At 43.1% G+C, this 72089-nt stretch overlaps 1 protein-coding gene across 1 annotated transcript; it reads left to right on the top strand.

The window, feature by feature from the left end:
* The first annotated feature begins 27905 nt into the window (after window positions 1–27905).
* On the top strand, window positions 27906–69240 carry MINDY4B (MINDY family member 4B). Its single transcript, XM_060010175.1, has 12 exons — window positions 27906–28012; window positions 28250–28277; window positions 30085–30252; window positions 38257–38376; window positions 39315–39406; window positions 42036–42201; window positions 43075–43140; window positions 48157–48227; window positions 50004–50076; window positions 50876–51037; window positions 67271–67451; window positions 69098–69240. The coding sequence occupies exons 1-12, from the start codon at window positions 27906–27908 to the stop codon at window positions 69238–69240; spliced, it is 1377 nt and encodes a 458-aa protein (XP_059866158.1).
* The last annotated feature ends 2849 nt before the right edge of the window (window positions 69241–72089 follow it).

Here is a 72089-nt window from a genome sequence, read left to right as displayed (position 1 = left end):
CCCTCACCACAGCTGCTCGGTACTCAGCCGCCATACAAGAGGTTTTGACAGTGCTGGTTTTAAAAAATACTTTTTTCTCTTTGGGAACAATTTACAAGAAAAAAACAACTGTCTGTCTACCTGAGAAATAACTTGCTCTGATGGTGACCTGCAACCCACAGGCTGACATCAGAACACTCCCTTCGTTTCCAGATGTTAGTCTCTCTACCTTCATTCAGGAAATATATCTGGAGAATTTCTAGAAGTCTCCAAGTCAGTCTAGTGATGAAGAGGATGCTTATTTCAGTAACGGGCTAGTGGAGCCTAGTTCTGGAAGTCTTCACGAAACAGTTAAATACAGAAGCATCTCGTGGTCCCGTCTGCTTCTTCAGAGCAGCTCCTCTAGGAGTGAGCAGGAAAGCACAAGGAACTTCACCGCCAAGGGTAACTGGCCTGAGGCCCTGGAAGTCCCCAGAGTCCCACTGGATCCCTCTCTCTCTTCTCAGAGTTTTGAAAAACTTCTAACACGAAGCTTTCTTCTTCAGAAAACAACTCCCTGGTTGTTCTCTGTTCTGTAAACAGAGATAACTCAGAGTGGCAACTGAAACCTCAGTGACAACCTAATAGGCAAACTAACAATCTTCCTGATGGGAAGTAGAGGAGGACTGCTGACCCCCGCAAACTGGGTGGAACACAAAAATACAAGAAGATGCAACCTGGACCCTCAGAGGACAGCACCTAAGCTGTCCCCTTCTCTTCTCTCAGATGAAACGTTTGTGACACATGGCCTGAGAGTAACACTTCCAAGAGGGATATGGCCAGGACGTTCTCTGTGGGGATCAGAGGCCCCGGGAAAACAATCATCGCACTGTGTCCGACCTCCCACCCCAGGTGGCAGCCACTGTCTCACATTCCCTCTGGGACTCGGGGCCGCCTGCTGGCTGCAGGGTGGCAAACACAACACCACGGTTGGGGGCTCCTTTCCCGGTGTCCGTACACACCCTCAGCCCCCAGAACATCAGTGCTTATTATGCTGTGGGAGAGAACGGCAAGAAGCTGTGAAAGCTGGGTCCTTTGGGGCAGAGCTGGCAGTGGACACGGAACAGGAGGGTGCCTTCCCTCTGTGCTCACTTTACAGTTTACATGTTTTGTGCTCTGGAGGTCCCGTCTACTCCTTCAGAGCAGCTGCCCTCATGTCACTTGACAAGCATTCAAGGTTGATCGCTTTGGCTGGTGACTCACACAGCACACAACCCCGGGGCAATGCCTCTTCTCTCTGGGGGCCCATTTGCAGGGAGAGAGGTGAGATGGGGAGGTCTGCCCGTCTCAGCCCTGGTGGAGGGAGGAGGGGTCCACACTGGCGGCAGCGCCAGGATGAACCAGCTAGGAGGAATACACTAGCCTGCCATTACAGTGGGTATTGTCCCGATCATGTACCTAATGGAAACCCAAACAACTGGCCAGGGAGAGGCTGGGGAGCAGAGAGCTTAACCTCTCTCAATTTTCCTCAACCTTTCCCCTTCCAACAAGACCCAGTATAAGTAAAGAGGGTGATGGTTTAGAGAAATGCTGCTTCAAGAGCAGTCCCAAGCCATCAGCCCTGTTTTTCTAACTGCCTTGCTGCCCCTGACCCCTTCTATCTAGATGTTAGGAGCCTGTGGTATTTGGGTGCTCGGGGTGTGATCTGGTGGTCCTCCCATTCTCAACCCCCTTCATCATGGCTCATGGCAGTCGTTCATGGCTCAGGGCAGATGTCTGCTTCAGCAGATAAGCCCCCTCCTCCAAGTGACAAGGGACAGAGCAGTGCTGGTCAATGTATAGAAGAGGTACCTGTTCCTTGAAGCTAAAGGACAGAGAGAAAGGCTGGGCAGGCCTGGGGCCCTGGCTTCCAGGAGAAAATTCCCACTCAGGAAAACACCCTCTTGCTGATAAAAATGCAAACTCAATAAACTTACACTTTGATTTACAGACTCTGTGATTCCCCCGTACCCCCTTAGATAACCAGACACCCCTGCCGTGTCATGCCCAGAGCTGGGACTCACTGGCCTGTTTGGAAAGTCCAAAGGAGCCCAAGGCCAACTGGATGACCCTGTCAGAAACCTCCAGAAAGTGTCCCCTGTGGGTCCTACAGGACAGTATCACACAATGGCGGTAGAGACCCTGGGGAATAGCTATGGTGCTCTGAAAGCCACCCAACAATTAAAAGGCACACAGTATTGTAAATCAACTACACTTCAATAATTTTTTAAAAGGCACATGTCTTAAAAGGTAATTTCTCTTTACTAGAGTCTTGGTTGGAGGGACTTCGACTCACTCGCAAAGAACAGGATGAGTCGCAAGCTGGGTGTGTCCCTCCCTTGGCACAAGTTCTCTTCTCCCTGTGGGCCAGCAATCCAATCTTGGAGGAGGGGGAGAGTCTCAGGGGCTCCTGATATAGCCTCTGTTCCCTCTCTCCTCCAGTCTGGTTTGTAAGGGGGAGCACAGAGAAGGTGTCTGGACCCTCAAGCAATTCAAGCCCTTGCCCCAACAGAGACACACAGTCTCAGGGCACACAAGCCGCTCGCCTGTCATTACAGCCTCCTCAGGTTCCAGTTTGTCACGGACTTTACCTAGTGCAAAAAAGGGTATCACATCTAATTCACAGGTATGCATTCTAAGATGCCCCAGCTCACTAATTGCACTTAACTTGCCATCCTTTCATTTAGCCAAGGAAAAGGAAGAGTATGGCCTTCACGTGGGGAAGGACCATGTTTGATGCACATTCCTGCCAGACACCCCAGGAGAAGCTGGTGTAGACACTCATCTGCTCCCACATAGGTGCTGCCTTCACGCTGATCTTTGGCTGTCACCCCCTCCCTACTGGCCCTCTGTGGCAGACACTGCTATGCACTCCCCACCCCGTTCCTCTTAGGAACACAGTTAAGGCACGTTTCCCAGCTCCTTTGCAGCTGGAGCCATGGGAGTGAGTCTGGATTGATGGGATACAGGCTCAAGTGACCCAGGCCATTTTCGGGGCTGGTCCTGAAGACCCTCCCATGCGATGCTCCAGCTCTGCCTTCCCCTGGCACTGCAGGCTTGGAGGTCGTGGGATCCAAGTGGCGAGGCTACAAAGCAGAGGCAGTCTTCGTGACCTGCCCTGGAGCGTGACAAGAGTGGTAAATAAACTTTCTGTAGAGCCGCTGAGTTTGGGTGGTTGTTACTACTTAGCCTCGACAACAAAGCCCTGCTCTCCAGGAAAGTTCTGCTTCATGACAGTGAGAAGCTCTTTAAGGCCCTTGAGATACAGCCTGAGGCCAGGTACACCCTCTACCACCACCACTGAGTGGCTCCCCATGCCGTCGTCCTCCGCAAAGCCATGGCCCTCTGGCCACATTACTCATCACGCCCCACCCCGGAAATGAAGACCAGAGAGTGAATTTTCTGCATAAATATCTAATGAGTAAATAAAATACTTTTGCTTTTTCTGGTATCCTTCAGGATTCTTTCCAATGGACAATTAATAAACCCCTTTTCATTCATTCAGAAAGGTTTTATCTTGCACCTACAGTGGATCTAGCTGCGGGTAAGGCATTGAAGATGGGGGGAGGAAATGTAGAGTCAGAAAAACATTCTTTCTTGATCTGTGGTTGAGAGCAGAGAAGAATATCTGTCGATATCCTTATTTCCTTTTTAAAGCTTCAATTTATTATTAAAGACAGAGCTTTAAAATTTGTGCAGTAAAAACTCCACCTAATCAGATGCGATTCCTTAACTACATAAATCCCCCCCCAAATCAACAATTATCCTAGAGTTTCATTTTTCACAAAATATTGCAAGAACTGTGAAATTAATTAAATAATGCCAAGGAAGGTTTTTTAATGTATCTGAAAGAGCCAGGAGGGAGGGGGGAGGCTTCCATCACTGCCCAGGTTTGGGCTGTCACCTGGGTCGTGCCTAGGCAGGCAGCCATTTTCCCTTCCACAGTACCACTTGCCCTTACTTCCCCCTCCTGAGGGGTCAGGGCATTTGGAGGAGGTATTTTTCCACAGTTCTGGGTCAGACGAGCCCTGAGTGAGGCCTCGGGGCCCTGAGCAGAGTCCTTCCTGCAAGGACACTGATGGGAAACCCTCTCCCTGCTGTCAGCTGAGGCTTCACCTGGATGGCAATGAGGGTGACACCCAGGCACTGCCTTCATTTCCCCAACATTCTCTGGTGCTGGAAAAAGATGGTACTTAGTCTAGCAGAGATTCTAGGTTTAATCTAGGTGGACCTCTCCCCCTCCTGCCCATCCCCAGCCCTAGGAATTTTCTAGCTAGTTTGGAGACAAAAGCAAACTTTTTCTTCAAGAATGTATCTGACTCTGTTTCACACCTAAATTAGTGACTACTGAACTTAACATCAGTTTTTAAGTCCACCATTGTCACCCCCTTCTCCCCAAAGCTTATGTGTAGCTACCTGGACTGGGCAGAGGTATCTGGAATACAGGTGAAGAAATGAAACTGACATAGGAGAGCAGAAAAGCAAATAGAACCAGTGAAATATTTCACCCTCCACCCAACACACACACATTAACATGAAACTGGCAACAAGGACCTACTGTATAGCACTGGAAACTATCCTCAATATTTTGTAATAACCTACAAGGGAAAGGAATTTTAAAAAGAATACATATATATATATATATAAAACTGCATCACTGTGCTGTATACCTGAAACTAACATGACATTGTAAATCAACTATACTTCAATTTTAAAAAAAAAGAACTGGGAGCTCTTTCCTTCACGGTTTTTTTTTTTTCCCACTTTCTAGCAAACTTCACAACTGTCCTCCCACCTGCACAAATATGCTATTTCCTTTTTAAAATTCATAAATATATAAATACATAAAGTATATTTATGCTATACCAATTAATCCTCTATTCTTTACCCCCAAAGAAAGAAAACTTCCTATTTCACTTAATATCTTGGTCAGTGAATATTTAATATAGAAAAAAAAAGCCCACTTAAAACATCTTAACCATCGCCATCACACTAGTACACGAGGACGGCCCCAGGGAGAGGCGGATCTCGTGGAAAGCCAGTAGGACCAAGGTTGCCCTTCCCCTCCCTTCTCTTCTCTCCTACACCCTCCTCTGTGTGTATTTGTGTGTGTGTGTGTGTGTGTGTGTGTGTGTGTGTGTGTGTGTCTAAGGCCACATGCCTCTGGCCCGTTTCTCCCTGTACCTCTAATTCACTTTCCTCTCTCTCTCTCTGCATACCAGCTTTCTTTGTTTTTCAAAACAGGAGGGGGAGAAGTCCAGCTCTCCATTATCTGCAGGATCTACATTATCCCCAAGATCCAGAACCAATGAGTGAGAGGGAGTGGGGGAGGGAGGGAAGGAGGGGGAGAGAGAGAGAGAGAGAATGAGTATCAGAATGATGCAGCCCAGCCTCTGCACCAGATGCCCTTGGTCACGTGCCCATCCTTACTCCACGCAACTGAAGAAAGAGAGAGATGAGTCACAGAGGCAGGGAGGGGCTGGGCCCAGAGGATGAGTGTGTGTGTGTGTGTGTGTGTGTGTGTGTGTGTGTGTGCGAGGGGAGGTCTCCTAGAAGAGGATATGAGTTTGGCAGGTACCCCAAAACTACCCATCACGGTCGGTTATGTGATTCTGCGTCCCATACATTCATCTTTATTCCTTGTTATCTTTTAGTGTCATTTCTTGCCTTGTAATGACTGATCAAACTTCCTTCACAATTTCTTTCCCATTTTACTGTTTTCTAAAATCAGAGGGAGAAAGACATGGAGATACATTGAGAGAAAGACGTGGAGACACAGCTTCACTTTTTCTCTGTGCATCTCATTCACAGATATCCCAGCTGACGGAACAGTAAGTGCTTCCTTAAAGGGGGGGAGGGGGAGGGGCTCTCTAGATGATTTCTATGGAAAAGGAAAAGCAGTTTCGTTTCTAGATGTATTCATTCTACTCTAACGTGACACCCTTTTCCCATCCTTTCTCTGGCCTTCTTCACCCACTCCATAGCACATCTATGGCCAAACCCACGTGTACGTAACGAGCCAGGTGAGCCAGAGGGCCTGAGCGGAGATTGTTCTGATCATGTTTACAAACCCACATTTCTCTGCAAGAAGCTCACTTCAAGCCTTCTTATCTCCCTCCTGCCTTGCTTCCAGCTATTCTGTGAATCACATTAAAGTTCTTTATCTCATGAAACACATGCAGGATCAATAGCCATGCTTTCCCGTGTGTGTAATGTCTGCTGAAGAAAGCGGCAGGGCCTGACTCACTATGGGCACGCTTGCCCCCGCCTTGTTGCAGGAGATGCCATATGAAGCCACGAAGCCCTGGCCATTGGGTTCAAGGTGAGAGCTCTCCCAGCCTCACCTGAGGCTCATAGGACATCCACAGAGCGTCCTGTTTTTTGGAGGATTCTCAAAGGAATTTCCTTCCGGTCTTGGTATTAGGATTTGTTGTTCTTCTTCCAAAGAACCATAGTTGGTTGGTTGTTTCAATGGTGGTATCACCACCCCCGCAAACCCCCAAGTTGTTCAGTCACCGAAAAGCCTAAAGCCGCATCTGTGGCTCACTTGTGGCATCTAGGACTTCAAAGATACATGTTGTGTCCTAGTAACTAGCCTTATTCCTGGCTGGATTCGGGTTCCAATGATTTTTAAATTTTTTTAACTGTATTTACCTATTACTTCTACTTCTATTTTATGATATCTTCATGAATTGCATACTACTTTAGAAGTTGCTGTAAGTTTTTTTGAACAAACTGGGATATAAATTTTACAAATCCAAGTCTTTCCATCATGCTAGGACTACAAGGGCTTAAGGAAAGATGTAAATAAAATATAACCCAATCCTCAAAATGCTTTCTCCGTAAATCAATTCTGTTTCATCCACTGTTGAAGCCCTAGAACAATGCCTGATGTGTGCTAAGCACTCGGTAAATTTTTGTTGAATGATAATGGCCGATTTTCAACCCTTCCTTCTGTCCCAGAAACCTGACTGCTTCTAATCTTTACTGAAGTCCCGAAACTCAGTCCCCTCCCTACCATCTTGCATGTACCCTTCCCCTTGGTTGCTGTCTAACCATAAATCTACCAGGGCTTTCACGCCTTCATTTTGGAGGGGGTGGTGACGTTGAGATATAAGGTCTACTGTACTGCCACATCTGCCCAATCTTTTGCCAATAACTACCTACAACACCCCAGAGAAGATGCTGGTACCGATTCTAGTGAATGAATCAAATGACTCGCAAGATATTGATTAAGCTTCAACCACATGCCCTACAGGAAAGACATACAAGGCCTTGGCCCCTGCTCTTAGAACTTAAATCAGTTTCCTAAAATCACTGAAACTACGCTGCCACTGAAATACAGACTATCTTCTCAGTAAGTAAATTCAAATTGAACCAGCTTGTTGAAGCAGGAAAGAGACTTGGTTTAAGCCCAAACTCTTGCTCTCGCCAGTTCTGTAAGGTTGGGGCATCATCTAACTCTTCCTGACCTTTGTTGACCCATCTGAAACCAATCTAAGTATCCCTGGACTTCCCCAGTAGATGAACAGAAATAACAATCATACGAGATTTAATTTCCAAATTTCGATGGCTCTTAATAGTCAGCCCCCTGCCAAAAAGAGAACCAAGGCATTGCTTCCCACCCTGCCCTCCCACCCAAGTCCCTCCTACTTCATTCTGGAAGTTTCTAAGTCCTCCTGTTTCCTCTGCTATCCCAGCTCCCACACCAAGGCAGCTCACAGCCTACCTGCCTCTGAGGCTTCTATGACAAGACTGCTTTCCCAAGGCAAAGGAATTGTTCCCCAGGGACACTCTGCAACCCTAGGGTTCTAGAATGCATGGAGTCTGTGATAGAGAGAGGGCATGGGTGGAGAAGAGCACACTCTGTCACCTGTACCCCCCACTAGCCTCGTTTGTGCCTGGGATGTCACATACCTTTCAGGAAAGCCCAAAACCAGACCTGTAGGCTGAGCGCAACCCAAATGCCACACATGGGATGGCATTCTCTCCCGTCACAAGTGCCTCTTCTCTCCTCTCCAGACACCCAGCTACAAAATTTCCTTCTCTGACCCAACAGATCACGCTTATCAGCTCTTGTCGATGTCTTATAAATGCATACAGAAAGGATCCTAGCCTACGATCTGTCGAGTCAGGGCTGGATCCAAAGCTGCATTATACATGAAAGGCGACCCACTCATAAAACCTCTACAGTCCCTCTCGACTAAAGCAGCTAATGATTTGAAGGAATCCAGCACTTCCTGGAGGGTACAGCAGGGCCAGGCAGGACAGCACGTCACTGGGAGCACTGACTTTGACTGTGCAGGGGTGAGGAGGTGGTACCAGGACCTGCCCTAACCTGGCAGCCCCACATCAGAGGCATTCGCGAGTCTGTCCTGCACAGGGACTATGTTGGCTCAGCAAGGTCACAGAGCCAGAGCAATGCAATGCTGATTTAGGTCTACAGGCCGGCCGTGGAGAGATGCTTAGGGACCTGGGGAGGCCATATCTGTGGAGGCGGCCTGGAGGAAGCAAGAACCCATCCTGGGGAGGGGACCTTGTGTGCAGTCGTTTCACAGCAAATTATCGAAAGGAAATGGCATAGTTGGATTTACGTTCTAGAAGGACATGCTGGGGCCTGTTGAGGAGGGGTAGAAACAGAGACTGGTCAACCAACAAGGACATTTTATAGAAACTCACCCAGGAGATGATGAGAGTCTGACTCAGGCAGTAAAGGGATGCAGAAATGTTTATGAGGCCAAATCGTCAGGGTCTGATGATTGACCAAAGGTGAGGAGTAGAGGTAAGTTCAGTTCTATACCAAAGTCTCTCTCCTCTGCTGCAGTAGCTTGAATAAAATCTCTCTTGCCATTTTTAATAAGTGTCTGGTGAACATTTTTTCTGTTAAACCAAAGACAAGCTACCCAAATATGAAGTGGGTGAGGCGTGAGAAGACAGAATGTAGGACTAGAGCCTCAGAGGTCGGGCCCCCAGTTCAGTGAGAGCTAAATGCTTGGGAGGTGTCTTGGGGGCAAGAAGAAATAGCCAGATAAACATAGGAGAAGCCAGGTCTTCTGCCTTCAAATCCAGTGTAGCTAAGCTTGCTTGTGATTGCACAGAGTGTGGTGCGGATGCATACAAATGTGGAAACGTCCACATGTGGGCACACACACAGGCAAACTAGGCAGCCACCTGTGCAGTACAGTGTTAAATGGGGGTGGAGAGGGTCGAAAGCTCTTCCCTTTTGCCAGAAAGGCCACCGTTTCATTTCTGTTCTGACACCTAAAATTCTTTTATTAGAAAAAAATATGTTTTATTATGTGATTAGAATTAAGGCTGATTTGATCAGCCTGGGAGAGGTGTATATTTACAAATTCACATTTTTTACAGTGTCCATAATTGTTGTTGGATCCTTTTCTAATGGCCAGTTTTGATTGGGAAGGAACATGGAAACAGAAGAAACCACAGTTTACCTTTCGCTTTGAGAGGGTGAAAGGACACAGGTTTATAAGATGAGGGTACCAAATGTTAAACACTGCCAAGTTTGCCAATAACAGAGTTTAGTTGAGGTTCTTGTACGGAAAAGAAACTAACCTAATAAACTGAAGCAAAGAAATGGAATTTATTGAAGGCATAAGGCATCTCACAGAATACAAAGACTTGTTGACCTCTAGCACCGTGGAAAGACTCTAGGATCCCACGGTTTGTGATTGGCCCCTACAGATCTCAACCACTAGTAGGATTCTCTCACCATCATCTGTCCCTCCAGTCCAAATGCATATTCCCCAAATAAAAAAATCAAGCCTGTTTGGGACAAGATTCTATGCCTGAATCAACCAGCTGGAACTGGGATGGGGTCACGTGCAGACGCAGGGCTCCTGGGGGCTCCCTCTGTGAGAAGGACAGTGTGATCAGATTCAGGAAAGGTGCGGTGTACCTGGGCTCCCTCCATACATTACTTCCCAGCCATGTGGCTCTTCACCCTTTATAAAGCCCAAGCACTTCCCCACGACTATTCTCATCCTCACAGTATCACATATGTAGGCTAAGCAGGGACTCTTTCAGACGCAAGGATGCCTTCTTTCAGGTGAGGAAGATGAGGCTGACAAAGCTTAGTGGACTTACCCAAGGTCACAGATAGACTAAGTAGAGGAGGCAGGACTTAAACCTATGTCCCCTGTGCTGCAAAGCCAAGTATGTGAGTGTGGGTGTGGGAGAGACAAATGACTACATGGGTAGAAATGCACGAATAATAGGTAAGGGGGTGTCTGGATCAGAACAACCAGAACTGAAGGAACGTGGTCACTTGCACTCTCAAACTAAGCTATTTACAAGAGAGCAAGAAAAAGGGGAGGAGGGATCAGAATACAGATGGAGGAAAGGGAAGAGCAAGAAATAGACTCAGATCAAGAGGAAGACTTCTGGAATCCGCACGTAAAACATACCTATAATGTATCAATGGCAGAGGCTACTCATTGCCCCCGCAAGGGCTAGTCTCCCCTTACAATATAGTAAAAACATTCTTAGTAGAATGAATGGCTGTCCAGCTAAGGGTTACATTTCCAATCTCCCTTCCAAGTAGTGGCCACATGGTCTGGCTTTTGGGGTGTGAGCAAAAGTGACATGTACAAATTCCTTGTCATGCTCTTAAAGGGCATGTCTTTTACCCCTTCCCCCTTTCTACACTCTGGAATACAGAGTTAATGGCAGGAGGTAAAGCAGCCATATTGGACCATGAGGTACAAGCCAAGAATGAGGATGGCAGAGACACAAAATGGATAAAGCCTGGGTTCCTGACGATTATGAAGCCACCATACTAATCACTGCTAACCCAGACTTATTTTCAATTCCAAGAAATCATTTTATTATGGTTTTGTTGAAGAAATAATATAACGCCATGCATCATGCAGTATTATAGTAGGCACTGGTAAATGCTAAATATTTACATGATTGATATGCAGGCTAAAAAAAGTCAGTGTATTTGGCCAGGGAATTAGTGGTAAGTTCTATGTCTTCTTTATCTACTTTAAGATTTAAAATGATTATATATCAATAGTGAAATTATTAATAAACTATATTCCATCAATTGAAATTTTTTGAATGCTTACAACTTTTAATACAATTATTCCTCTTCAAGGAATTTTTTTTCTCATAGGGAAACTTTTTACCAGAAATTTCTATCAAAAACACAATGACGGTAATTATATGCTTTTGGCTCTTGCGTGAGATTTTTCATAGACTAAATTCCTTTAAAATACAAATTTTAAATCACTGGTTATGAACATTAAATATTTTAAACTTTTTACTGTGGAAAATTTCAAATATATACATGATTAGAGAAAGTAATATAATGAACCCCTGTATACATATTACACATCTTCAACTACTAACTCCTGACCAATTTTGTTTCATCTGTATGGCCTCATCCACTTCCAATCCTCCCCAAGTGGATTATTTTGAGGCAAATCACAGACATCACACCATTTCATCCATAAATATTTTAGCATATATCTCAGAATAAGGACTCTTTTACAAACATGATCATCATACCATTCTTTGTTATTATCATTAAACATACAGTGTTTAATTTCCCCAATTATCTCATAAACTTTTTTGCAGGATCCAAATAAATTCCATACATTGCAATAAGTTGATATGTCTCTGTTAGTGTATAGGTTACTTGGACTTTTATGGAAAAGACCAACGATCTTCTGGCTTGTTTAAGCCACTGTTACGTGGAGTCTCTCTGTCACGACAAGGACATCCTAACACCCCATCACTCCACTAGACCTGCAGAGGCCTTGGCCTAGAACCACTGCAGGCTCTGGTCCTCAGGGCAGGCATGTGGCTCACTACCCTGGTCCCCAGGCCTGGACCGACCCAGACAAGGGCAGGACCAGAATCCAGCACCCAAACCTGTCTTGGGCTGAGATATTTCTAGTCCTTATCAGGCCACCCATATGATCTCTGTTGCAACTACTCAACTCTGCTGTTGAGTCTGAAAGCAGCCATAGACAGCATGTAAACAAGTGAGTGTGGCTGTATTCCAACAAAACTTTATTTATGGACACAAACCGGGATTTCATATAATTTTCATAAATATTATAATGTACATTATTACAAATTATAGTTATGTATTGTCAAATTATACTATGAAATAGTAAAATATTTTATGTCATGAAATAGTATTCTTTTGATTTTAACCATTTAAAAATGTAAAAACCATTCTTAGCTTGCTGGCTGCACATAAACAGATGGCAGACCAGATTTGTTGGTCTGTGGGCTGTCATTTGTTAAGCCCTGATCTAGTCGAACCTTCTCATCGCTTTTACTGAGAATTAAACTGAGGACCAGAGAGGTGAATTAATTCACCCAAAGTCACACAGCAAGTTGATGACAGAGGCCAAATTAGAACCCCAAATGTACCAAAGAGTAGAATACTCTAATATACAAGAATAGTGTACTCAGGAACCATTTGAAAGGCCAAAGACAGAGAACCAGAGCTTATATTCAATGCCATATGGATACATAATGACAATAGACAGCTTGACTGCAGTGCCCGTTTCCTAGTAACCACAGTCTCTCTGATGAAAGATTGTTCCCACTTGTTATTTATAACTTATTTCCCAATTGGGAGGGTGAGTGATTGGTTTATATTTAGTTACAAGAGCCAGGGAAATCCTGATCTACCATCTTAGGATAGACACAAACCTTATAGCCACAGCTGCCAGGAGATGGGAGAAAGCAAAGAAAGCTGCAGTGTACAGTGTTGTCCCTGTTACCAACAACAAGGGTCACATATAGCAATTACTGACTGCCTGACACAAATAACAGATGGTGTGAGGGGAGACGGGAGGAAAGGGATGCATTCCTATTTATGCTCTACGGAAGCAGTCATTATGAAAAACCTCTCTGCACCTTGGTCATTACTGGGAGCATCTGTTAATTTTGCCTGCCTTTTGACTTTGTTAGCATTACTTTGCTTCTGGCTCCTAGAATTATTATTCATTTCTGAGAATGAATTCTGCTGTCTCTGAAGGGGCTTTCTTGATTCCATTGAAAATTAGATGATCTAAAGTCCAGGAAGAGAGCACAAAGCATTAGAAACCATGAACAGCCTATAAAAAGAAAAGAGTTCATGGGTCTGAGTCAAGAGATTCCAAGTGGAGTTGGGTAGAATTGACAAATTAAGCCAAAATCAGAGAAGGTATGCACTGAAGGGGTCATCTGGAGATTAGCTAGTGCTGTCCAACCCCTTATTTTACTTCTACAGGCTCAGAGAGGGTGAGTGACTTTCATAAGATCACACAGCAACTTAAGTGCATTCATATCTCTTTATTTGCTGCCCTGTGACCTTTTTGTTGCCTGAGCAGCTGCTAAAACAAGGCAGAAAATATCTCAGAGCAGGCAGATGTGAAGCGCCAACATGATGAATAGATGCAGAGCCTTCACTTCCTTCCATGCACAAATGTAAAGAGACAATTATGTGTCGTTGCAAAATATACAGGAAAGTAGTCAAAAAGCAACATTTGTTAAAAGAGTGAGGAAGATAAGCCTTAAAACAATAACCCATCCCCATTTGTGTGGTGCTTTTTAGTTAACAGAGACCTTGCAACCCCGAGTTGTTTTGTAACAATTCTAAGAGGTTGACAGTGCAGGAAATGTCCCTATTTTAAAGAGAAACTGCTAAAAGTCATAAACACCTGCTGTGTTCCACTGTTCTGAATGCTTCTTAGGTATTAATAAATCCTCATAGTGATCCAATGATGTGGTTAAAATTATTATCCCCATTTTTCAAGGGTAGAAACTAAAGTGCAGAAAGGTGAAACGATTGGTCCAAGATCACTGCCCGTATCTAGATATGGTGGACACACTCTAGGTTGACCCCCCAACAAGTCACGGTTCTGTGTAAAAATCTCCCCTTGAGTGTTGGCAGGACTTGTGACTTGCTTCTTATCAACAGAATTTGGGATAAAGAAGGATATTACACAATGATAAGGGGTCAATTCTCCAAGAACACATAGTAATTCTTAAAATGTATGTGCCTAACAACAGAGCATGAAACTTCATGAGGCAAAAACTGATAGAACTGCAAGGGGAAAATAGATGAATCCACTATCATAGTGCGAGACTTCAACACCCTCTCCCAGAAATGGGCAGATCCAGCAGGTGGAAAATCAGTTAGGACATAGTTCAATTCAACAATGCCATCAATCAACTGGATATAATTGACATATAGAATATTTCATCCAACTAATAATATATATTCTTCTCAAGATCACACGGAACATTCACCAAGATAGACGACATTCTGGGCAATAAAACACACCTAACATACCATAAGATGTTAGGTTGGTGCCCACATCCTGGGCCATGAAACACATCTACCTGGTTCACTAGTTGAACTCTTAGAGTTGTTACAAAACCTAACAAATTTAAAAGAATAGAAATTATGCAATGTTTATTCTTAGACCACAATGGAATTAAACTAGGAATCGATAATAGAAAGATAACAGGGAAATCCCCAAATATGTGGAGATTAAACAACACACTTCTAAATAGCACATGGGTCAAAGAAGAAATATCAAGATAAAAGTTAAAATATTTTAAACTAAAAGAAAATAAACCACAACTTATCAAAATTTGTGGAATGCAGCAAAAGCAGTGCTTAGAGGGAAATTTATAGCATTGAATGCATATATTAGTGAAGAAGATCTAAAATCAATCATCTAAATTTCCACCTTAGGAAACTAGAAAAAGAAGAGTAAATTCAATCCAAAGTAAGGCAAAGAAAATAAATAATAAAAATTAGACCAGATATCAGTAAAATTAAGAACAGGAAATCAATAGAGAAAATCTATGGAACCAAGAGCTAGTTCTTTGAAAAGATCAATAAGCTCAATAAAGCTCTAGCTGGGCTAAGAAAAGAAGAGAGAACAAGACTAATATCAGAAATTAAAGAGGGGGAGAGACCTTCAAGATGGCAGAGGAGTAACATGTGGAGATCACCTTCCTCCCCACAAATACATCAGAAATACATCTACATGTGGAACAACTCCTACAGAACACCTACTGAACAGTGGCAGAAGACCTCAGACTTCCCAAGAGACAAAAAACTCCCCACATACCTGGGTAGGGCAAAAGAAAAAAGAAAAGACAGAGACAAAAGATTAGGGATGGGACCTGCACCAGTGGGAGGGAGCTGTGAAGGAGGAAAGGTTTCCACACACTAGGAAACCCCTCTGCAGGCAGAGACTGTGGGGGGAGGAGGGGGAAAACTTCGGAACTGTGGAGGAGAGCGCAGCAACAGGGATACAGAGGGCAAAATGGAGATTCCTGCACAGAAGATAGGTGCCTCCCAGCACTCACCAGCCCGAGGCTAGTCTGCTCACACACCAGGGCAGGCGGGGGCTGGGAGCTGAGGCTCGGGCTTCGGAGGTCAGATCCCAGGGAGAGGACTGGGGTTGGTTGCGTGGACACAGCCTGAAGGGGGCTAGTGCACCACAGCTAGCTGGGAGGGAGTCCAGGAAAGAGTCGAACTGCCTAAGAGGCAAGAGACCATTGTTTCGGGGTGCGCGAGGAGAGGGGATTCAGAGTACCGCCTAAATGAACTCAAGAGACAGGTGTGAGCTGCGGCTATCAGCGCAGATCCCAGAGATGGGCATGAGATGCTCAGGCTGCTGCTGCATCCACCAAGAAACCTGTGTGCAAGAACAGGTCACTATCCACACCTCCCCTCCTGGGAGCCTGTGCAGCCCGCCACTGCCAGGGTCCCAAGATCCAGGGACAACGTCCCCAGGAGAACACATGGTGCACCTCAAGCTGTTGCAATGTCACGCCGGCCTCTTCTGCCACAGTCTCGCCCCGCATTCCATACCCCTCCCTCAGCCCAGCCTGAGTGAGCCAGAGCCCCCAAATCAGTTGCTCCTTTAAACCTGTCCTGTCTGGGCAAGGAACAGATGCCCTCAGGTGACCTACATGCAGAGGTGGGGCCAAATCCAAAGCTGAACCCCAGGAGCTGTGCAAACAAAGAAGAGAAAGAGAAATTTCTCCATGCAGCCTCAGGAGCAGCAGATTAAATCTCCACAATCAACTTGATGTACCCTGCATCTGTGGAACACCTGAATAGACAACGAATCATCCCAAAATTGAGGCGGTGGACTTTGGGAGGAACGATATATATATTTCCTCCCTTTTTCTCTTTTTGTTAGTGTGTATGTGTACGCTTCTTTGTGTGATTTTGTCTGTTTAGCTTTGCTTTTAACATTTGTCCTAGGGATCTGTCTGTCCGTTTTTTTGTTGGTTTTGTTTTGTTTTGTTTTTGTATACTTTTTTTTTTTTGTGGTACGCGGGCCTCTCACTGTTGTGGCCTCTCCCATTGTGGAGCACAGGCTCCGGACGCGCAGGCTCAGTGGCCATGGCTCACTGGCCCAGCTGCTCCGCGCCATGTGGGATCTTCCCGGACCAGGGCACGAACCTGTGTCCCCTGCATCGTCAGGCGGACTCTCAACCACTGTGCCACCAGGGAAGTCCCTGTTTTTGTATACTTTTTAGCACTTGTTACCATTGGTGGATTTGTTTTTTGGTTTGGTTACTATCTTCTTTCTTTCTTTCTTTTTTTATTACTTTTTAATTTTTTAATATTTTTTAACAACTTTATTTTATTTATTTTCTTTCCTGTGGCTGACAGGGTCTTGCTGCTCTGGTCGGGTGTCAGGCCTGTGCCTCTGGGTTGAGGGAGAACCGAGTTCAGGACATTGGACCACCAGAGACCTCCCAGCTTCCACATAAAATCAAACGGCAAAAGCTCTCCCAGAGATCTCCATGTCAATGCTAACACCCAGCTCCACTCAACGACCAGCAAGCTACAGTGATGGATACCCTATGCCAAACAACTAGCAAGACAGGAACACAACCCCACCCATTAGTAGAGAGGCTGCCTAAAATAATAATAATGTAACAGATGCCCCAAAACTCACCACCGGATGCGGTCCTGCCCACCAGAAAGACAAGATCCAGCCTCATCCACCTGAACACATGCACCAGTCCCCTCCACCAGGAAGCCTACACAACCCACTGAACCAAATTTAGTTACTGGGGGCAGACACCAAAAACAAATGGGAACTACAAACCTGCAGCCTGTGAAAAGGAGACCCCAAACACAGTAAGTTAAGCAAAGTGAGAAGACAGAGAAACACACAGCAGATGAGGAAGTTAGGTTAAAACCCACCAGACTAAAAAAGTGAAGAGGAAATAGGCAGTCTACCTGAAAAAGAATTCAGAGTAATGATAGTAAAGATGATCCAAAATCTTGGAAACAGAATGGAGAAAATACAAGAAACGTTTAACAAGGACCTAGAAGAAATAAAGAGCAAACAAACAGTGATGAACAACACAATAAATGAAATTAAAAATTCTCTAGAAGGAATCAATAGCAAAATAACTGAGGCAGAAGAACGAATAAGTGACCTGAAGATGAAATAGTGGAAATAACTACCACAGAGCAGAACAAAGAAAAAAGAATGAAAAGAATTGAGGACAATCTCAGACATCTCTGGGACAACATTAAACACACCAACATTCGAATTATAGGGTTTCCCAGAAGAAGAAGAGAAAAAGAAAGGGACTGAGAAAATATTTGAAGAGATTATAGTTGAAAATTTCCCTAATATGGGAAAGGAAATAGTCAGTCAAGTCCAGGAAGCAGAGAGACTCCCATACAGGATAAATCCAAGGAGAAACACACCAAGACACATATTAATCAAACTATCAAAAATTAAATACAAAGAAAAAAACATTAAAAGCAGCAAGGGAAAAGCAACAAATAACATACAAGGAAATTCCCATAAGGTTAACAGCTGATCTTTCAGCAGAAACTCTGCAAGCCAGAAGGGAGTGGCAGGACATATTTAAAGTGATGAAAGAGAAAAACCTACAACAAAGATTACTCTACCCAGCAAGGATCTCATTCAGATTCGACAGAGAAATTAAAAGCTTTACAGACGAGCAAAAGCTAAGAGAATTCAGCACCACAAAACCAGTTTTACAACAAATGCTAAAGGAACTTCTCTAGGCAGGAAACACAAGACAAGGAAAAGACCTACAATAACAAACTCCAAACAATTAAGAAAATGGTAATAGGAACATACATATTGAACATTACCTTAACTGTAAATGGATTAAATGCTCCTACCAAAAGGCATAGACTGGCAAAATGGATACAAAAACAAGATCTGTATATATGCTGTCTACAAGAGACCCACTTCAGACCTAAGGGCACACATAGACTGAAAGTGAGGGGATGGAAAAAGATATTCCATGCAAATGGAAATCAAAAGAAAGCTGGAGTAGCAATTTTCATATCAGACAAAATAGACTTTAAAACAAAGACTATTAGAAGAGACAAGGAAGGACACTACATAATGATCAAGGGATCAATCCAAGAAGAAGATATAACAATTGTAAATATTCATGCACCCAACATAGGAACACCTTAATACATAAGGCAAATACTAACAGCCATAAAAGGGGAAATAGACAGTAACACAATAACAGTAGGGGACTTTAACACCCCACTTTCACCAAAAGACAGATCAACCAAAATGAAAATAAATAAGGAAACACAAGCTTTAAATGATACATTAAACAAGATGGACTTAATTGATATTTATAGGACAACCATCCAAAAACAACAGAATACACTTTCTTCTCAAGTGCTCATGGAACTTTCTCCAGGATAGATCATATCTTGGGTCACAAATCAAGCCTCAGTAAATTTAAGAAAATTGAAATCATATCAAGTATCTTTTCCAACCACAACGCTATCAGACTAGATATCAATTACAGGAAAAAATCTGTAAAAAATACAAACACATGGAAGCTAAACAATACACTACTAAATAACCAAGGGATCACTGAAGAAATCAAAGAGGAAATCATCATATACCTAGAAATGAATGACAATGAAAACACAAAGACAAAAAAGTTCTGGGATGCAGCAAAAGCAGTTCTAAGAGGGAAGTATATAGTAATACAATCCTACCTCAAGAAACAAGAAACATCTCAAATAAGCAACCTAACCTTACACCTAAAGCAATTAGAGAAAGAAGAACAAAACCCCCCCAAAGTTAGCAGAAGGAAAAAAATCATAAAGATCAGATCAGAAATAAATGAAAAAGAAATGAAGGAAACAATAGCAAAGATAAATAAAACTAAAAGCTGATTCTTTGAGAAGATAAACAAAATTGAAAACCATTAGCCAGACACATCAAGAAAAAAAGGGAGAAGACACAAATCAATAGAATTAGTAATGAAGAAGTAACAACTGACACTGCAGAAATACAAAGGATCATGAGAGATTACTACAAGCAAGTATATGCCAATAGAATGGACAATCTGGAAGAAATGGACAAATTCTTAGAAAAGCACAACCTTCCGAGACTGAACCAGGAAGAAATAAAATATAAACAGACCATTCACAAGCACTGAAATTGAGACTGTGATAAAAAATCTTCCAACAAACAAAAGCCCAGGACCAGATGGCTTCACAGGCGAATTCTATCAAACATTTAGAGAAGAGCTAACACCTATCCTTCTCAAACTCTTCCAAAATATAGCAGAGGGAGGAACACTCCCAAACTCATTTTATGAGGCCACCATCACTCTGATACCAAAACCAGACAACGATGTCACAAAGAAAGAAAACTACAGGCCAATATCACTGATGAACATAGATGCAAAATTTCTCAACAAAATACAAGCAAACAGAATCCTACAGCACATTAAAAGGATCATACACCATGATCAAGTGGGGTTTATTCCAGGAATGCAAGGATTCTTCAATATATGCAAATCAATCAATGTGATAAACCATATTAACAAATTGAAGGAGAAGAACCATATGATCTTCTCAATAGATGCAGAAAAAGCTTTTGACAAAATTCAACACCAATTTATGATAAAAACCCTCCAGAAAGTAGGCCAGAGGGACTTACTTCAACATAATAGAGGCTATATATGACAAACCCAGAGCCAACATCGTTCTCAGTGGTGAAAAATTGAAACCATTTCCTCTAAGATCAGGAAAAAGACAAGGTTATCCACTCTCACCACTATTATTCAAGATAGTTTTGGAAGTTTTAGCCACAGCAATCAGAGAAGAAAAAGAAATAAAAGGAATCCAAATTGGAAAAAGAGAAGTAAAGCTGTCGCTGTTTGCAGATGACATGATATTATACTAGAGAATCCTAAAGATGGTACCAGAAAACTACTAGAGCTAATCAATGAATTTGGTAAAGTAGCAGGATACAAAATTAATGCACAGAAATCTCTGGCATTCCTATACACTAATGATGAAAAATCTGAAAGAGAAATTAAGGAAACAATCCCATTTACCATTGCAACAAAAAGAATAGAATACCTAGGAAAAAACCTACCTAAGGAGACAAAAGACCTGTGTGCAGAAAACTATAAGACACTGATGAAAGAAATTAAAGATGATACAAGCAGATGGAGAGATATACCACGTTCTTGGATTGGAAGAATCAACATTGTGAAAATGACTATACTACCCAAAGCAATCTACAGATTCAATGCAATCCCTATCAAACTACCAACAGCATTTTTCACAGAACTAGAACAAATTTTCACAATTTTTATGGAAACACAGAAGACCCCGAATAGCCAACACAATCTTGAGAAAGAAAAATGGAGCTGGAAGAATCAGGCTCCCAGGTCTCAGACTATACTACGAAGCTACAGTAATCAAGACAGTATGGTACTGGCACAAAAACAGAAATATAGATGAATGGAACAGGTAGAAAGCCCAGAGATAAACCCACACACATATGGTCACCTTATTTTTGATAAAGGAGGCAAGAATATACAATGGAGAAAAGAGAGCCTCTTTAATAAGTGGTTCTGGGAAAACTGGACAGCTATATGTAAAAGAATGAAATTAGAACACTCCCTAACACCATCCACAAAGATAAACTCAAAATGGATTAAAGACCTCAAAGTAAGGCCAGACACTATAAAATACTTAGAGGAAAACATAGGCAGAACACTCTATGACATAAATCACAGCAAGATCCTTTTTGACCCACCTCCTAGAGAAATAGAAATAAAAACAAAAATAAACAAATGGAACGTAATGAAACTTAAAAGATTTTGCACAGCAAAGGAAAACATAAACAAGACGAAAAGACAACCCTCAGAATGGGAGAAATTATTTGCAAATGAAGCAACTGACAAAGGATTAATCTCCAAAATTTACAAGTGGCTCATGCAGCTCAATATTAAAAAAACAAACAGCCCAATCCAAAAATGGGCAGAAGACTTAAATAGACATTTCTCCAAAGAAGATATACAGATTGCCAACAAACACATGAAAGGATGCTCAACATCACTAATCATCAGAGAAATGCAAATCAAAACTACAATGAGGTATCACCTCACACCAGTCAGAATTGCCATCATCAAAAAATCTACAAATAATAAATGCTGGAGAGGGTGTGGAGAAAAGGGAACCCTCTTGCACTGTTGGTGGGAATGTAAATTGATACAGCCACTATGGAGAACAGTATGGAGGTTCCTTAGAAAAGCAAACATAGAACTACCATATGACCCAGGAATCCCACTGCTGGGCATATACCCTGAGAAAACCATAATTCAAAAAGAGTCATGTACCACAATGTTCATTGCAGCTCTATTTACAATAGCCAGGACATGGAAGCAACCTGAGTGTCCATCAACAGATGAATGGATAAAGAAGATGTGCCACATATATATATAATGGAATATTACTCAGCCATAAAAAGAAAAGAAATTGAGTTATTTGTAGTAAGGTGGTTGGACCTAGAGTCTGTCATACAGAGTGAAGTAAGTCAGAAGGAGAAAAACAAATACCGTATGCTAACACATATATATGGAATCTAAAGAATAAATAAATAAATAAATAGGTTCTGAAGAACCTAGGTGCAGGACAGGAATAAAGACGCTGATGTAGAGAATGGACTTGAGGACATGAGTGGGGGGGAGCGTAAGCTGGGACAAAGTGATAGAGTGGCATGGACATATATACACTACCAAATGTGAAATAGATAGCTAGTGGGAAGCAGCTGCATAGCTCAGGGAGATCAGCTTTGTGTTTTGTGACCACCTAGAGGGGTGGGAAAGAGATGGTGGGAGGGAGACACAAGAGGGAGGAGGTATGGGGATATATGTATATGTATAGCTGATTCACTGTCTTATGAAGCAGAAACTAACACACCATTGTAAAGCAATTATACTCCAATAAAGATGTTAAAAAAAAAAGAAGTGAGTAGATAATATATAATAGCTAAGGGCTTTTAAAATTCTGCTTGGTTACTTTTTACATATGATGATATAAGCCATATATAATAATTAACATAAATCAAAATAAAAAAATGAAATTAAAGAGGGGACATCACTACAGATCTCATGGACATTAAAAGGATAATAAAGGAATACTATAAACAACTCTATGATCACAAATTTGGTAACTTAAATAAAATTGACCAATTCCTTGAAAGACACAACTCACACAAGAAAGAGACCATCTGAAAAAGCCAACAGACTATGGCAAAGATGGTGGGATATCACTCCCATGATTACGTTACCTCATATGGCAAAGGTTAAGGAATTTTGCAGATGTAATTAAGGTCCCTAATCAGTTTGACTTCCAATTAATCAAAAGGGAGACGTTTCTGGGTGGACCTGGCCTAATCAAGTTAGTCCTTTATAAGAGACCTTAGGCTTTTCCCAAGATCAGAGACTTGAAGCAGCAGAGCCTCCCTTTTTCCTGCTGGTCTTGAAGAAATAAGTTCTATAGTCACAAGGAAATGAGTTCTGCCAACAACTATGTGAGCTTAGAAGAGGACTCTGAGTCTAGATGAGAGCTCAAGGCCTGGCAAACACCTTAATTGCAGCCTTGTGAGACCTTGAGCAGAGGATGCTAGACCATGTCTGGACTCCTGAGTGGGGGAAACTGTGACATAGTATATAGGTACTGTTTTAAACTGCTAAGTTTGTGGTAATTTCTTGTGCAGCAATAGATAACTAATATAGCAGAGGAGCAAAGATTTCCACCCAATCTGACTCCAGGATATGTGCTTTAAATCCTGGTTCTCAGATTCTTTCTGACAGCAGATGAGAGATTTTTTTTTCCCCAAACCAACAAATTCGCTATTTCTCCAACACCACCTAGGTGTTCTACAATTGAAATTCCAACAGTTTGACAGGAACTGGGGACAAAGACCAAATATGTATATCCCATTACACCACACTGGTCTTTAAGACCTTTTGGAGGAGGACTGTGGCCCATACCAGTGACTAAGTGACCAACCAATGACCTCATGGCCACTGACTGAGGGACAAATGCCCCAGTCTTCATACTTTAGGACTTTTTGACTTCTAGCTCTATCCCGAGCCTGGGCTATCACCCCTAGAACGTGTAAAGGCAGGTAAAAGTAAAACTTTTAAAGGAGAATTTTTAATATATAAGAGGCAAGAGAACATTGGCTAAAGGTTAGTAGTTTTCGCATAGGTCATATTCATTATGATTCTGTGAGGTAAGTCAAAGGAGATATGGAAAGTGAAGCTCAGAGAAACTAAATAACTTCTCCAAGGTTACGGTCATGGGAGAGGCCCTGGGATTTGACCCTGGACCTGACACCCTCTTTCTCTTCCTTACAACACCACCAAAGAACAAAAGGGGAATATATCAACTATCTTCTAGTTTCCAGTGGATTGGCAGAATTCTTTAAGGAAGGACTACAATCAGGAAATTTCCATCTCCACAGAAAGAACTAAAGAAAATGAATGATAATTAAACCATAAAGGATTTAACTTAATCCTAAGGAAGAGCTTTCCAGGGGTAAGGTTAATTAAACACTAACAAGATTTTATTTCAGAAAAAAAATCGAAAGGCTCTAAAATTCTGCCTCCAGATTTCTGTTTATAAAGTCTCATGTAAAAACAGCAAGAAGAAAGGTTGGGGATAATTTTTCAAGCCGGTCAAAATGCTTGCAAGCCCAAGGTCTTCAAATTTGACCCTAAGGATGAACTGAGTAAATCCTGTAATGATCAGTCATAGTTTTCTGGGAACCTATAGCAAATGTTAATAACATTAAATGTTTACATGTTAATTTCCAAGTTTGAAATAAAAACTAGCTTTTCTCATGAAATCATTGGTATTATTTTTCAAAATTATCAAGAAAGAAAGCACATGGATTCAGGCACAGGTTTCTGCACTTACATAGTGTATTTCCTTTATAGGTGAAGGATTTCAGACCCTGCACCATCCCCCTGGCCCTCTGCAGGGCTGCAAAACTTCCCTTCTCCCCCATGGCCCCTGCTTTGTACTCTTTCCTTTTGCTGCTGCAGATCCATTGCTGCATGAGACCCTGTATTCAGCCCCAATCCTCTGATGTATCATGGGCAGTCTTGGGACAGGAGATTTAGGTGACCTCATGTGCCATGGGGTGGGGGCAAAGGTATTAGAAAGTGACAGGGATAACCCCAAATTCTACATATTTGTGTACACCTTTCCTGCCCTATCTCTCCAGATCTGGCCTGAGATGCCCCCATCCCATCCTTTCTTTCTACCCTACTTCTTACACCCAGCTCCTACTCTAAGTCTTTTGACGAAATGCCCGAGAGAGGGGTGGCTTCCTCTGGATGTAGCTGAGTCTTAACTCCTGGTGTGGTCCAGAGGCCAGCCCTTTCCATTTATAGAACTCTTATCAACATCTAACTGAAAAGAAAAAGAAAGGAAGGGTAGTAAAGACAGCACTTTCTTGATTGAAAAGAATGGGACCATGAATTCCAACTTAGAAATAAAAGGAGCAAAGGGGTTGGGCAAGGAATGCTCCAATAACAAAATTTGGCAGTAGCAAAACTCTTTCAGATAACCATATCGTTTGGTTCAGGCATTCTACTTTTAAGGATTAAACAATGGAAAGATAAATAAGATCTACATAAGTAGAGTGATATACCATTTTCATCTATTAGAAGTCTCAACATGGTAAAGATATGGAACTATCCCCATTTCATAGATGAATAAACTGGGCACAGATAGGTTAAATAACTTGCCCAAGGCCACACAGCTAGCAAGTGGTGAAACCATGATTCAAAACTAAGCAGCTGGGGCCCAGAGACCATGCCCTTTACCACTCTGCTTTCCTACCCGCCCCCTGTGCTCCCACAGCCCCGAGCCACTGTTCTCACAGCATTTTCCCCTCCCTGTGTGCCTGTTTCCTCTGCTAGAAAGAGCAAGAACCGTATCTTACTCAACTTGGCATCTCCAAGTGCCTGACACACAGGAAGTACTCAAAATATTTTTATTGAACCCAACAAAATGGTACATTAGTAAGTTGTCTAGTCAATGGGGCTTATGCTTCTACCTTTATAGAATCCTCTGTAAACCAGGACACAGACATAGTTCCAAATATACAGACTTAATAATGATTCTTAAGAAAAATAGTTTTCTCAGCTACTCCTCTTTCTTGGTTTAGGGTTGTTAAATTATTTAAATGGTAGATCCAGAATTAATTTTTTAATATGACTTTCTAAATTGGAAATTCCAAGACATTTCTCACCTTTATATTATTTGAGAGCAAGGATCAAGTATTTTCATTGGTATTCTATAGCGGGGGTTAGGGGGTGCCCAATAAATATTAAATACTGATGCCCCCATTAAAACTATAAAATTATAAAGAGGAAAGCAGAGGAAAGCTTTTTTTAAAGGAGGATGTATGGTTAGAGGAGGGAGATAAGAAAGGATATCTTTATGCCTCTTATGTTTACAATAAAAGTTCTGAACCTGGTGGAAGTTGATGAGACCTGTGAATATGAAATGGTTAAACAATCACTAAAAGTTAGTTTAAGAAACTGGAAGTAGAGCGTTCCCAAGCAAAACTGCGGACAGTTAAATCTGCCTCTGGTTGTTGTGGTGACTTGCTGTGTTTCAAGATATAACCGGTCCCCTCAGCCCTGACTACTCTAGTCATCATAAATCCACATAGCCTCTTTGCTTTGACCTCTTAGTATTACCAGAATTTTACAAAACACATGATCAGATATGTCATAGAGAAAGTGACCTCCGGCTGAAGAGGTCCAATTTAGGTCAGAAAAGACAGGAACCCTTTTCTGGTAATCATTATTTGTTTTGATAAAACCATTGTATTTCTCAGAGTTCTCCAGAGAAACAGAACCAATAGGACATGTGGATCTCTCTCTCTCTCTCTCTCTCTCTCTCTCTCTCTCTCTCTATATATATATATATATATATATATATATTTCCTTAAACTAATTGGCCACATGATTGTGGGGACTGGCAAGTCTGAAATATGCACGGCAGGCTGGCAGGCTGGGGGCCCAGGGAAGAGTTGATGTTGCAGGCTCAGGTCTAAAGGCAGTTTAGAGGCCAAATTCCTTCTTTCTCTGCGGACCTTGGTCTTTTCTCTTAAGGCCTTCAACTGATTGGATAAGACTCACCCACATTACAAAGGATAATCTGCTTTACTCAAAATCACTAATTTAAATTTTTTTGAATTTTATTTATTTTTTATACAGCAGGTTCTTTTTAGTTATCCATTTTATACACATTAGTGTATATATGTCAATCCCAATCTTCAATTCATCACACCACCACACCATCTCCCACCCCCGCTTCCTCCCCTTGGTGTCCATACATTTGTTCTCTATATCTATGTCTCTATTTCTGCCCTGCAAACCGGTTCATCTGTACCATTTTCCTAGGTTCCACATTTATGTGTTAATATACGATATTTGTTTTTCTCTTTCTGACTTACTTCACTCTGTATGACAGTCTCTTGATCCATCCATGTCTCTACAAATGACCCAATTTCATTCCTTTTTATGGCTGAGCAATATTCCATTGTATATTCTTTATCCATTCATCTGTCACACCTGTCAGAATGGCCGTCATCAAAAAAATCTACAAACAATAAATGCTGGAGAGGGTGTGGAGAAAAGGGAACCCTCTTGCACTGCTGGTGGGAATGTAAATTGGTACAGCCACTCTGGAGAACAGTATGGAGGTTCCTTAAAAAACCAAAAATAGAACTACCATACGACCCAGCAATCCCACTACTGGGCATATACCCAGAGAAACCATAATTCTACCATTTAAATGTTAATCATATCTAAAAAATATCTTTACAGCAACATCTGGACTGGTATTTGACCAAAAACTCGGTACCATAGTCTAGCAAGTTGACACATAAAATTAACCAACACAACCATCAATATTCTTTTTTGTTAATGCCAGTTATTACAGCTACAATTCATTCAGCCAATAGGAAGAGACATACCTTTAAATTTCTCCCCAAAACAAATCAAACCAGTCCCTCTTCAAATTGTGTAATATTTCTGTGGACTAAAATCTATCCTTTGGCCAGATTCTTCCTTGGTCTACGTATTACCCAATAGTAGTTGCTATCATTTTTCAATATCAGCATGATGGCTTTTATCCTCTTTGACTACGTATTTCCAAGGAGGTACCACAGAATAAGGTGCTATCACATTCCACCAGCATGGTATCTCTCATCGATTAAATTATCCCAGTTGCTCTGATACAGGTAAGTAATTGCAGTCCCTTTGTTTATAAATCTGTGTCTTGGATTAAACATTCATGGCGTCCATACAGTGAAGAAAAACACAGAAGTATTCTACCTCTAATGAAAGTTTAATCATTATCTGATAGCGGGGGCTTACAAAACGCCCAAAGCTGCAACTGGGTGGCGTGATCTCCTTGCTGGTCAAAAAGCAGGGGCTGCACACACTTCACCTGGGCATCTATGCCAGCCGTCTCGCTTCACTGCCAGCTCTCTCTCTCCCACCTGAACAACTTCCTTCTTCTAATTCCTTACATTATCTAAACAGCCATGGAGCCCTCGGACGGGGAACAGAGCTCCCAAGAGCTGGATTTAGAGGAGATAACTAGGAAGATTTCATTTCTGGACAAGTGGAGGGAAATCTTTAGTTATCACCGGTAAGATGTTCTCATTTTCTCATTTCTCGAGAACCAGAGGGATTTTAGGTGTTTAAGTAATCAGCTTTTATGCTTGCCACGTGAGAAGTGTCCGTTACAGATTTACATTTTAAATGCTTCAGGTATGACTGTTTGCAGAAAGAGCCATCCCTAGCAAGGTTGAAGTTGAAGAGGTTTGAGGGTATAAGGGTTGAACATAGTGAGTAATTTTCTTGATGTTTTCTCTTTCATGTATAGGTTGGGAACCAATAATACAACTTCTCAGGTAATTATTTTTCTCAGAGCCAGTGTGTTTTCCTCTAGCTGCTTCTTCAAAACAATCACATTAACAGCATAATCTGCATTTATTCTGTGCACATAATGTCACTCAGGCACCCAGCATTTAACGTGTGAAAACACAAAACTAGAAACCTTGTTGAAGATCTTTTCTTGCGCCTTCTTTTTTCATAAAAACCTCTTCCTACTTTTTCTTTTTAATTGGGGTATAGTTGCTTTACAATGTTGTGTTAGTTTCTGCCGTACAATGAAGTGAATCAGCTATATGTATACATATGTCCCCTCCCTCTTGGACCTCCCTCCCGCCCCACCCCATCCCACCCATCTAGGTCACCACAGAGCACCGAGCTGATCTCCTCTTCATCATTAAAAGCACCATGTGGTTATTATTTTAGAAAAAAAAAATATGAGAATCTAGAGTTCCTACACTTGTGAAATAACACTAGATTCTGACACCCAAGTGCTTCAGTGATCCTGAAGAAAAGTAGTTCTGAAAATAGTTATTGTCTTGTTTCAGCTTCTGAAAAATTGTTTTCCTTACCATCTTCAAATAAGGAAAAGATGACTGAATTCAGGTGTTAACATGTATTTTAAAATCTGTTATACAGTATAAGATGAAAGATGTTTTTCTCTCATATCACCTGAAAAGGTTAGAAGGTAATGGACTTTGTGTTTCAGATATTAATTCAATCACTGAACAAACACAGCATAAAATATTAAGGTGATTTTCTTGGCACTAATATATGACACAATCAAACAACTGAATTATTAATATTTTAACTATTACCACTAAAGCACCTTGCTCCAAGTAACCTGTGATCAAAAGCCTTATTATATGTGCTGAAACTCTCTGACCCGGTCTGTTAGAATTGGGGAGATAATACTTCTGTTTTAGTCCTGAAAGTATTAAATGGAGGTAGCTATCATTTGGGGGAACAGAATAGTCAAAAGATAAAACAATCTTTACAAGGAAAAAAAATAAATGTCAAGTTATGCTTTACACAAGGTGGGGGAAACCCCCTGCCAAAAATGTAAAGATTTTCCATGTGATTTGCGAAATGCATCTTATCCCACCAGTAGTCTGTGACTTGGATGCTGTGTTTCTGAGATAAGAAAGCATCTTAGCCTCTAGGAATCCAGAAAAACTAGGAAGGCAGTTTCCTTCATGTTTCAGCTACCAACTGGGCAAATTTGTTTCATGAAATTAGGATAGAAGTAAATTGGAAGAAGAATCAATGCTAACTTATATTTAAATGCCGTAAGAATCAGTTAAGAAAAGTAAAAATAGATGTTTTTCTTAAAGGTAGGGGGTGGATTTTTTTAAGGAAGAAAATTATTATATTCACTTGCTAGGCAACAGGAATCTGAGAGAATTAAAAGGAGGTAACCTGACTTTGTTTACTGGCCAGTTAACAACGTAATGAGAAATACCTCATATAGACTGGAAAGATTCACTCATTGTTTATAAAATGTTGCCTTCTCAAAACAAGAGACAGTGACATTTACATTCTTCTATAAACATAATTTCAAGTCAAGGTCTTGATAGCGTTAATTATGTTTCCATAGTTACACTTAACCTCTCCGAGTCACATAAAACTTAGGAGAAACCCTTTTGACACAGACACTGGGATTTTTCTGCCTCTTTTATTGCTATTTATGAAAATTTTCAGACAGCTTTAAAAGGGAGACAACATTTTCTGAACACTGATATTTCAGAGAGAAAGAGAGAAAAGAGAGGAAAAAAGGTCATCACCAGCTCTGTTTGCTTGGTTTTTTAGTGGTGGCACTTTACACAGAATCGTGAAGGCAACCATATATCTGCCGGTGAAACTGAAGATGGAACAGGAATACCTCAGCCAAAAGGACACGGACATTGGCCATCGAGTAGCCTTTGTTCTATTCCCAAACCCTCTATCATCTCTTCAAAATCGGGCGGCCTTCCTATCTCCCTAGCAGTGGCCACGGTAAGTATAGCTTGTCAATTAAACATGAAATGAAACGTAATCTTCCCCAAACAACAAGGCAGGGGAATCTTATCTGCTGTCATGTGAGAGTATTATGGAAGATAAGACTACAGACGGTGGTTACTGGTAAAAGGCGAATATAATTAAAATGACTTATTTATGGTATTTTTCAAGGACACCGGTGACGTTACAGGTTTTCCTCCCAAACTCTCAGTCTCTCTTTATTTACTCCCTCAGTGTGACAGTCAAGTGTGAAGCCATGAGGGAGTTAAATTCAAATAATTTACATATAAGGTAGGACAGGACAGCCGGTGAGGACTGCAAAGGTGGAAGACGAGGTAGATGTGGGAGACAGGACCCCTGTCCTGTGTGGGCAGGAAGGAGGGAGATGGGGACACATGTCCAGGCCCAGTCTTGGGGCAAAGAGATGATCTCAAGAAAGAAACGTTCCCTGGGGCTACCAACAAATAAGCAGATTTGAAAAGAACCCGATGTTCAAGAATCCAAGTGGACCTGGAAGCTACTGTTCCCAGGGACTGTTTGTTCCATTCAAAACTTGACCAGGGCTGGGGAGAGGGGCTGAGGCAGAGACCCAGACACACCTCACTGCATGGGCTGGGGGCAATGCCTTGGCGAATGGCCAAAGGACCAGCTGTCATGGTCAAAGAGGCATGATCGGGAATTGGGGAAGTAAAGCCAGGGGTCGAGGCAGGGAAAAAGCACCAGAGAGGGTGAGAGATCCCGCCAACAGGATTGTCCTGTAATATGGCCCTTTCAATCATAGTGAAAATCAGGGCTTTTAGGGACAGTTTTCCCACATTCACCCCATTTCCTCAGCCTCCAGACCACATTCTAGATACTTAGGCAGAAACCTCTCCTTGGGGCCCTAAGGACAAAAGTCGGAAGAAGCACTTCCTTTCTGAGGACACGCGGCCCTGCACCTGGGCACGCTTGCAGAACCCACCTGGGACCAGCCTGGTCTTCTGGGTAAAGACCAGCAAGGCCTACGGTCAGACCTGCCATGGACATAAAGCTCTGTAGTCTGTGCCCTGCAGGCAGGGTCCCTGATGAGAGGCAGGAGTGGGGGCCAGACCCCCTCTGGGGAAACCTCACAGTCTCCCCCTGCTTGTCGAGCCCAGAGGCCAGGCTGGCCCCGACTGCAGTATTTCTAACCCTCAGTGTAGCTGTTCCTGAGGCTCCCCAGGTGGAACATCATCGTACACAGGGACTACAGCCCCCGTGTTCTTTTTCATCACGTACATCCGCACAGGCTTCACAGAGCAACTCTCTCCACTGCTGAGGCTGCGGCACAAACGTGCTGGGAGGCCCACGTGCTCTTTCTTATCTTCACAGATCTTTCTGCCTCAATCCACCTTCCCTCTTGTGCTCCAGTGCCAGATGTCACAGGAAGACAGGCCAGCAGGGCTCTCTTGAGATGCTGCACGTTGCTCGTTGGCCTCACAGTTCCTGGATGGTGCCTTAACTTGTGTCTTAGGTGTCTAGTTCATCACTCTCCTTTTGAGGAATGAAGACAGGTGCCGTGTAATCCTATTAGCATCTCCAGGCTCAGTGGTTATTCTGCCTACACTGTGCTGTAGAAACAGTAGTTAGAGCAACTACAGTGCCCCTCAATATCCTCGGGAGATTGGTTTCAGGACCCCCCAGAGGAAACCAAAATCCTCTGATGCTCGAGTCCCTTATAGAAAATGGCCTAATACAATTGCCCCCCCCCATATCCGCAGATACAGAGGGCCGAGTGTATCCACATTTTACTGTAAAAGGTTTTTAATGAACACTTTAATAAAAAAGTATTATTGGCTACTAATGAATTTCTATGAAGAATGTCATTTTAAAATTTACACATATCAGGAAATAGGCTACCTTTTGTACGGAAAATAGAGAAAACTGATTCTACACTGATACCATATTTGCCTGTATATGCACACAGAAATTCCAGAAGACTTCCTAAAATGTGACAGTAGGCGGAGGGAGAGGGGCAAGGGCCCTGGGTCGGGGGGAGTCTTCTCAGCATAGCTTTTTGTACTCTCTGGATTTTGAACCATGTGAATGGACAATCTATTTCTAAAAACACCGTCATGCCTTTTAAAAACAGGGGGAAAAAAAGGCATTCACAGGTGTTTCCAAAGTCTTCTAGTTCCTCTCTCTATTGTGGAGGCAGGAGAGTCTGGGTCTGAATTCTCCCACTTGCCTACAAACACAGACATGATGCAATTGGAGACCTCCTCAGTGACTTTTCCAAGGTAATTCTCTCCCTTTGGAAAAGGCTGGGAGACGAAAGAATCAGACCTGATGGAGGGTTCAGGAAGTCCCAGAAGCAAAGAGAATTGATTTTTCTTCAAAAAAAAAAAAAAAAACAAATTTGGACGTATTCCCATTATGAGGACCAGATGATAAGGTATCCTTTAAATAACAGTAGCATTAATTAAACACACCCTGGGATTTCAAGATGATGAGCCTTGCGGTTCTGAATACTCGTGTCCAGGGAGGCAGTTTGGAAGCTTGACCAATTCTAATCGACATTTTGGCCGTGCAGCCGCCTGGCAAATTATTAGAGCGATCGGATCCTAGCACTCACATGAGAGTGTTTTTCGTTGTCATTCTGCTGTTCTCATTTCCCGCCTCCATTTGGAATTGCGATTCATAGGATTTCCTGACACTGGCACACACTTTTTGCTGGGAATCTGCTGAGAAAGTAGGGAGTGGGCAAAACAGCCAATGCCCCTTTGCTTTCCCCAGCTCTCCTGTTTCTCGCCTTTTGTTGCCCTATTTCCAGTACCACAGGGTTCTTCCTTCCCCCAGGCGCACGTCTTATAGTGTATGTGGTGTAATGAACGGCGGGCAAGGCTGCTGGCCCAGGTGGCATCATCGGAGAAGGTGAGAGTCCTCCTCTGGGCTCTTCCACAGCAACACCCCCTCCCCCGCTGTGCTTCCCACCAGCAGAAGTTTTTCATCCTCCTTCACAGTCAGGCCCTTCTGCAGGACCCAGCCTGGAATACATTCCTATTGCCTCTTTTATCAGCAGCCAATAAACAAACCCCTAGTGTATTTGCAATATCACCCAGCAGGATCATATTAAAACTGTAATACTGGGAGATCAAAATATTCTGGGGGAGAACCAGAAAAATGAAGCTCTAATCGAGGGTAACAGGCAATGGGCTGGCTTTAGGGGAGCAGGAAGCACAGCCTGGTAACCCCAACATAGGTCTGGCTGATAGATGGTCCTCAGTAGATGTTTCATTCATTCATTCATTGCCTCTTGGGTGATCCCCAAGAGAGGCATCGCTGTACAGGGTAGTGGGTGTCATTTGTGTGCCCCTTCAGAAGCATACTCTACCCCTGTCTGCCCTGCTTTCTGCACTGCAGACTGAGCTGTACTCACCCCATCAGTAGGGCTCCCTCCTCTGACTTCCTGTTGAGTTTGACCAATGGGAGCCCTGGAGGGAGCCTGGAGGGACGGAAGGGAATGAAGTCAGGTGTGCAAAGCTGGCTGAATCCCTCTCCTCAGAAGGCAGTCCTCTCCCAGGACTCTCTCATCCCTTCCACCCCTCCAGGTGTCAGGGACATAAAAACTTCTCACTCTTGCTAACCCTGGGGCCCTGCATTAGCCACTCTTGCTGCCCCACATGCAGCCCACATCTTTGTAAATGGTCCCTGAATTAAAGTTTCCTCAAGTTAATTATCCTGACTCGAGTGCCATCTGTTTCCTGCTGGGACCCTGACTGGTACCAGTTGAAAGGCTTGCATTTGATTCCTGGCACTACCATTTACTATCTACGTGACCCTGGGCATACCACTTCACTGCTCTGGGCCCCAAGTCCTTTAACTGTAAAATGAGAGCCGAATCCGATTTTTAAAAATTCAACAACTACTTCTTGCGAGCCTGCTAGGTACCAGGTACTGCACCAGATGCTGAGAAATTGATGGTGAACGCAACCAGGTAAAGAGACTACCACTCTATTTGATGGGCTAGTTTAGAAATGTCTTCTTAGGACGCAGTAATTCTAACCTCTCTGATTCCATGATGGTCCAGTAATTTCTAAAGCAGGAAAAGATTTAGGGAAGGAGCTTCAAAGCAAATTATTCTACTTCAAATTGTGGGCAGGGAGCATGTGGGAGAGGACTGGACGGGGACAGGTGGTCACAAGAGGTCCCTCTAAGACCAGGGACAATGGACAAGGCAGTCAGGGTAAGGAAATGAAATCTGTTGGGAAGAATGATCCAGGACGTGTGTGTGTGTATGTGTGTGTGTGAGAGAGAGAGAGAGCGAGAGAGAGACAGACAGAGAGACAGAGAGACAGAAAAACAGAGAGAGAGAGAGAATGATCACCATCGTTATCATCACCACAGCAATCAGGGAAGAGAGGTATTCCTGGAAAACTAACAAAGTGAAGAGAGAAAAACCGTGCCTGATTGTGTTAAGTAATAACAATCATTATAGTCATTTATTAGGACCATTTGCCATTTGTGTCTAGTTACCAGGCAGCACAACAACATACATGTATCACTGACTATGTGTCAGGTTAATCTTGTTATAAATTATACCGATATGAAAGTCAGTGTTGGGAGGAGGGATAAATTGGGAGATTGGGATTGACATATACACACTACTATATATAAAATAGATAACTAATAAGGACCTACTGAACAGCACAGGGAACTCTACTCGGTACTCTGTAATGGCCTATATGGGAAAAGAATCTTAAAAAGAGTGGGTATATGTATACGTATAACTGATTCACTTTTGCCGTACAGCAGAAACTAACACAACATTCTAAATCAACTATACTCCAATAAAAATTTAAAAAAAAAAAGAAAAGAGGGCTTCCCTGGTGGCGCAGTGGTTGAGAGTCCGCCTGCCGATGCAGGGGACACGGGGTCGTGTCCTGGTCCGGGAGGATCCCACGTGCCGCGGAGCGGCTGGGCCCGTGAGCCATGGCCGCTGAGCCTGCGCGTCCGGAGCCTGTGCTCCGCAACGGGAGAGGCCACAACAGTGAGAGGCCCGCATACAGCAAAAAAATTAAATTAAATTAAATTAATAAAATTTAAAAAAGAAAAGAAAAGAAAGTCAGTGTTACATAAGTAAGGTGAGTCATCTCTGTTGCCACCCTGGACACTGGGGGCTCCCTGAGAAGCCTGCAGCCCCCCTGTTCTAGGCCTTCCCGAGGTGAAGCTGGACAGTGGCTCTCCCTAAGTTGGAGGGGGCAGCTGGCAACAGAAATGGGAGTTTGATCTGGCTTACTGAGCTTTTTAAATTGAATTTGAATTCTCAGCTTTCTCAGCCACAATTGTCTTAGGCTGTCACATTATCCATGGCTTCTCCTCCCTTACCCCTGCCAGTGTCTGGGCTTTTTCCATCTGGGCTGGGACTTTCTTCCATGCAACATGAGAGGTTCCAGTGTAGACAGGCTGTGTTTTCACAAAGGTAATAACAGCACTTATGGTTCCCACAGTCCTTTCCATACTTCTCCTCTTGCAGTGGTAGCTTTCAATTTCAGTGATGGGGACAGAGCAGGGGTTATCCCCGTTTCAGGATAAGCAAAGAAAGCCTTAGAGAGGTTTGACAATCTGTCCCCGTTCATGTGGTCGGCATGTCCAAGCAGAGCTGGGGCTTCTCAACCCTGGAGTCAGGAGTGAGCAGTTTTCTTCTGTGCAGTCTTGATGTCAGGGAGACACTTTCTGTCCATATTCAGGGCTCTGCTGGGGATGTCCTGGGTTGGTGGCCCTCTTTGGTTGTGGTGCACACCGAGTCTGTGTCTCCCAAGAGCAGCCTTCTCCTCCCTCTCCTTTATGGCCACCGGACAGATAATTTTCCTTCAGGTGCAATTCTAGGCTCTTGCTTATTCTGAAATGCACCTGTCTCTATTTCTCTGTAGAGGCAATCTTTTCTTTTGAGGGTGGGTGCAGAGGTGGCCAGGAAATAAACTCCAGCCGTGGAACCAGACCCTGGTTTGAGATGGGGAAGACCATTCCAGATGCTTGCTTCTCCTGCATCTGTCCTTCTTGGAAACCATTAGAGCCTACGCTATGCACAGCTGGGAAGAGGTACCCTGGCTCTGGACCGGTTGGGCTCCATGTTCCTTTTGTCCACACTCTTCAACTGGCTCCAAATGCCTGAGTGTGATATTCAAAGTCCTCCAGGGTCAGACCCAAGGTACTTTCCATTCTGAGCTTCCACTGACTTCCTGCCCTGGGGCCCCAGAACACACAGTGTTCTAGACCCAGTGAACCACTCACGGTCCCTGGATACCCTGGTACCATGTGTGTGTGTTTGCAGATCTCTCTCTCTCTACCCAGCCTCCCCGCCTTTACAGGCGACAGACCACTGTGTGGTCTGTCACAGAGTGTGGGACATGTGCCTGTGCTGGAGCATGGGGTGCTTTGGGGATATGGCAGTAAGCGACACGGAATAGCACTGAGTTACCTCGTGGGAAAGTCAGCCCCTTCTCCACTCTGGCAGGCCAGGGAGAAGACCCGGTAAAGGGCAGCACACATTCACACCTCTTTAACACCTCTTATCTCCCTTTTAATTACAAAGAGCGCAGGGCTCAGTCAGAGCTTTCACAGGCAACAGTTTCTAGCATAATCTAATAACATCGTTATATCTCTATATTTTTTATTATGGCAAGTGATTTTGATTCTCATTTAAGGATGTGGTATAAAGTGTCCTTTTAAATAAACGCTTTATTTATTTATTTAAATGAATGTTTCCTCGTAAAATGGGGATTAAATGAGATAATGCACATATCTGACCCTTTGTAAGCTCTTAATGACGGTGAACTGATTTGAAATAAACGAGAAACTGCCAACTTCCCCACCAAGAAAGAAAGAAAGAAAGAAAGAAAGAAAGAAAGAAATGCTTTAAATAAATGTTTTCTAAGTTATAAAAGAATGTCCCAAGCTAATGAGAAATATTAATTCAATAATTATTGGCATACAAAAATGACAGCAGTTATAAGGATGGTACATACACGATTAAAGCTGGGGAGGCAGATCAGTGGTGTTAGCATGGGTACGAATACCAGCCCTGCCTGACTTGCTGGGTGACCTTAGGCAAATACTTTCCTGTAAAAGGAGGATGATAAAAAAATAAATAAATAAATAAAAAAAAAAAAAATAAAAGGAGGATGATAACAGTACCTTTCTCAAGGAATTGAATTAACATAATGAATGCAAAGCACTTAGCCCAGTGCCTGGTGCGTAGAAAATACTCAATAAATGCTCGACACCATCTGCCAGCCTAGTTTAAATGCCACCTCTTCCACGAAGCCCTCCTGAGTACTTCAGTCGGAAGTTCTCTCTCCATACCCATACCCCACACAGGACCTAGCACAAGCCGAATGATTAATATGCCTCTGATTATAAAGGGATTCCCTTTTTGTCACGGGTTTGGTTTACAAAGGCTTGTACCCAATTTTCTGGGATTTTCTAAAAGACCCTCTCCAATCTTAACATGCTGCAGAGTATCCAGAAAAAAACTTAAAGATTCTAGGGCAAAAAAACAGAGGCTGCTTGTTTAATACCAATTTACACCACTATTGTACTCAGACTGCTGGAATCAGAGTCCTGCCTATTCCTTTTTTCTGGAGCAAGAGAGAAAGACCCTAACGTGGGAGAGATAGGAGTTACAGAGTCATGGTTAGAGGAATGCGAGGCATAAGGAGAGCGTAGTCGCCCGTCATGGATCTTAAGGGGGTACAGGGAAGATGGCTGGCAATGGAGGGTGAGACAGACGCAGAGACAGAACTCGGATGGGGATAAAAAGGTGCACAGTTGACACTCTCAGCCTTCAGGATAAAATGTCCTAAGTGAACCCTATGCAAACCTTTTGCACAGAGCTGGACAATTACAATCAGGGAATAGAGTAATGTGTGAACCTGACTCTAGGAAGGGGACAGGCCCTCCTCCATGGTTTCACCACCTTGCTTAAGTCTGTTTGCTGAGGGCTTGTGTCTTGTTTGAACCATTTATTTCCCGTCTTTTCAGAAACTGCGCCAGATCCTCTTTGGAAATACAGCCCAGGTCTTCAGCTCTGACTGGACAAAGGCCTATTTCCGGTTTCATGATCCTTTTTCTGACCTGGCTTTCGCTTTGGAAGTGGGAAAGGTAATAGCAGGTGATAATTTTTTTTTTTTTTTTTTTGGTGGTACGTGGGCCTCTCACTGTCACGGCCTCTCCCGTTGGGGAGCACGGGCTCCGGACGCGCAGGCTCAGCGGCCATGGCTCACAGGCCCAGCCGCTCCACGGCATGGCATGTGGGATCTTCCAGGACCGGGGCACGAACCCGTGTCCCCTGCATCGGCAGGCGGACTCCCAACCACTGCGCCACCAGGGAAGCCCAGGTGATAATTTTTTAAAGTCCTAATCCCATGCTCCCTGTCTGTGTTTCCTTCCATCCTCCTCCATACGAGGCATGTTTTCATTATCATCATATGTAGAAACATATCGACGATTTAAAATGTAACCTTAAATGATAACAGACTGTTGAAAATTATGACATGCTATCTAGGATGTCACAAAGTCTCAAACTCCTCCCCACTCTCTTCCAAATTTTCGTTTTCCTGGCACTTTTCTCCAGGTCCTAAGCATTCCTAAGAATCTAGAGGCTGGAAGAGATCTAGGAGTTTCTTTCTGGCTTGTTTAAAACCTCAATAATTCAAACCATTGATCCCTAGCCAGGCAGAATTTCAAGAGCTAGCCGACTGGTTCCTTACCTCCTGCAAATCTAACGGTTGGACATGAGGCACGAGCCCAGTGAAGGTGGGGCGGAGGGGGACAGGCATCCCGGGGTGCCCGTCTATGGGGCTCCACAGAGAAGCTGGTCATTGCAGATTCTAGCCCGGCCACAGCCCATGGGGAGCGGTGGCACATGTAGAGAACAGTGGCCCTTCACTAAGACTAGGGGATGCTGTGTCCCAGAAGGGAAAAGGCTGCCGAGAAGAATAAATAATGACATCCATTTCCAAGACTTCTCTTTTATAACGTGGGCCCTGAGGGTTCCACCACCATTGTAAACTCCTCACTGTTGCCCCTCCGCTTTTCAGGGAGGTGCCCGAAGCATTCAGATGGCTGTACAAGGATGCATCATCAAATATTTGTTGTTTACAAGGAAGGGAAAAGACTGTAACTTTCTCAGGTAAGAGGCCTATGAAAAGTATTTGCAAAGAATTACACATTTCCCGAGAACCTTTGTAGGCTAGATAACCACCAGGGAAAATTCCCCAGGTTGCCTCAGGAAGGAGACTTGCCTCATAAGAGGACTTGCCTCGTAAGACAGAAATGGCTCTGGCTCTCCCAGAGGGACTGAATTTCGTGAGTAGGTAGAGCTCTTCCAGAGTCCCTTTCAGTGTTCAGTGGCAGGGGTAACACTGACAGTTTTTATGCTCCACTGCAGAGCCCCCTGACAGAGGAGACGAAGCACCAGGTCTCCAGACAGGCTTACCTGACAACATCTGATAGGAAGTCCCAAACTAACAGTTCCAGAGAGAGAACAAAAGGGGTGATGACAAACCTAATAAATGAAGGACTCGTCCTCCTCTTTAATCACGCTGACAAAGTACAGTGTTTGGTAGTTGCCTATTTAAAAAATCAGTTCAAATTATTTTGTTCTTAGATGCTAATAAACCCCTATCAAACTCTATGATATTAGAGGAAACAGAAATAATTAAAAGGCATCTACCTACCCTCAGGCAGGGTAACTTATCACCCAGAACAGGAACTGAACGTCTCATCTATTCTAAGAACGTGAATTACCAGCTTCCTTAGAAGCAGAGCCAGAGATGGGAATTCTTCATGCAGGTGATTTATTAAGGGAATGCATGCCCTCAGGAGAAACCCCTAAGAGAGCAGGGGAGCAGGCTAGGGAAGGAGGAGAAGCAGAGGAGGACTGTGGCTGCCAGTGATGTCTAGCCTCCACCTGAGCCATGGGAGCTCTGGGGGGCAACTGCTCCATCTGCAGATAAGGGGGCGGGGCCTTCTCACCTCCCACCCTCATCAGGCATCCGCTATGGACCCTCCTATGGGAAGGTGGCACAACTCCCAGTCACTTCCAGGGAAGGTGGCTCCAATTCATCAGAGAAAGTTGAGAAGTATGAGCCCCTAGCAGCAGTGCCCAAAGCAATGGGGGGGGGGTGTCCACCAACTGAGCAAAAGGGATCCCAAGGGATCCAGATGGAACACATACAGCATTTGCTCCCTGAATAGCAAGCACTTAGCACAGTACCTGGCTTGTGGCAGGTGTCACATAAATGCTAATGAGTAATTGCTATTATCGACCTGCTCCATGAAGCCTTCCTGAACCTTCCCAATCACAAGTTCTCCCTCCTGCCCCTGTAGTCTCACAGCACTTTGTTTGACTCTCATTCTACCTTGGACAAGGGTTTTGGAGTGTGAGGGTCCTGCTACTGATTTCGATATCACCATAGAGCTAGATGGATTCTATAAATCAGGAGTCCCCAACCACCGGGCCACAGACTGGTAGCAGTCCGTGGCCTGTTAGGAACCGGGCCACACAGCAGGAGGTGAGTGGCAGGCGAGCGAGCCAAGCTTCATCTGTATTTACAGCCGCTCCCCATTGCTCGCGTTACTGCCTGAGCTCCACCTCCAGTCAGCATTATGGTGAGCTGTATAATTACTTCATTATATATTACAATGTAATAATAATAGAAATAAAGTGCACAATGAATGTAGTGTGCTTGAATCATCCCCAAGCCACCCCCCCCACCCGTTCGTGGAAAAATTGTCTTCCACGAAACCGGTCCCCGGTGCCAGAAAGGTTGGGGACCGCTGCTATAAATCATGGCTGAGTTCATTCACTAACCTCTGTCATGTGTTTCTTCACCAGGAAGACAGTTGTCAATGTTAAACATTTAGAAAATGAGCATAGGAAAGGTCTGTGATGTAAAGATTGGCTCCCATTTCCGGGGAATTCTCACCCACTGGGATTATTTGATGGAATCTAATGGTTAAGAACAATCTAATGGTTAAGTCAGGAGGCACACTGCCCGCATTCAAATCACTGCTCTACTGCTTTAAAGGTGAATGACCAGGGGCAGAGTACTCAACCTCCCTGTCTTACTTTCCTCATCTCTAAAATGGGACTAATAATATTGATAGCATCCACCTCACAGGTTGTCATAAGGATTAAATGAGGTAATATGTGTTAGGTGCTTAGAACAATTCTGGGCCCAGTGAGTACCAGATGAGTGTAAACTATAAGTTAGTAAGGGGGAAGTGGGCCTCAAATGATTCGTAGGACGTGATCAGTCAGGAAGAACAGACAGAACTTGCATATTAAAGGCAGACAAGTACATGAGAAAAAGCATGGAGGTAGAATGCAGAAACTATGTCTAGGGAACTAGTCCATCTGGGGCAGAGGGTTTGCAAAATGGAAACCTGGGAGATAAAACTGGAAGGATTGTTTGGGGTTGCACTTGGGAAGGGCCTGTGTTATCAGGTGAGAGAGTTTGGATGGAGCCTAGCTGGAGTTCAGGAGAGAAGACAGTGTTGAGATTCAGCAGGGGCAGTAATGCACAGGGAGGGATCAGTGGAGAAACCAGAGGATTAATGCTCTGGGGTGAGGATGCCCGTTCAGTGCGGGCAGAGAGGATGAGGCCCTCCACAATGTTCTCACAGTGTAGGTTGACGAAGGAACCAAACTGACCCATCCTATACTCAGAAGGGTCCATGAAAGTGGAGGCCCAGGCCCTCAGCTAGGGGGCACTCATTGCAATGCGTTCCTACCCTCCCCCCGCCCCGGGCTGAAGTTTGTGCGCGATGAGCAAGCAGGGGCAGAAGCACGCGCTGGCCGCAGCGCTCGCGGGCATCCTGTGGGCCGCAGGAGCAGCTCGGAAAGCCACCATCTGCCTTGTCACCGAGGACACTTACGTCGCCCCGACTCCTGACTACTCTGGGGACGGTTTCACTGAACGGGTGAGTGCACTCCTGCCTGTCCTGTCCTACCAGATAAAGGATGGTGAAGCCTGGGTGAGTGTTAGACTCGCCATGGAACTGGAGGTGGAACTGAGGCTCCTGGGTGGACCTCCACGATGTAAGCATCTGATGTGGCCAAAGGTACCTGCCAAAGAGGCCAGGATCAAGGGCATAAGTAATCCAAGCAGCCAAAATAGAGATGCCTGCTGTGAATTTCTCCTTCCAGAATTCACCATGATCAAGAATACTCCATACCCAACAGAAAGAAGCAGATTCACAGACATAGAGAACAAAGTAGTAGTTATCAGTGGGGAGAGGGAAAGGGGAGGGGCAACACAGGGGGAGGGGATTAAGAGGTGCACACTATTATATATAAAATAAGCTACAAGCATGTTGTACAACACAGGGAATAGAGCCAATATTTTATAATAACTATAAATGAAGTATTACCTTTAAAAATTGTGAACCACTATATTGTACACCTGTAACTTATATAATATTGTATATCAACTATACTTCAACAACAAAAAAATTTTTTAAAGAATATCCCATGCCTGAAATTATCATAAACTCCATTTCCATAGCCACTCTTCTAAACGTGGCTGAATTCTACCTATTAGGGAAAAAATCTGTTTACAGTTTTCCTGCTCAAGACACCATATTGGTTTAAAACTGAGGAATGTAAAAGTGAGGCCGGTGGCCACCCAATCTTACCATGTATGTTTTACAGGGCCTTGTGTATATGTCAGTTTCTAGCCATGTGATTTTGCAATGAAACAAAGAACTCCCTTGAGGTACTAACAGTGAGTTGACATCTTCTAGCTATAACTTTCATCTTCCTTTTCATTTTTATCTTCTATTTCTGATTTATAGCTCCAGCTGTTTGAACTTTTAGAGAAAGAAGCCACGGAGAAATTCATCTATGATCACGTACAGTGTGTAAGTATTTAAGGGTTGAGATAATTCCTTTATGTTGAACTGATCGTACAGGAATCTTCTTCCTTTTATAAAGTGTATTTCTAATGATGCTTGTTAAGAAAAGCAGGTCATTTTGAGGACTAAGAGAGGGCAGAATGAGGGAAAGAGAAACCTGTCTCTCCCTCCCCACAATCTAGAAAGAGGCCAGATCACACACAGGCCCACTCACAAATGCCTCTTTCTCCTTGGCTAATCAAACGCAGAGAATAATACTATAGAGGGCATATACAATAAGATTGCTTTTATGGGAAGAGAAAATGTTAGAGCAGCCTTGCCTCATCTAAGGGATAAAACACAAAAATGGTAGTCTAAATTGCCAAAACGGCCATTCACATTGGCTCAGAAAAATGACTGCCAGTCTGAAAAAGGTGGCCCCCTTTCACGTCTTCTATCAGCACCTTCCACACAATGCCCTCCCCTGCAATGAATCTCCCCCACCTCCTGTGTGGGAAGGACACAAAGTAGGGGATAGGGATGGTGGAAAACGGAAGGTGCTTTTTTTTTTTTTTTTTCCTTTTGCGGTACGCGGGCCTCTCACTGTTGTGGCCTCTCCCATTGCGGAGCACAGGCTCCGGACGCGCAGGCTCAGCGGCCATGGCTCACGGGCCCAGCCGCTCCGCGGCACGTGGGATCTTCCCGGACCAGGGCACGAACCCGTGTCCTCTGCATCGGCAGGCGGACTCTCAACCACTGCGCCACCAGGGAAGCCCCAGGAAGGTGCTTTTTTAAGTTTCCTCTGTGGATAAAGAAATGAAAGTTGATTTTCTAAAGAATCAGAACCTTACAATGTAGCAGAGGAAAATTAGAGTAACCATGAAGCCATATAAATGTGGCTTGTATGGAAAGGGAAAATTTGATTCATGAAACTCACAACCCCATTCCTTTCAAGGGTCATAGGGACAGAAAACTTGGGCATGAGTTCTCAGTCACACACTAGCTACATGGTCTTGCTTAAACTAGTTACCCCAGACCGTCCTCCCCCACCCTCTCTTGGGTCTATGTGGTAGGCAGAAGAATGGTCCCCTGAAAGATGTCCATACCCTACCCCCTAGAACCTGTGAATGTTTCATTACATGGTAAAGAGGAATTAAGCTCGTTAATCAGATGACTCTAAAATAGGGAGATTACCCTGGATTATCCGGGTGGGCCCAGTGTAATCTCAAGGGACTTTAAATGTGGATGAGAAAGGCGTGAGACAGGGGAAGACTGATGTGATGTGAAAAGAGTACCACCCACTGTTGTTGGCATCGAAGGTCAAAGGTGGGGGCCATGAACCAAGGAACGTGGGCAGGGCTGCTAGAACCTGGAAAGGGCAAGGAAACAGATTCTCCCCTAGAGCCTCCAGAAAGAACGCAGGGCTGCTAACATCTTGATTTTAGGCCAGTAAGACCCATTTCAGTCTTCTAACCTGTTAAGATAGAACTGTTAAGATAGAACTGTCTGTTAAGATAGAACTGTTAAGATAAGAACTGTTAAGATAATAAACCTGTATTATTTAAGCTACTAAATGTATGGTAATTTGTTACAGCAGCAATATGAAACTAATGGAAGCTATATGATAGATTTTAAATACCTGACATGAAATGTTAAGCTAGAAGCCTGCTTAGGGACTTTTTGTGGTAGAGGGAGATGTTTAATGGGGCTACACGGAGAGGAACCATGTAAGAAATGACTCTGCCAGCAAACAGAGGCAAACCCTTTCCTCTCTGTCTTCCATCTCTTCAACTCAGACCTGGGAGAGTCTGATTCAATAAGAAAGTCTTTCACATCTGCAAGGGCTTCTTGGAAGTGTAGCCAGAGTTGAGAATAAGATGATTAGAGCTAGAGCTATACATAGGTTTTCCCCCTCGAGGACAAAGAGTTGATAATGGGGACCTACTGTACAGCACAGAGAACTCAATACTCTGTAATGACCTATATGGGAAAAGAATCTTAAAAAGAGGGTATATATGTATATGTATAACTGATTCACTTTGCTGTAAAGCAGAAACTAACACAACATTGTAAATCAACTCTACTTAATTTTTAAACTAATGTTTAATTAATAAAAATTAATTTAAAAATAAAATTTAAAAAAAGACTAAGAGTTGAGCTGGAATAAGTAATGAAAGGAAGCAGAATCAGACTGCATGGTGCAGGTGGGCTTTGCACAAGAGTGGTGTCAAGCGGACCCAAGCTGACCATTACCATAGCCGTGCGGGGAAAGGGCTGGCACCATTTCCTGAGTGAGGGGGCATCTGGCTGCATAGATACTCCTCTGAAGGGCACTCCCTAACCGGGGCTGCGTGTGTGATCAGCCCCCATCCAGACCTTTACCAAACACCATTCACTATCAAAATGAAGCAGTTCTGTGCCCTGTCTTCAGGCAGAGATCACAAGCTAGAGGTCTGAGGGTTACATGTGGGCAGCAGGCCTATTGTTATTATGGGTTGAATTGCATCTCCCCTCTCCCCAGAAAAGGGATATGTTTAAGCCCTAACCCCCAGTACCTGTGAATGTGTTCTTATTTGGAAAGAGTTTCTTTGCAGATGTAATCATGTTAAGATCAGGTCATGCTGGATTAGGGTGGGCCTTAATCCAATGACTGGTATCTTTATAAGGAGACAGAAATTTGGTCATAGACACCGACACATGCAGGGAGAATGCCATGTGATAACGAAGGCAGACTGTCCCAAACCAAGGACACCAAGGACTGCCAGCAGCCACTGGAAGCTAGGAAGATACAAGGAAGGATCCTCCCCTAAGGCCTTCAGAGACAGCATGGCCCGCCTCTGACACCTTGATTTCAGACTTCTAGCTTTCAGAACTGTGAAACAATAAATTCCTACTGTTTCAAGCCATTCAAATTTCTGGCCATTTGTAGGGTAGGTCTAGGAAACTAATACATCTATTACATAGGATCTGCAGCATTAGCTCATATGGTGTTGTATTTTTAAAAACTCGACTTGGTGAACTTCAAAAATAATCAGAGGGCTTCCCTGGTGGCGCAGTAGTTGACAGTCCGCCTGCCGATGCAGGGGACGCGGGTTCGTGCCCCGGCCCAGGAGGATCCCACATGCCGTGGAGCGGCTGGTCCTGTGAGCCATGGCCGCTGAGCCTGCGCGTCCGGAGCCTGTGCTCCGCAGCGGGAGAGGCCACAACAATGAGAGGCCTGCATACCGCAAAAAAAAAAAAATCAGAAAATTCCACGTAAAAACCTAAATGTTCGGGCATTCCCTGGTGGTCCAGTGGTTAGGACTCCTCACTTTCACTGCTGAGGGCACAGGTTCAGTCCTCAGTCGGGGAATTAAGGTGAAGCCACCCCTCAATCTGCACAGAGCAGCAAAAAAAAAAAAAAAACAACAACAACAACAAAAAAAAACACACAAAAACTAAATGTTTAGGTCCTCCCCACTCCCACCCAAAATCAGAAACTCTGACAGCACTAGGCCTGTATTCTAGCATGTCTTCAATCAGCTGATAAAGGGAGCAGTGACTCCCATTAGACAAGTTGTGATAGACTGAATGATGTTACCTAACTGGTAAAAAGGACTCTGCAGATGTGATTAAGTTCAAGATCTCAGATGGGGAGATTATTCTGAATTTTTCTGATGGGCCCAATGAATCATAAGGGTTTTATAAGAGAAAGAGGATGGCAGGAGATTCAGAAAAAGGGATGTGATGAGGGAAGCAGAGGAGAAGAGGCTATGTGATGTGGAGTCATGAACCAAGGAATAAGGACAGCTTCTAGAAGCTGGAAAAGGCTAGGAGACATCATAGCCTCCAGAAGGAGCACAGGCCAATCAGTAGTTTGAATGGAGTCCAGTGACACCAGGGCTGGACGTCTAACCTCCAGAACTGTGAGATGATGGATTCCTGTGGTTTTAAGCCAACACGTCTGTGGTCGTCTGTTAAGGCAGCAACAGGAAACTGACACACAAGTGCTGTCCCTTGCCTCGGGCCCCACCTCTCCCCGTTTCCCTCACGTCCTGGCGTACACCCATTTGGGTTCCCATCTGGCTTCTGTGGGCACTGAAATTTCTTCTCCTGCCTGAAGATCCAGCCCCTGCAAGGGCATAGATAGTGAAGGGGACAAATTAATCTACAAAAGGAAAAGTGCATGCATTTTAGCAGAAGGCTTCCTGCTATAATGACTTTAAAGAAGAGGCTTTAACCCTGGGCACCTTGAAAGCCAGCCAAGGAGCTTCTTTTCTGCAGGTAGAGTATTGACACAAAGCTAAGATAAGGCCAACCAGTGAGAGGCCCTGAATGAGGATGGATTTTATCCTGGAGCTCACAGGGCACCTTTGGAAAGTTCGGAGCAGAAAAGTAACCTGGCCAAGAAAAGAGACAGGGAGAAGTGCCTTAGAGAGGGACAGACAGTAATTTTGCTGTGGTTCTAGCATGTTCTAAGAACTACGGTAGGTCCTGTGCATTATTTCATTTAACTTTTGCAACAATCCTAGGAAAAGGGTCTTTTTATCTACATTTGCAGATGAGATTGAAACTTAAAGAAGCTGGAGTTAATATAGTAGAACTGGTTTTGAACTCAGGTTTGTATAACTCCAAAACTATTTCTAGAAAGCTTCTCTGCTCCCCCTGAGTTTAACAGGATGATGAGGAAGGATGCTCTGATGGAGGGAGGCTGGATAAGGGCCAGCCAGAGCAGCTCTGAGGAACTGAGCTAGGATAGACGCTGGAAAATGGAGAGGAAGTATACACTATGTCTTAGCCATGATTCGAAGAGAATCACATGATAGAAGTGGAGGAAAGATGGGTTGAAAACCAAGAGAATGATGGTGCCATTGGCACGCCTGAAGCAAGGAAAGAGGATGCATCTGAGGGTGGAGGTGACCTAGAGAAGCAGAGAGAGCTCCCATGGTCCTTTCGGCAGCTAGAAAAAAATCTCTCAGGTGTAAATCCTTGAATTCATGCCCACAGATACACAGAGATGCACTGTGTTTATGCAAATGTGTTTTTCCTTTGTTTTTCAAATAGTTCAAAGGAGAAGGAAGCCATGGTGTCGTCTTGTTTCTTTACAGCCTGATCTTCTCCAGAACATTTGAAAGGTAAATTCTACAAATATTTGCACAGGTATTTCCTATAGCTCTGGGGTCACATAAACAATGCTCTCGTGTTGGAAAATATTTTCATGCCTTTTTGGAGACATGAGTGCAATTTTTTTCTAGTGGACACTCTTCTGTTGATTCATCCTTTTCTGTAGTCAGTTTGGCCATATTCGTGGGAGAGTGGATGTCATCAGAAAAGTCTGAATCTACTTTTCTAGCACAGTAGTAGGTTCCTTTTTCTTGTGGTTATAAATATTGGCAGATACCACTCAGGCTTATTTGTACAGTTTTCATAAATGAAAATATTTTATGATTTCTATGTACAATAAAATATATATCCACAAATATTTATTTTGTCCCTATGAAATGCAAAGCCCTTGGCACTGTGGGAGATACAGTTCTTGGCACTGTGGGAAATACCAATAAAAGAGAATATGGCCCTGACCTCCTTGCAGGTTCCAATTTGGGAAAAACCAGGGGTACACAGAGAGACTGAGCAGTCCCAGGTGGTACTTAACGTGCCAAATGAAGTACAGAGACAATGAATCTTAACGGATTCCAGAGGAGGGAGGGGCCCCAACAGATAAGGTGGCCAAGGAAGGCTTCTGGGAAGAAACAGACTTTCTTCTGGACCCTGAGAAAAGGGTAAGCTTTTGAGAGTCAGAGAGAGAGAAACAGAGGGCCCCCAGAAAGGAAGGATTTCAAGCCTTGAAGCAGTTCCTGAAAACTTGTCTTTTGCATATCATACTTTTATGATCTATATTATTATTTGCTTAACAATGTCCTTAAATCAACACACACTTGGGACTTCCCTGGTGGTCCAGTGGTTAAGATTCTGTGCTTCCACTGCAGGGGAGGCACGGTTTCAATTCCTGGTCAGGGAACTAAGACCCTGCATGCTGTGTGGCATGGCCAAAAAAAAATGAAAAAATTCAAAATCAACACACATTTAAATATCATCCTCTTCTTAAACATTAATATCCTCTAAATCACGTAGTTGCTGTGCTAAAGAAAAAATGTATTAAACACATTACTGTAAATTTTTTTAATGCTCATATCTATACCACCTAACATCATGCCATCATTTAGGAAACACTGCCCTGAATTACATCTGATGCTTGACCCACGTCTTTAGGTCTTATTCACAGAAGTGCTTGACCTTCCAGTCCTGTGAACAGGTTCGTTCAAGAACACATACAGCTCCTACAGCTCAGCATCTCCCTCCAGGCGACAACACGAGCCACTTTCCACCTCGATATTATACTGTCCTGGGTGGAACCCTGACCCCTTGGCCCTGGTGAAACAGTAGAGGCTTCAGCCGAGACATGGGCTTAACTCCCCAGCTGGTGGTTTCCACTTGAGCAGTCTGGTCAACTCTGCCTTGGGCCAGCACTCTCTGGAGGGGTCACGTGTCACCGCCCTAAGTCAAGCGTCCCTTGGCACTCAGCACAAGCAGTTTTGCTACACAGCCCAGCACCCACACGGAGCCCACACCCAGGGATTCTAACGTGTGAGGTCTGCCGCTTCGTCCTCCTCCCTGACCACTTATCACTGGCTTCCCCCAACGGCATCCAGAGCTTGCCCCGTCACCTCTGCAGCCCCAGTCCTAGAAGCTTTCCCAGTGACAGATGGAAACGTGCCAGGCACATGGGAAGGACAGTGACCAGGCAAGCCCAAGTCACTGCTGCTCTGCGTTGGGGGGGCGGAGGGAGGAGAGGCTGCATGTCCCTGGAGCATCACCGGCCGTGAGTGCTGATGGCTTCTCCCACTCTGCAGGCTTCAGAAGGACCTGGACGTCTCCACCACTCATCTGCTACGACCAAATGCTGGAGGTTTCCTGTGCAGGCAGGTGGGTTGGAAGACCTTGCCTTTTTATTGTAGCATCTCAATTAGGCTTTTTTTTTTTTTTTTGGCAGTACGCGGGCCTCTCACTGTTGTGGCCTCTCCCGTTGCGGAGTACAGGCTCCGGACGCGCAGGCTCAGCGGTCATGGCTCACGGGCTCAGCCGCTCCGTGGCATGTGGGATCTTCCCAGACCAGGGCACGAACCTGCAACCCCTACATGGCAGGCGGACTCTCAACCACTGCACCACCAAGGAAGCCCTAGGCCTTTTTTTTTTCCCTTTCAACTAAGCATATTCTCTCCTTAAGTGAAGAGTGATCAAATTATCTTTGAAAAACTAAGATGCTCCCCTGAGTTTGTTATCAGATTCTATCTTCCCACTTTCCATTACAGTCCTTTCTAGTTTACCTCTGAGAGCCTGCCATCCCTGAGATTCTAGAAACATTAGAAAATATCTTGACAAGACCGCCCAGGAGTCCCTAATAACTGAAAGAAAAGCACTATGAAAACTTCTTAGCTTCATGCAGCTTCAATCACAACTATGGAAACCTAAGTTTAAAAAAAATATGAAGGGAGGAAGATCCCATGGGGAGTTACGGGGCATGGCTCAAGAAAAAAAAATCAATAAACTCCTGTTTTAACACTACCAAACATTCATGACATACGTTTTCCCAGAATTATATATTGTGGGATTTCATTCTTTTCACTACAAATGATACATTTTATGATGATTAAAAGAAAAAAGAAATTAAGTTCTTGTGTCATCGCTACCTGAAATGTAAATATTTGTAAAATGTGTCATCTAGGCAGTTCTGAACATGATTTTAACTGGAAGAGCCAGTCCACACGTCTTTAACGGCTATCAGAAAGGAAAGTCTCAGGAAACGTTATGTGGGGTCCTGACCCGCAGTGACGTCGGCTATTTGCAGTGGCATAAGGACACCTCAGAGGATGATAGACTTTCACAGGTGAGTGTGTTCCAATTCTCAACCACACCACCAGAGTGTCACTATCTGGACAAGGCAATTCAAATCGGAGCTTACTTTTTCCTTTACTACTTTCCTGCATGCCTTCCACTTGCACATATAGACACACGTGGAGATTTTTCAGCGACTAAATGGAAATATCCAAGTCTACTTGCTTCCTATTTTACTTTATATATTTTTATGTATACAGAGTATAGGTAATACGAGTAATATGCAAATAATTTTTAAACAATACTTGAAATATACAAATAAAGTCTCCTGGCCTCCCCACTCATCAGAAATCAATACTGTCAGCAGAGAATGGTTACCTTCCCAACCGTGTATTATGCAAACATGAATGCATATATTCTATCTATCGCTCAAAGCTTTAAAAAGAATAACTGAAAAAAAAAGGGAATCCCACTTACGAAACACCTCTCAAAAAGCTTTCTAGCTCAGGGGATGTACAACCTCTGACAACCAGAAAGTAGACTGTGCTGTTGAAAACACAGCCAGAGAATTAAGTTAAGATGTGGTTCTGGGGCTTCCCTGGTGGCGCAGTGGTTGAGAGTCCGCCTGCCGATGCAGGGGACACGGGTTCGTGCCCCGGTTCGGGAGGATCCCGCATGCCGCGAAGCGGCTGGGCCCGTGAGCCATGGCCGCTGAGCCTGCGCGTCCGGAGCCTGTGCTCCGCAACGGGAGAGGCCACAACAGTGAGAGGCCCGCGTACCGCAAAAAAAAAAAAAAAAAAAAAAAAAAAAAAAAAAAAAAAAGATGTGGTTCTGTAAAAACAACCAGGAGAGAGAGTGAGGAAGCAGGTATACCCACCCGAACCACAAATCAAAGATGCTTCTGTGATATTTTCACCAAAATGCCATTACAAAACCCAGGGAAGGCAAGGCAGATTCTATGAAAAGCCAACACTTCCTTGGAGCGGCCCTAACGCTAGCTGGGATGGAATTCAATGTGACGGTGACAACCCCCCCCAGGCTCACCGCCCCCCAGCACCAAATGAGGCCCCATTACTCAGAGCCTGTCCTTCACTCTCCTGGTTCCAGCTCAAAATCCCTTTCAACGTACAGGGCTTTACACTTTATAATGTCCTTTTATATCCATAGCTTCATCTGTCTTTCCTCCTACTGTTGGCTCCAGCTACAATGTGTTAATCATGAAATCAGCAGCTCACAACACATACAAATCACATCTGATAGCACTGGGAACGTAGCGTCTGACTTTCACAGAATTAGTATATTTTGTGTACAAGTGTGTCTTAAAAGTTTACCTAGTATTCCCTGAGTTTGAAATCTAGTCCATCATAGAAAAATGACACCAGAAACTAACATAACATTGTAAATCAACTATACTTCAATTTAAAAAAAGAAAAAGAAAAAAATGAGAAGTGACAGATAAGCTAAAAGCAAAAGAAATGAACCCAATCCCATCACCCAGGGTCAATCCTCTCAGAAATGCTTCCTTCTCTTTCTCATATAAATATGTTCTATCCTACTCCTCTGAACCCTGCATTTAACACTAACGTCCTTATATGCCAATGAATATATATCTTTCATCACATTTAATGGATACAATGATTTTCACTGTATGAATGTGAAGACTGTACTTTGAATATGCCCTAGAGAGAATGGATTTATTATTATTATAAAGTTCCTAATCGTTTGTTCCAGACAATTTGGGAATTCATCTTAGAATTTGATATATATATATATATATATATATATATAATGACAAGGAAAACTAAGCCAGAAATAGGGGACTTACAGATTTCATTTTACGTATTTTTCTTTTCTTTCAACCATGCATGGTCACTTGAGGTCCATGGTAAAGCATTCTGTACCAATCAGAGCCCAGTAACAGGCCAAGACTCAGTCTGGTAGGATACACTGGGGGCAAATTTCAAGGAGTGAGGGTGCAAAAATCACAACAATTTTAGTGCTTTGCCTACTATTACAAAGCTCTTTCACAATATTATTTCACTGTATCCTCATTTTAAACTACAAAGATTTAAGGTGTTTCTCATAGTTCTGTCATTTAAGTAGGTAATTCAAAAGCTCTGTTATATCTTTGCACCACCTCTGCTGTTATTTGCTTAATATTTTCCTTTAAATCAACTCACTTTTACAATTTGAATCTAACGTTTTCTGCAGCAGTAATACAAACTATGGACTTGATATGCTATTTTTTTCTAATACATATTAAATAAATAAGGAAACGTGTTTTGTTTTCAAGTTCACCCCTTGTGCCCTGACTTCCACGCCACATGCCACCAAGGGGCACGTGCACCATACTTTAGAAACCTGGTGTAAAAGTGAGAAGGTTCCCATAACACGTGGAAAACAGCCCTGTCCTGGGAACCAGGAGACTTGGCTGGAGGCCTTGCCCTGCCACTCACAGGAGTGTGACTTGGGCCAGTCACTTACCTGCTCTGAGCCTGCTTCCTCATCCACAGACTAATGTCCTAACACTTGCCCTGCAACCACATGACTGATGTGAACAGCAAACAAAACCATGAACGCTGAAGCCTGTTTGGAAAGCCTGAATGACCTCTCCACACATAAGGCTTCATAATAGATGATAAGGAATAACAGTAGAGTGTTTTATTCAGCCATGTTCATTCAGCATCTATTGATTGTGAGATTCTGTGTCCGATACAAAGAGGAGTTATACATGGGCCAATACCACGGACATAAACTGAGTCCTGTAGGAAGGATAGGCAATAAAAACTAAATAACAGCGATCCTGACACTGGCTGCACATTGAAATCACCTGGAGAGTTTTGTTTTCTCAAGCGACTTTATTCTTCTAAAGCAGCTTTAGGCTCACGGCAAAGTGGAAAGTATTTACAAAGGTTTCCATGTATCCCCCGTCCCTACACAGGCATGGCCTCCACATTACCAGTGTCCATCACCAGAGTGGTACATTTGTTACAACTGATGGACCTACACTGACATATCGTTATCATCCAAAGTCCATCGTTCACATTAGGGTTCACTCTTGGTGTTTACATTCTCTGGGTTTGGACAAAGGTACAATGACACGTATCCACAATTATAGCATTATACAGACTAGTTTCACCGCCCTAAAAATCCTCTGCGCCCTGCTGTGCAACCCTCCGTCCCCCCCAACCCCAGTCACCAATGATCTTTTTACTGTCTTCATAGTTTTGCCTTTTCCAGAAGGTTACCTAGTTGGAATCATAGAGTATGTAGCCTTTTTAGATTGGCTTCTTTCACTTAATACTATGCATTTAAATTTCCTCCATGTATTTTCAGTTTGATATCTCATTTCTTTATAGCACTGAATAATATTCCATTGGAATATTGTGAGTAACATTTCATTGAACAGATATTATTCCACTGATAAACCATGGTTTATTTATCCATTCACTTACAAAAGGTATCTTGGCTGCTTCCAAGTTTTGGTAATTACGAATAAAGCTGCTATAAACATCCATGTGCAGGTTTTTCGTGTGGATGTAAATTTTCACCTCCTTTGGGTAAATACCAAGCAGGGCAAATGCTAGATCATATGGTATGTTTAGTTTTGTAAGAAACTACCAAGTTGCCTTCCAAAGGGGCTATGCCATTTTACATTCCTACCAGCAATGGATGAGACGTCCTGTTGCCCTACATTCTTGTCAGCATTTGGTATTGTCAGTGTTCTAGATTTCGGCCATTCTAATAGGTATGTAGTGGTATCTCAATTATTGGGGTATTTTTGGCATCGCCCTGATACTATTAGAGTATATGATGTGGAACATCTTTGCATATACTTATTTGCCATCTGTCTGTCTTCTTTGGTGAGGTGTCTGTCAGTCTTTGGTCCACTTGTAGAGCTTTTAAAACTATCAATGCCCAGGTCACCCTCCAGAACAGTGTCAACTACACGTGTGTAGGACCTGTGTGCTCACACTCAGCCCCACACTTACAAGGTGCTGCACTTGGTTTGATGCTCTGTTGTCACTGCCTTAACATCCTTAACACTTTTTCAACAAAGGCCCCCACTTTTTCATTTTGTACTGGACCCGACAAATTGTATAGCCTTGTCCTACCCAATGACTCTGTTTATCTGGGCTGGAGAGCACCTGGGCATTGAATTTTTTTTTAAGTCTTCAGGTGATTCTAATGTGCACCCAAGGTTAGAAACCTCTGTTCTGGAACAGGGCTGCTTAACCTCAGCACTACTGATATTTTGGACTAGATAATTCTCTGTGATGGGGGCTGTCCTGTGCATTATGGGATGTTTAGCAGCATCCTGGCTTTTACCCACTATGCCCCCCGCCCAGTGTGACAATGAAAAATGTCTTCAGACATTGCCAAATGTCCCCTGGGGGACAAAATTGCCCTGCCTGAATCACTGCTCTAAAAAACAGAAAAAAAAAAAATCTTGTTAGACTTAGCTGATTAAATCCATGGCGTGCAGAATTGGAAAACTAGCTATTTCAACTGAAATTACAAGAAAGAGTATCTTCTTTCAATCAGTATCAGAAAGGTTGACAGCTTTCTATTCCTTTTTACCGTTTGCAAGGCTTTCGGGGCAAGTTTCAAACCTTATCTTAAATTACAATTAAACAGGTGTTTGCTAAATAGTTACTAAGCTGCTCGAACACAAGAAACTATATCGAAGGCTACGCACCCCACCACCACCACCCCTGCCCTTGCTCCAAGAAAGAGAGATTGAGAGAGAGAGAGAGAGCGCCTCAGAGAGGCGAGAATTCACAGCCGTCCAGTGCTACCATTTTCCATGCATTTCTTTTGATACAAGTCAGCTCTGACCAATAGTGCTATTAAATCATGCTCTAAAGAAAAATACCTGCAGAGCCTAAAATATCTTCCAATAATAAAGTGGATGTTTGCTGGGACCTTAAAGTCAATCAAGAGACCGAGGCCTAAGGTAAAAAAAATAAATAAGAGCTTTCCTGCTGGGAAGAGGGCAAAATGTACCCGACCTCAGGACCACCGTCCAAAGGCCCGCTCGCAGATTGGAAGTAGGGCAAAGGATGGCGACAGGCCAGGTTAGCTTTTAAATCTACATAGAAATCACATGTAGGAATCAAAGCTTCCATCTTTTCGAAAAGTGACTAATGTGGCTTTTCGTCCTTTCTTCTTAGAGTCAGTGTTCTCTCCCCAGGGAGACGCCTATGAACCCTACCCGCGGTAAAAATTGCCTGAAATTGTACACTAATGGCTTGAAACCCGGAGGATGTTTATTATGTTGTCTCTCACGTGCGCTTCAAGTTTGGTTTCAGAACAAATGTATTAAAGAGCAGATATAGGCTGGTGGGTAGTATTCTTACTTGAACTGCTGAGATATATGACTATTCGGCAGCCACATGTGTACATATAAGGTTTATTTAATCTGAAGGTGCTTTTTTAGTTTCTATAGCAGCTCATTATATTCCAGGATAAGAGCAATCCTCAACTCATCTATTATTATTAAAATAATTTTTACATAGAATGATTTTATGGATATAAGAATTTTATATTTTCTCATCATCCCTGAAGATGGCATTTTTTAAAGCTCATTTAGTCATTATAGTGCCAACGGCCACTTGTGTGGAGCACGTACTGTGTGCCAGGCTCTCTCTAAGCCACTGGTAATGATATCTTCTTTCATTTCCTCCTCACTTCCACTCAAAGGTATAATCAGTGTTAGTTCAAGTACACTGGCTGTTGTTTGGTCATTCATTTTAGAGATGAGAAAATCCAGACTGAGAAAAGTATAGGAAGTTGCCCTAGGCCACCAGCTAGGGAAGTGTCAGAGCCAGGGTTCTGACCCCAGACCCAGCTACATTCCAAGGCCCCTTCAGCCCACTGTGCCACGTTGCCTGTCATGATCATCTTGGCTTGTTTTCTGATAAAGTGGTAAATACAAAATGTCACCCTGGCATTATATCATCAGAAGTACTTTCGTAATCGATCACATCAATGTATGGACATAGAGATGTAGATCTGTATTACATCATCTATGAGATCAATCACAGGTCCAGTGATGCTGAACTACAACAGTTAGATGGTGGCAAGATCACGGCTCCGTTTTAGAATGCATGACGGTCGTGCTCAACATCTAGAACTTTCTCCACTGACTTCTAGGTTAAAGCAGTGGTGAGTTTGAGTTGCTCATGAACTGCAGGTACTGGTAGCACGCACCCTTTCAAGCACCTGTTACCCTTCACCTGTGCTTTGTCAGACCACAACTCTCGCTTACATGCTAGAAGGACAAGCTCAGGGGCACTCAGAGACATGCTAACCAGAAGCCCCATCTGACTGCCGTGCATACAGATGTCTAGTATTTCACAACATTTTATCATAGAACTTCTTGCAGAGCAACAATTTGCTCAGAAAAGAACCAGATGTGGGTCTAGGGCAATGCTTTAAGCATCACTGGATTGAGGATCTCACAATCGCTCCCCTCCCTTTCTGCTCTGAGGCATGGTGACTCTGCACAGGACACGTGAATATGCCAAAAGCATCTAGGTTTAAGCATTTTATGGGTACTTAGGGACTCCTGCCTGGGGTGGATGCTCTAAATCAGAAGATTCTGTGTAGGCACTGGTAATAGAAACCTAATATAAGAAGGTTTCTGAGTTCAAAAGAAAACCAACGTGCTGCCTGACAGATTCTGCTGTCGAGGTGAAACCCCTCCTGTACCACTGCATCTGTCTTCCCGAAGTGAATCTCTTCTTACTCGGTGACAAAATTGCAGAGATTGCAAAAACACACGTCTTTCAGTCCCAATGTCACAGCCCAGCGGGTGAGATTAAAAAATGAAAAAGGAGCTCTCATTAGATGACATGGCAAGGCCCCCAGAGCCCAGCAGACGGCTGGTTCCTGCAGCACACAGCCAGCTCCCCTCAGGACGAGGCACTATTTTGAAGCCTCCCGTCACTTTTCTATTTGAAGGTACAGGTTTGAGTGTGAGGTTCCAATACCTAAGTGAGAACATAAAGCAGTTGGAATCTAACACCATCTGGAAAGCCTTAGGAGGTTTACATTACCTTCGCACCTGCCACAGAGAAGAAAAATCAACTCTGGTTTTTAGAAGGGACTGAAGCCATTTATATCTTGCTGGATTTATTCCCCCGGCAGCCCTGGCAGAGCACATCACCACCCGAGTCCTACCCTCTTCCCTTTTTACACTTTCCCTTTAAAGAGACTGATAGGAAGATAGCCAACCCTCAAAGTACCAGATGAAGCTCCACCCACTGTTCTCTACCACTGAGTCACTGAGGTAGTGCCCCGCAAACATGACAACATCCCTGCAAACTCACTGAGAGAATTTACATCAACTCAGGTTCCAGGTGGCAGAGATGAGAGTCCAACCACGAGCACTCATGCACACAAATTGTCACCAGGAATCAGCGAAAAACGCACAACACTTCCAACACCTTTCTCTGGTTCAGATCACCGGCTGGGGGCCTTGGGACTTCAACATCAAGCTCGCTGTGCAAAGGCGTACTGTAAGAGCCATTGTTCTAGACGGCAGCATAGGAAAGCATTACGTGGACGCCATCCTCACCCTCTGGTGCTTAGAATTGTCCCGTCCTTCTTCCTATCTTCATAACTTTACATTAAAGGATACATGTTATGGAAGGCTTGACTGCTGCATGTAAGGCTGAACACACTGGGCTTATTACACGATGAGTGAATTTAAGGAGAAAGGTATTTTATTTATAGCACCACTGTATCACAATTTAATTTCCTTCTTACCATGGCAACATGAGGCAACACGCACCAATTCTGCATTGGTGGAATCTCACCAATAAAACATATTTAGAATCCTCCTTTGGGGGAGCTTGGCTGATAAACTGTGTCTACCCCAAAGCAATACAAATTCTTTTTTTTTTAAATTTAATTTTATTTATTTTTTTATACAGCAGGTTCTTATTAGTCATCCATTTTATACACATCAGTGTATACATGTCAATCCCAAACTCCCAATTCATCACACCACCACCCCACCCCTCTGCCACTTTCCCCGCTTGGTGTCCATACGTTTGTTCTCTACATCTGTGTCTCTATTTTTGTCCTGCAAACCGGTTCATCTGTACCATTTTTCTAGGTTCCACATATATGCGTTAATATACGATATTTGTTTTTCTCTTTCTGACTTACTTCACTCTGTATGACAGTCTCTAGATCCATCCATGTCTCTACAAATGACCCAATTTCGTTCCTTTCTATGGCTGAGTAATATTCCATTGTATATATGGACCACATCTTCTTTAACCATTCGTCTTTTGGTGGGCATTTAGGCTGCTTCCATGACCTGGCTATTGTAAATAGTGCTGCAATGAACATTGGAGTGCATGTGTCTTTTTGAATTATGGTTTTCTCTGGGTATATGCCCAGTAGTGGGATTGCTGGGTCATATGGTAAATCTATTTTTAGTTTTTTGTTTTTTTGTTTTCCGTACGTGAGCCTCTCACTGTTGTGTCCTCTCCCGTTGCGGAGCACAGGCTCCGGACGCACAGGCTCAGCGGCCATGGCTCACGGGTCCAGCCGCTCCGCTGCATGTGGGATCTTCCCAGACCGGGGCATGAACCCGTGTCCCCTGCATTGGCAAGCGGACTCTCAACCACTGCGCCACCAGGGAAGCCCTATTTTTAGTTTTTTAAGGAACCTCCATACTTTTCTCCATAGTGGCTGTATCAATTTACATTTCCACCAACAGTGCAAGAGGGTTACCTTTTCTCCAAACCCTCTCGAGCATTTGTTGCTTGTAGATTTTCTGATGATGCCCATTCTAACTGGTGTGAGGTGATACCGCATTGTAGTTTTGATGTGTATTTCTCTAAAAATTAGTGATGTTAGCAGCTTTTCATGTGTCTCTTGGGCATCTGTATGTCTTCGTTGGAGAAATGTCTATTTAGGTCTTCTGCCAATTTTTTGATTGGGTTGTTTGTTTTTTTAATATTGAGCTGCATGAGCTACTTGTAAATTTTGGAGATTAATCCTTTGTCCGTTGATTCGTTTGCAAATATTTTCTCCCATTCTGAGGGTTGTCTTTTTGTCTTGTTTGTAGTTTCCTTTGTTTTGCAAAGGCTTTTAAGTTTCATTAGGTCCCATTTGTTTATTTTTGTTTTTATTTCCATTACAATAGGAAGTGCATCAAAAAAGATCTTGCTGTGATTTATGTCAGAGAGTGTCCTTCCTATGTTTTCCTCTAAGAGTTTTATAGTGTCCGGTCTTATATTTAGGTCTCTAATCCATTTTGAGCTTATTTTTGTGTATGGTGTTAGGGAGTGTTCTAATTTCATTCTTTTAGATGTAGCTGTCCAGTTTTCCCAGCACCACTTATTGAAGAGACTGTCTTTTCTCCATTGTGTATCCTTGCTTCCTTTGTCATAGATTAGTTGATCATAGGTGCGCGGGTTTATCTCTGGGCTTTCTATCCTGTTCCATTGATCTATATTTCTGTTTTTGTGCCAGTACCATACTGTCTTCATTACTGTAGACTTGTAGTATAGTGTGAAGTCAGGGAGTCTGATTCCTCCAGCTTCGTTTTTTTTTTCCCTCAAGACTGCTTTGCCGATTCGGGGTCTTTGGTGTCTCCAAACAAATTTTAAGATTTTTTGTTCTACTTCTGTAAAAAATGCCATTGGTAATTTGATAGGGATTGCACTGATTCTGTAGATTGCTCTGGGTAGTATAGTCACTTTCACAATATTGATTCTTCTAATCTAAGAACATGGTATATCTCTCCATCTGTTTGTATCATCTTTAATTTCTTTCATCAGTGTCTTATAGTTTTCTGCATACAGGTCTTTTGTCTCCTTAGGTAGGTTTATTCCTAGGTGTTTTATTCTTTTTGTTGCAATGGTAAATGGTAGTGTTTCCTTAATTTCTCTTTCAGGTTTTTCATCGTCAGTGTATAGGAATGCAAGAGATTTCTGTGCATTAACTTTGTATCCTGCAACTTTACCAAATTCATTGATTAGCTCTAGTAGTTTTCCGGTGGCATCTTTAGGATTCTCTATGTATAGTATCATGTCATCTGAAAACAGTGACAGTTTTACTTCTTCTTTTCCAATGTGTATTCCTTTTATTTCTTTTTCTTCTCTGATTGCAATGGCTAGGACTTCCAAAACTATGCTGAATAATAATGGCTAGAGTGGACATCCTTGTCTTGTTCCTGATCTTAGAGGAAATGTTTTCAGTTTTTCACCATTGAGAATGATGTTTGCTGTGGGTTTGTCGTATATGGCCTTTATTACGTTGAGGTAGGTTCCCTCTATGCCCACTTTCTGGAGAGTTTTTATCATAAATCGGTGTTGAATTTTGTCAAAAGCTTTTTCTGCACCTATTGAGATGATTGTATGGTTTTTATTCTTCAATTTGTTAATATGGTGTATCACATTGATTGATTTGCATATATTGAAGAATCCTTGCATCCCTGGGATAAATCCCACTTGAACATGGTGTATGATCCTTTTAATGTGTTGTTGAATTCTGTTTACTAGTATTTTGTTGAGATTTTTGCATCTATATTCATGAGTGATACTGGTCTGTAATATTCTTTTTTTCGTAGCATCTTTGTCTGGTTTTGGTATCAGGGTGATGGTGGCCTCATAGAATGAGTTTGGGAGTGTTCCTTCCTCTGCAATTTTTTGGAAGAGTTTGAGAAGGATGGGTGTTAGCTCTTCTCTAAATGTTTGATAGAATTCACCTGTGAAGCCATCTGGTCCTGGACTTTTGTTTGTTGGAAGATTTTTAATCAATTTCAATATCAGTGCTTGTGATTGGTCTGTTCATATTTTCTATTTCTTCCTGGTTCAGTCTTGGAAGGTTATACCTTTCTAAGAATTTGTCCATTTCTTCCAGGTTGTTCATTTTATTGGCATAGAGTTGTTTGTAGTAGTCTCTTAGGATGCTTTGTATTTCTGCTGTGTCAGTTGTTACTTCTCCTTTTTCATTTCTAATTTTGTTGATTTGAGTCCTCTCCCTCTTTTTCTTGATGAGTCTGGCTAATGGTTTATCAATTTTTTTTATCTTCTCAAAGAACCAGCTTTTAGTTTTATTGATCTTTGCTACTGTTTTCTTTGTTTCTATTTCATTTATTTCTCCTCTGATATTTATGATTTCTTTCCTTCTACTAACTTTGGGTTTTGTTTGTTCTTCTTTCTCTAGTTACTTTAGGTGTAAGGTTAGATTATTTATTTGAGATTTTTCTTGTTTCTTGAGGTAGGCTTGTATAGCTATAAACTTCCCTCTTAGAACTGCTTTTGCTGCATCCCATAGGTTTTGGATAGTCGTGTTTTCCTTGTCATTTGTCTCTAGGTATTTTTTGATTTCCTCTTTGCTCTCTTCAGTGGTCTCTTGGTTATTTAGTAGCGTATTATTTAGCTTCCATGCATTTGTGCTTTTTACATTTTTTTCCCTGTAATTGATTTCTAATCTCATAGCGTTGTGGTCAGAAAAGATGCTTGATATGATTTCAATTTTCTTAAATTTACCGAGGCTTGATTTGTGACCCAAGATGTGAACTATCCTGGAGAATGTTCCGTGTACACTTGAGAAGAAAGTATAATCTGCTGTTTTTGGATGGAATGTCCTATAAATATCAATTAAATCTATCTGGTCTATTGTGTCATTTAAAACTTGTGTTTCCTTATTAATTTTCTGTTTGGATGATCTGTCCTTTGGTGTAAATGAGGTGTTAAAGTCCCCCACTATTATTGTGTTACTGTCGATTTCCTATTTTAGAGCCGTTAGCAGTTGCCTTACGTATTGAGGTGCCTCCTAAGTTGGGTGCATACATATTTATAATTGTATGTTCTTCTTGGATTGATTCCTTAATCATTATTTAGTGTCCTCCCTTGTCTCTTGTAACATTCTTTATTTTAAAGTCTATTTTAGCTGGTACGAGTATTGTTACTCCAGCTTTCTTTTGATTTCCATTTGCATGGAATATCTTTTTCCATCCCCTCACTTTCAGCCTGTATGTGTCCCTAGGTCTGAAGTGGGTCTCTTGTAGACAGCATATATATGGGTCTTGTTTTTGTATCCATTCAGTGAGCCTGTGTCTTTGGTTGGAGCATTTATTCCACTCACGTTTAAGGTAATTATCGATATGTATGTTCCTATTACCATTTTCTTAATTGTTATGGGTGTGTTTTTGTAGGTCCTTTTCTTCTCTTGCATTTCCCACTTACAGAAGTTCCTTTAACATTTGTTGTAGAGCTGGTTTAGTGGTGCTGAATTCTCTTAGCTTTTGCTTGTCTGTAAAGCTTTTGATTTCTCCATCGAATCTGAATGAGACCCTTGCCAGGTAGAGTAATCTTGGTTGTAGGTTCTTCCCTTTCATCACTTTAAGTATATCATGCCACTCCCTTCTGGCTTGTAGAGTTTCTGCCTAGAAATCAGTTAACCTTATGGGAGTTCCCTTGTATGTTATTTTTTGTTTTTCCCTTGTTGCTTTCAATAATTATACTTTGTCTTTAATTTTTGTCAATTTGATTACTATGTTTCTTGGCGTGTTTCTCCTTGGGTTTATCCTGCCTGGGACTCTCTGCACTTCCTGGACTTGGGTGGTTATTTCCTTTCCCATGTTAGGGAAGTTTTCAACTATAATCTCTTCAAATATTTTCTGGGGTCCTTTCTCTCTCTCTTCTCCTTCTGGGACCCCTATAATGCAAATGTTGTTGTGTTTAATGTTGTCCCAGAGGTCTCTTAGGCTGTCTTCATTTCTTTTCATTCTTTTTTCTTTATTCTGTTCCGCAGCAGTGAATTCCACCATTCTGTCTTCCAGGTCACTTACCCGTTCTTCTGCCTCAGTTATTCTGCTATTGATTCCTTCTAGTGTAGTTTTCATTTCAGTTATTGTATTGTTTATCTCTGTTTGTTTGTTCTTTAATTCTTCCAGGTGTTTGTTCTTTAATTCTTCTAGGTCTTTGTTAAACATTTCTTGCATCTTCTCGATCTTTGCCTCCATTCTTTTTCCGAGGTTCTGGATCATCTTCACTATCATTATTCTGAATTCTTTTCCTGGAAAGTTGCCTATCTCCACTTCATTTAGCTGTTCTTCTGGGGTTTTATCTTGTTCCTTCATCTGGTACATAGCCCTCTGCCTTTTCATCTTGTCTATCTTTCTGTGAATGTGGTTTTTGTTCCACAGACTGCAGGATTGTAGTTCTTTCTTCTGCTGTCTTCTCTCTGGTGATGAGGCTATCTAAGAGGCTTGTACAAGCTTCCTGATGGGTGGGGCTCAGTTCCCTCCCTGTTGGTTGTTTGGTCTGAGGCAACCCAACACTGGAGCCTACCTGGCTCTTTGGTGGGGCTAATGGCAGACTCTGGGAGGGCTCATGCCAAGGAGTACTTCCCAGAACTGCTGCTGCCAGTGTCCTTGTCCCGTGGTGAGCCACAGCCACCCCCCGCCTCTACAGGAGACCCTCCAACACTAGCAGGTAGGTCTGGTTCAGTCTCCTGTGGGGTCACTGCTCCTTCCCTTGGGTCCCGATGCACACACTACTTTGTGTGTGCCCTCCAAGAGTGGAGTCTCTGTTTCCCCCAGTCCTGTCAAAGTCCTGCAATCAAATCCCGCTAGCCTTCAAAGTTTGATTCTCTAGGAATTCCTCTGCCCATTGCCAGACCCCCAGGTTGGGAAGTCTGACGTGGGGCTCAGAACCTTCACTCAGGTGACTGGACTTCTGTGGTATAAGTGTTCTCCAGTCTGTGAGTCACCCACCCATCAGCTATGGGATTTGATTTTATTGTGATTGCGCCCCTCCTACCATCTCACTGTGGCTTCTCCTTTGTCTTTGGATGTGGGGTATCTTTTTGTTGAGTTCCAGTGTCTTCCTGTCGATGACTGTTCAGCATTTAGTTGTGATACCCGTGCTCTCGCAAGAGGGAGTGAGCACACGTCCTTCTACTCCGCCATCTTGAACTCGCAATACAAATTCTTAACAGAAGATTCCAGTCAAACAGATTACATGGTGCTCAGAGGAATGAAAGGGGCATGATATTTGGCTGGGTTCCATTGGGAGGTGCTCAGTTTTGGTTTTGTGGGACTCCCTTTAAACCAGGTATGTTCTCAGCTGTAATCCGAAGGCTCACCCCTCAGAGTTAAAACCCAAAGTGCTGTGACAGACATTTTCCTCTTGACCAGAATCTCTCAAGGCAAGCGGGACTCTGCCTGTTTAGTGTGGGGTCTCTGGGTGATCACTTTGGGTGTTGGAGATTGTTATATTTATAACTACTTCATTTTCCTCCTACTTAAAATCTTGAGTAGTTTTGAGTTCAGGAAAGAAAACCATTGCATTGTTGCATAAAATCACTACAGTGTGGTGTCAGCCCTTTGCAGAGTATGAATCTGAGTGCCTGTTGAATTTTGCCTACATTACAAAGATTCCATGAAACAATATCATATATGCCTACAGTCTATTACATCCACCCACACATAATTTACAGGAAATTTCGTTTGTTTAAAATCAGCCAGAACATCGACCTGAAGTTCAAATGGAGTGGCTTTTGATTACAAACAGCCCTCAGTTTCCTAATTGGTTGATCCATGTGTTCCAACCTTAACAATCCCAAGTCATATGGATCATATTTTGATTACACATAACCTTAGCACAGGAGGCACCATCGCAAGAAGGTCTGGGAGAGAAAGAGCTTATTTTATAACTATGAATGGCGACAGTGTTCTTTGGAACTTGGGGGCGGCTCCTGGAACTTAAACACATAGGGCTGCTTCAACGGCACATCCTCTGTGTTTTATTTCCGACGTAGCCAATGGGCGACTTGCCCCACGTTTGGTGTGTGAGAGGCTCATGTTATACTCAGCCCAGAGGGGCCAGTGCTGGTGTGGTACCACCTGCACCCACTATGAGCGTATCCAGACTGGGGTGCTGGGTTTGCACCCCTTTTTCCAACTGTCAACTAAAACTGAGGTCATTTCTTTTGAACACAGTAATATAATTTTTCTCCAGTAGCTGAAGAGAAAAGCTTAAAGACAAAAGCACCTCTGATTCACCCACTCACCCACAACTGAAGAATTTAAACTCTAGAAAAAGGAAGAGATTTGAATAGAGCTATTGAGAAATCAGAATGTCAAGTTATTAGCCTTTAGTACTTGGGTTTACAAAACACGTGACCATTTTCTGAAAGCTGGATTTCCCACACAAAAGAATTTGCTCCTGAGCACACAGGACAACTTGAAGGACTGAGAAGAAAAGAAACAGAACTGAATCCTTTTGTCATGGGAAGACGTGCCAGGGCTGAGGGTCCAGAGCTCTCCCTGGCATCGTGGGAAAATGCTGGGGGTTTCCATGTAGCTCATGTTTATCTCTTTAAGTAGAAAAAAAAAATTTTTTTTAACATTAATGAGTTTCAATGGCATTTAACAAAATGTGCTTCCCTGCCTCTTCAAACAATAGGGGAGACACCATTAAGAAAAATACACTATAATATCGAGATACCCTCAGGGGCTACTGCAGTGTGCAGGACCCTTTGTTACAGCACCTCCCAGAGTGGGGTTTTTGTGAATCTAATGCACTAACTTGAAAATTCAAGGCTGAATTGACAGTTGCCTGGAAAAAACAGATAACAAGCTGATTAAATCAGTGAACTTAAAATTATAGGTGATATTAAACTAGTACACTCAGCTCCAAGTACCTCTTCACAATTGATCTACACGTTAACACGCAGATATAGGTATATCTGTGTGAGTGAGGGTGTGTGTGTTCCCCTTATTTCCCAGAAGCTTTTTTTTTGTATTCAAAATATTCACTACTTCCATATTCTAAATAGTCTCTTTTTCCTATATTCTAAATGGTTAGTGCTGCCTGAATGACCACCTGCTGAATGAAATACTGTCCTACCTTGGGAACGGGGGTAAATACACTAGTCAACAACAAAGACCACTTGACGTTCTCTTGTTCCACCCCTACATTTCTATTTCAGTTTATCTATTTATTCTCCACCTCACTTCCAAACTGAACTGAGACGGTTCCACCTCCTCCGTGAGCCCATCCCCAAAATGTTTTAAAATACAATCCATGCAGAGAAAAACTGCAGCGTCACCACCACACCATTCATAAATGCAAATTCATTCATGATGAAGCTTTCGTTTGAAATCTTCCTTCACACACTGCACCCTGCGCAGCTCCCAGCGCAACGCCGAGCCTCCAAGCTGCTTTTTGATCCTGATGCCATATCAGCATCTTTCACAATGTGGCCAAATCTCTATGTTCATCTGCATTCCCCTCTCCCCTTGCAGGTGGGCAGCATGCTGAAGACTCCCAAGTTACCTATTTGGCTGTGCAACATCAACGGAAATTACAGCGTCCTTTTTAGCACAGACAGGCAGCTGTTATCAGACTGGAAAGTGGAGCGCCTCTTTGATCTGTACTTCTACAGTGGCCAGCCCGCACAGAACAAGCCTGCGCACCTTACCGTAGGTGAGCATTCCAGATCCCAAGCGCCCTGACCTTTAACGCGCTCAGAGAGATGCGGCTACTGCCGGTTCACAGCTCATGCTAGCTCTACAGGAAGAGGTAGAAGTGTGATCTCTGAGATGAAACCTAGGCATCGATCCCATGGGCCTAACCTAAGCATTGTAACGTGGAAATTCTAAACCTGCTTTAAATAAGGGCAGGGGGTCCGGAAGTAGCACAGAGGAACCAACAACTTTTAGGTAAGAGAAAAAACAAAAGGTTGAGAGTCAGATTTCCAAAAAAGTCTTCCCTGGAGTCTTCTATCTGTGAGCACAAGGCATGTAATGCCCAAGGAAAGAACTAGAAAAAGAAAGGGATGGGGCAGGGGGGTTCCAACTGGTCTATTCTATCCCAAGAACAAACATCAGATGATCAATCATCCTGGGACATAGTAACGAAACTGAGAGGGCATTTGTGTTCAGATTAGTTCAAAAAGCATTTTGGAGGCCTACTAACAGCCAGCCACTAGGAAAGCAACGATAATGAAGGTACAGTCCCAGCAAACCTTAGAGGTTCTGCTCCAAGGGCGACCACACAATCCACTTCAATTCCCACCATATTTTTTTAAACACATGAGGAAAAAAGACTAATCTTAAGATGTCTTTAAACATTGGCCTTTTGGACAAGGGAAAAACCATGATGAGACTGGGAGGCTGTATCTGGTACCTCGGCACCATAGGCGGAGCCTTGCTGATTTGATGTCTGACTCTTTGCATTCAGTATCACAGGTCTGGTGTTAAGCAACTTGTCATTATTATGACTAAATTTGGAAAAGTATCTAAGTGACTGCTTTATCTGTGTGACTCCTAATTCTTTTTCTCTACTTATGAGAAATATCTATATAGATATATAGATATACATGAGCCCATTTCATTTAGTGGGACATTGACAATACATTCCTTAAAATATATCATTGTTTCTACTTTACTCTCTTCTTTGAGGAAAGCACCGTTTTTTGTTTTTGTTTTTATTAGCTCACATGCATGGCAAACGTTTTGTTCTGGGTGCTGTGTTGAAAACTTTACATACATTATCCCATTAAATTCTCCCAACAGTCATCTGAGGTAGATACTATGATATTTACTTTACACAGAGGAAACTGAAGTGGCCAAAAAATGATTTCTAACTGAGTAAATGAGGCTGAGAGATGTTAAGTATCCTCTCAAATGTCATTTGAGACCAACCTGGGCCTGGAACTCAGTTCTTGACTACTCATGAGAATACTTTGCCCTTCACCCCCAAATGCAAAGGTACTCTTAGAAGCATTGAGAAGTGGTAAGCTCTCTCTTTTCTTGTTTTTCCTGACAACATCTGGTGACCTACACCCGGCTCTATGTGTCCCATCTGGTGCTGGACCATGCCATTCCATGTCATCAATATTCCATTTCCAAACTCTACAACAAACCAGGTTATCATGGTCGTGTTTTGTATGGGGTGAGTCTAAATACCATCATCTACTAGAATCCCCCTCTGCTTACCCAGTTCTAGGAACACAGCTTCCTGAGCCCAACTCCTGCCCACCCATCCTACCTTCCTTCCTTCCTGGCTTCCTCCAAAACCGTATACTATACGTAGGCTGGGGTCTAAATGCTGGCTGTTTCCCCCCTCAGATACTCATTCCCATCACTGGGAAAGAGTCCGACATGAAGATGAACACAGGCCAGGAAGACGGTTTTCTCCAGTGGAGGCAGCAATCAGAACTAGGTGGGGAGAGGCCACCGTCAGCTGGAATGGAACCGTTCCCCTTTACTAAAGAGAAAGCCAGGATGTGCAATGAAGTCTGAAGTGTCAGCACCGCTGGGATACAAAGCCTAATTGGGGGAGAGACCATTTCACATCTACATTCCTCATTCCGAAGCCCCACCAAACCCCGCCCGCCGTGAGCAGTCTGTTCTTTCTTTGGTCCTCTATGAACTGTCTGCAGTTGCTATATCAGTGCTGTAGGAGACGTGCAGGCCACTTCCTGCAGCATCTGGAAGGTGTGTCCTCTATACTCACCTAGACTGGTGCCTTCATTTTTATTCAAAAGAGAAACTGAAGTCTCTTTCCTTCACGTTCTCTCCAAATTCCTCTCTTCTCGGTGTGATTCTCCCCGGGGATTATGGAAGCAGGGAGCTAGCTTTCATTTGGGGATGAAGTTATCAGTAATACATCATCAGATTTTTAGTTATGGCAAGAACTCAAGCCTTCTCAAAGATTTCCTGGTATGAAGAGCATTCCCTTCCAAGGTTACATTTTGAGTGCCCACATTAACAAGTTCTTGTCATTAAAATAGTAAATGGGCTTGAAGTGGGGTCTATTCCTGGTAGGCTGGCTATTGCAACTGGCTGGGAGTTCAAGCCATCAAGGAGAGCACACAGAAGGAGAGATTCTTTCTACCAGTGCTATGTTTGCTTCGTTTCTTTATAAGCTGGATATAAATACATAGACGGACAAACAGATAAACTGAAAAAGAAGTCTGATTCCTAGACAAAATAAAATTAGATATAAAAGTAAAACGTCTTCTTATGTCACTGTTCAAGGGGGAAAACAATTCTTTTTAGAATATGATCTTTCCCTGTCCTGTTGCATGCTTACACTTTTTCTGTAGAAATACACAGAGCAAGACACATATTCTTTCTAAAAGAAGCACATGGGGACCATCTAGACCTTTTTCCTACCCACCTCACCGGTCTACCGACTCATAGAATTAGGGCTTTGTAGTCATAAGCCAAAGGTTCGTTTGCAAAGAACAACTTGTGTGCACCCGTTGTCCAAATTAATTTGTTAAGTGCATTTTCTTTTGGCTCGAAGAATAATGTTTCAACTTGAGAAGCATATAGAAAATGAAACTTCAAGGTGAATAATGAATTATGTCAAAAGAAAAAGGCAATATGGCTTGGATTGCCGATTACAGCATCCTTATCATTGATGCTTTCATTCGGGATTTTAAATACATTGGACAAGTGAGTGGATCCCTACAGACCCTCAGCATACTGCTTAGTCTTAGCAATATTGTGCTTTTCCTGAGGTGCGAGCCTGTTTTTGTTTTACGGACACTGCCTTATTTCTAACCAAATCTCCCTTTTGGTGTGGACTGCTGGAAAGCTTAGAGCCTAATGAGAACCACAGCAAGTGCATCGGTCAGAAACCTCCCAGCCACAAGTAAGAGATCTCACTAAAATTGTCTCACATAGCAAGGACATTCCTTTCTAACAAAATGGTCCAGATAGGGGCCCGTGACTCTCTTAGATCAACCACGGTTCATCCTCCAGGACTGAGCACAGGATACTCGATATCAGAACAGAATCAGGACTCTGTAGAAGGAAGAAGGGCAGGACAACCTGTTGTGCAGACAACCAGCAATGTTGCCTTGCAGTATATTAGTCCTTACAAAAGGCATTTTTTAATTGGCCTCATTTCTGAATCTATTTTCTATCCTACCCTATTTTTCTTTTGAATTCTTAATTGATTTATAATTTATGTTACTTTGCTGTATTTTATGTGCTGTTATACTATCTTCAATTATTCCTGGAACAAATGTATTAATAAGTAAAATAATAGAGGAAAGATTAAGAACATGTTTTATACACAGTTGTATAATAATTTTGACATAGAGAGGCATTAATCACTTTGTATGTCAGTATCCAGTGAAAATGAGTGTTTATTTCATCTTAGGAACACGGCACCCAATAATGTTTGATTCTTTTTGTAACGTGGAAACATGTTATTGAAAAGCAGCTAGAAATTTCCTAGGACTGGCAGTTCACCTTTGAACTTTCTGTGTTTTGAGATAAATGACTTTAATTGTCCTGTCAGCTTCGAAAACAAAAAGCAGGAAAAACCTATTTGTGTGAAGATAGAGATAATAATTTTTCTGAACAGTTACCTAAACTGAATGTGTTTTTAGTGAGACCATGCCCCTGAGAAGACGGCATATACTTTTGGTATGTCCCTCAAAATCATTGTTTGTTCTTAGCGAAGATGCCCGTATCATTTTTGTCAAGGGTATGCTCACCAATGTCACAAGACCAGGCGGGACCAGGCCAGGGGGCAGGCGGGCCTGAGTTTCCCTGGCCAGGTTTGGCATATGTTCAACCTTCCATCACACCTGGACCTGATTTTATTTACAAGTTCGTAACACAAACTATGGATATACACTGTGGACTGTTGTAATTGCCTCGTCAGGGCCTCAGAGACACAGCAGTTCACTCATTCATTCAGGGAGCTTTTTATTTATTTATTTATTTTGCGGTACGCAGGCCTCTCAATGTCGTGGCCTCTCCCGTCGCGGAGCACAGGCTCCGGACACGCAGGCTCAGCGGCCATGGCTCACGGGCCCAGCCGCTCCGCGGCACATGGGATCCTCCCGGACCGGGGCACGAACCCGTGTCGCCTGCATCGGCAGGCGGACTCCCAACCACTGCGCCACCAGGGAAGCCCACAGGGAGCTTTTTAAACATCACCTATGTGCAGGCACGTGGCTGCGTGCTGGAGAGATACAGTGAGCAAACTCAGCCGTGGGCCCTCTTCCCTCTGGAGCTCTTTTGAAGCAAAGGCTTTCATCAAGAAACCACTTTCGTGAATATAAGCTTGGAAACTGAGATAAGTGTTCAGAGGGAA

The sequence above is a fragment of the Delphinus delphis genome, chromosome 4 (genome assembly GCF_949987515.2).
Source record: "Delphinus delphis chromosome 4, mDelDel1.2, whole genome shotgun sequence".
Taxonomy (NCBI): Eukaryota; Metazoa; Chordata; class Mammalia; order Artiodactyla; family Delphinidae; genus Delphinus; species Delphinus delphis.
The sequence above is the reverse complement of the archived record's forward strand: the minus strand, read 5'-3'. Positions and strand labels throughout refer to the sequence as shown.

What these genes read in the sequence shown, in the direction of transcription:
- MINDY4B (XM_060010175.1), top strand. Translation starts at nt 27,906, where the DNA reads ATGGAGCCCTCGGACGGGGAACAGAGCTCCCAAGAGCTGGATTTAGAG. An exon ending in TCTATGATCACGTACAGTGT is followed by an intron (nt 43,141 to 48,156) that starts GTAAGTATTTAA and finishes TTTTTCAAATAG; the next exon opens with TTCAAAGGAGAAGGAAGCCA. An exon ending in GAGGTTTCCTGTGCAGGCAG is followed by an intron (nt 50,077 to 50,875) that starts GTGGGTTGGAAG and finishes TGTGTCATCTAG; the next exon opens with GCAGTTCTGAACATGATTTT.